Genomic DNA, 72,089 nt, shown 5'->3' with positions numbered 1-72,089 from the left:
ACCGCTATTATATATATAGGATGAAATATAGCACATAATAACTTTTCTACTCGGCAGCTATAAAGGCAATTCTAGTTAATACGCAAGTTGTTCAGCAAAAGAAATAAAGACACGTAATTCAAAAGTCCAGAAACAAGTCATGCATTCTGGTTTTACTAAGACGACTTCCCATCCTTGGTCTTGTGGAAATTAACCGTTATGACATTTGGCTAGGAAACATGTTGTAATGTCGTCAAAAGGACGAGGGTTTCGTAATGTCCAACAGCCCCGTAATAATCTAAAAACATTGTTTCTCACCCCAACTACTGAATCTGTCACTTGTGGGAAGGTTTTATTTAAAAGTTGTAACCCGATGTTCTTTTTTTCACTTTGGTAAGAAGCGAACATCACTAACCCATAAGTATAACATGCTTCTTTATGTTGCATGTTAGAAGCTCTTTCTAACTCATGAAACCCTTTGTTGGGATATGTTAAGTCAAAATAGGTTCTTAACCCATAGCGTAAAATTGCATTTGGGTTCCCCGCATTTAACGCTTTAAAGAAAACACGGCGTAACTTACGGTCTCCCCAATGTGATATACCCCACCTATCAAAGGAAAGCCTTTTATAAACTAAGGCATTTCTGGAAAGTCTTTCAAATGTTTGACAAGTTAATTTCACCATAACTAAATGTGATGATGAATTCTGACCGACTCTAGACAAGATTTCCTCAATCATATCCTCTGGTAGGTCTTCTAAAATATTCGGTTGTCTACCCTTAACGTCCATTTTGTTTTTATACTGTAAAATAGACAAGGATTAGATTCGTAAAATATAATTAACAAATAATACAAACTATTTTTACATAGAACATAAAAGTACAAGCACACTACAATACATATAATACACAACATAATTACAACCCTCTAATCTGAATCACTGGTTTCTTCTTCGAACTTGGTTCGTTTTCCTAATTTTCTAGGGATATATGATGTTCCTCGAATACGAGCCGTTGTTTTCCACAATGGTTTAGAGAAACCTGGTGGTTTAGAGGTTCCCGGGTTATTGTTACATTTTAGTAAATACGGATGTTGCCGATACATATAAAGTTCATCGGGGTTGGAATCAGGTTTCTCTACTTTTATACCTTTTCCCCTATTATTTTCTTTTGCTTTAATAATTTGGGTCGAGGTAATTTCTATAACATCATCGGAATCCTCATCGGGATCCGATTCATCAGAAAATTGGTAATCTTTCCAATATTTTGCTTCCTTGGCGGAAATACCATTGACCATTTTTAACTTTGGTCCGTTGGTTGAGGATTTTCTTTTATTTAATCTATTTACTGTAGGTATCAATATTTCTTCCTCCGGAACCTCTTCTTCTTCCGGTTCCTCCTCTTCCGGTTCCTCTTCTTCCGGTTCCTCCTCTTCCGGTTCCTCTTCGGGAATTTGTGAATCTTCCCAATATATATTCGACTCTTCATTGTTATTAGGTGAGTCGATGGGAATTATACTAGAGGTAGACATCTATCACACAATATCAAACATGTTAAGAGATTAATTTATCACATAATATTTACATGTTACAATTTGTAGTTTCCAACAAAAAAAAATATTAAGCAATCATTTTTAAAGAAAACACGGTCGAAGTCCAGACTCACTAATGCATCCTAACAAACTCGATAAGACACACTAATGCAAATTTTCTGGTTCTCTAAGACCAACGCTCGGATACCAACTGAAATGTCCCGTTCATATTGATTATAAACGTTCTATATTAATTGATTTCGTTGCGAGGTTTTGACTTCTATATGAGATGTTTTTAAAAGACTGCATTCGTTTTTAAAACAAACCATAACCTTTATTTTATCGACAAGGTTAAAAGGACACCACCTAGATTATCAGAAATGATAATCTAAAAATATCACTCTTACACACTACCAATACATATTGGTTTACAATATTAATATGTTACAACAAAGTAAATCTCGAATGCAGTTTTAAACAATATTATACAAGCATGCTAACACCAAGTCTTGTCCATATATTAGCATGCAACAGCGGAAGCTCTAAATAATCATCTGAGAATAAACATGCTTTAAACGTCAACAAAAATGTTGGTGAGTTATAGGTTTAACCTATATATTATCAAATTAATATAATAGACCACAAGATTTCATTTATTCAATAATCCTACACTCGCAAGTGTATAAAAATCATTCTATGATGAACATCTGGTAACCGACATTAACATAATGCATATAGAATATTCCCCGCATACTCGCAAGTATGTCATAAATTGGCAATCGCAATCACCATATAAATCGAAGTATTAAAGCATTCCAAATTCCAGAATAGGGTTTGTTAGACCCATAGATCTATCTTTAGGATTCGCGTCAATTAGGGATCATTTCCCTAATTCTTAGGCTACCAGACTTGAAGGGGCAATATTCGGTTTAATAATCCAACCATAGAATGTAGTTTCGCGTACTTGTGTCTATTTTGTAAAACACTTAGAAAGCTGCATGTATTCTCATCCCAAAAATATTAGATTTTAAAAGTGGGACTATAACTCACTTTCACAGATTTTTACTTCGTCGGGAAGTAAGACTTGGCCACTGGTCGATTCATGAACCTATAACAAATATGTACATATATATCTAAGTATGTTCAAAATATATTTACAACATTTTTAATACGTTTTACTGTTTTAAGTTTATTAAGTCAGCTGTCCTCGTTAGTAACCTACAACTAGTTGTCTACAGTTAGATGTACAGAAATAAATCGATATATATTATCTTGAATCAATCCACGACCCAGTGTATACACGTCTCAGGCTTGATCACAACTCAAAGTATATATATTTTTGGAATCAACCTCAACCCTGTATAGCTAACTCCAACATTACTGCATATAGAGTGTCTATGGTTGTTCCAAATAATATATATACATGGGTCGATATGATATGTCAAAACATTTGCATACGTGTCTATGGTATCCCAAGATTACATAATATATTAGAATACATGTATAATACAATATGAGTTAGCTAGGATATGATTAATATAGATTTGTTACCAATTTTCACGTAGTTACAACAAGAAAAAAATATCCAATCTTGTTTTACCCATAACTTCTTCGTTTTAAATACGTTTTAAGTGATTCAAGTTGCTATGGTTTCATATTGAACTTAAGTTTATGAATCTAAATATAAAAGGTATAAGTTTATAGTCAGAAATACATGTTACAAGTCGTTTTTGTAAAGGTAGTCATTTCAGTCGAAAGAACGACGTCTAGATGACCATTTTGGAAAACATACTTCTACTTTGAGTTTAACCATGATTTTTGGATATAGTTTCATGTTCATAATAACAATCATTTTTCCAGAAGAACAACTTTTAAATTAAAGTTTATCATAGTTTTTAATTAACTAGCCCAAAACAGCCCGCGGTGTTACTACGACGGCGTATATCCAGTTTTATGGTGTTTTTCGTGTTTTTAGGTTTTAAATAATTAAGTTAGAATATCATATAGATATAGAACATGTGTTTAGTTGATTTTAAAAGTCAAGTTAGAAGGATTAACTTTTGTTTGCGAACAAGTTTAGAATTAACTAAACTATGTTCTAGTGATTACATGTTCAAATCTTCGAATAATATAGTTATACATATATGAATTGAATGATGTTATGAACATCATTACTACCTCAAGTTTAGTAGGTAAACCTACTGTAAATGATGAAAAAATAACTTGAGCTTCAAAGGATCTTTGATGGCTTGGAAGTTCTTGAAATAGAATCATGACACAAAAACAAGTTCAAGTAAGATTATTGCTCGAATTAAGATAGTTATAGTTATAGAAATTGAATCAAAGCTTGAATATGAATAATACCTTGATTTAGAAAGATAACCTACTGTAAATAACAAAGGTTTCTTGATCTTATATGATTGCTTGGAATGGATTAGGAAACTTGGAAGTAAACTTGTAAACTTGGAAGTGTTCTTGATGTGTTCTTGAATAATTGTTTTTATGATGATTATAGGTAATAACCAAAGCTTGTATTTGATGATTTTTGTTTGAAAAATAGTAACTTAGACGTTCATGGAAGAGTGTGTGTGTTTTGAGAGAGAATTGGGAAGAAAATTGGAAGTGAAATGGAGTAGGTGGTGAGTGGTGAAGGTGAGTGGGGTTAAAAGGAGTTCTTGTTTTTGTTTCCTTGCTCATAAGTCATGCTAGATGTTAAATGATGGTTCCCACATGGTTAGATGACTCACATGAGCTGCTAAGAGCTGATCATTGGAGTGTATATACCAATAGTAAATACATTTAGAAGCTGTGTATTGTACAAGTACAAATACGAGTGCATACGAGTAGAATTGTTGATGAAAATGAATGAGGATGTAATCGTAAGCATTTTTGTTAAGTAGAAGTACTTGGATAAGTGTCTTGAAGTCTTTCAAAATTGTATCAATACATATTAAAACACTACATGTATATACATTTTAACTGAGTCGTTAAGTCATCGTTAGTCGTTACATGTAAATGTTGTTTTGAAACCTTTAAGTTAACGATCTTGTTAAATGTTGTTAACACATTGTTTATTTTATCTAATGAGATGTTAAATTATTACATTATCATGATATAATGATGTATTAATATATCTTAATATGATATATATACAGTTAAATGTCGTTACAACGATAATCGTTACATATATGTCTCGTTTCGAAATCCTTAAGTTAGTAGTCTTGTTTTTACATATGTAGTTCATTGTTATTATACTTAATGATATGTTTACTTATCATTTAACATGTTTATATATAGTGTATCAATATCTTAAAATGATTCATATGTAATTAGTAAGACGTTGTTATAACGATAATCGTTATATATACCGTTTTCAAGTTTCTTAATTCAATAGTCTCATTTTTATGTATATAACTCATTGTTAAAATACTTAATGAGGTACATACTTATCATAATATCATGATAACTATATATATATATATATATATATATATATATATATATATATATATATATATATATATATATATATATATATATATATATATATATATATCCATATGTATGTCATCATATAGTTTTTACAAGTTTTAACGTTCGTGAATCGCCGGTCAACTTGGGTGGTCAATTGTCTATATAAAACCTATTTCAATTAATCAAATCTTAACAAGTTTGATTGCTTAATATTTTGGAAACACTTAATCATGTAAATATCAATTTCATTTAATATATATAAACATAGAAAAGTTCGGGTCACTACAACCGACACAGAATCCATAATTTTATCACCAAGCTCGGGCAGATATTTAACAAGCTGAGCAAATTGATCTTCAGCAAATTCTGCTCTATTTTTTTAGAGTGGAAACTTCATCCTGAGATTGCTTAAGAGCATCTTCAGTCTTTTTAAGTTTTTGCTCCAGCTCTTGAATTTTCTTGCGCCGAGATAGGGCAATTGCGCACTTTTTATCGTAGTGTTCCGCCATGATGTTGAACCGTTCAGAGTTGTCCACGGTTAATCAAATTGCATTATAACAATTCTTTATCTGTTGTCTTTCGACTTCTGCAAACGTAAGTTCGCTATACTTTGCGTGCACACTGTTTGGCACAATTTTGCGAGTTTCTTGTACAATTTATTGGCATACTCTTCTTCTGCGGTATTCGTGGTGTTGTTATTACGATTTGATGTTTCAGCCTCTGAGGGAATGGTCAGCAAATCTAGGATATCCCCACCTATGGTAAACACCTCATCCGCCTCCTCGGATAAGCCTAGAATAACAACTAAAAGCGGATAAGTAAATCAAGTGAATAAGTGCATAAATGCAGTCATAATATCAAAATGATGTGCGAAACTATACGGCATAAACCTAACTTACTTGTTTTGCCCTCCACTATGGGTGTCGTAATAGTGCGTTGGCGTCTTTTGCGGGGCATAATAATCTCATCGGCTGCAGCTTTGCATTTTCCCCGGTCTTCGCCACCAGAAATGATAAAAGTATTAAGAATTGGTTCATCAATAATGATGATTGCGCCATCGCCTTCTTTTCGGCAGCGCGCAGGCTTGATGGCTCGTACATCTGCATTTCTCATCACTTGGTCAAGACCAACTTTTGTAAAATTATATATGCATTAATTTTAATGAATATGAAACAGCACAAAGCTTTGTGCAAAAATAAATCAATTGTTGTATACCATTATTAGACGCGTCAATTAATAAGGCGTTGTGCTCCCTCCATAACCAATATATGGAGACCCTACCGATATACAGCAGAACGTTGCTATATGACCACATTATTAGACCAACACCCTTGATCAAGTAGAGGATTTCATTTTCAAGATCATCCGGTGTGATCTTCTCATTCGCATGTGCATCAAGCTCTGTGCACCAAGTTTTAACAATATTGCTAATACCATGAGTAGTTTTATTGATGAAGAACAACGAACTACGCCAATTCCCAATTGAGTCTTTGGGAGTGGTCATCACGCCATGACTACCGCGAAATGAAAACCACCCCGCATCATGTGGAGTGATGCTGTTAAATGAACGAAACACATTAAGCAGCGGTTGTTTGTTGAGTACGTTTCAGAACATTTCGAAAAGCACAATCTTGTTAACTGCGTTTGGATGCAATTGTGCAACCGCAACCTTATAATGTTCGTAAACGCTAAGAAAGAATGGCGTTAATGGAAATCGTAGATTTCCGTGAAAAATAGTGGCCTCATAAATCGTAATCATGTCATTGGGCAGAGCGTTCGCCCTATCATCCGCAGACGGTGCAGTTGGTGAAAATTGAGCTAATTAAGGATAGTGTTGCTTAAGGAGTTCAATTTTTTCTACCGTAATGTATGAAACAAATGAATCTGGTGTGTTTGTCGATGATGATGAAGGTGTAGACGGAGTTGCCATTTGATTTTATGGATAAAGAGTAAGTACGGTAATAAAATTGATTTAGGCGAAGTAAGAATAGCTAAATTGAAAATAGTGGATATTGATTCGATAAAGCTTGATTGCGAAGAAATCGATAATGAAAGGGTAAAATCTGTAATGCGAATCACTTTCCTATTTATAATAAAGATTGGGACGAAGAAGTCGTAAAGGTAACGATGAAATTTTAACGGTCAGAAATTACTGCGGAGTATCAACGGTAATTAAAGAGTCGTTATGAATTTGCTTGATTTGAGAGGTTTCAGAATATCAGCCGCTGTTATGCGTAATCATTGCGAATACTTTGACAATTGACTGTCAGAGGATATATTATTTAACTCAATCAAACGGTAATGAATTAAAGGTGTAAAAACCATTGCGACTTGCTGCAAAGACACTTTTTAACAGCGAACTTTATTTTTTAGAGTTTATCATGTTGCATTTTTTATAAAAAAAAATGTAACATAATAAACTAGGGAGGGGGGGGGGGGGGGGACTTGACCATATACATAGCATTGTATATGTATATTTTTAGTGCAAAAAACTGAAAACATCAATTGCGCAAAGTATATTTAAAGGATTAGGGAAATCCGCTGAAGGTAAAGTTTGCGGATCAGATTGCGCGTTAGTGAAACATTGCGGATTCATTCCGCTAAGAAAACGCGGATGATAGTTAATCCGCACACCGCGAATATTCCAGAAACTATAAATAGAGAGCTTGGCCTCTCATTTATAGGTTGTTGATTCTCCACCATTTGCTCTAGCCTTTGTAATTTTCACTTGTGACTTTGCCCAAGTAATCTTTACATTGTGTTAAGGTGAATTATGTTAATCAATAATCAAGACCGGGTCAGGGTGGTTGATCACTTAATTGTTAAAGTGAAAGACGATCATCAACATCTCATTTCACCCCTTTAATCTCATTGCACTCAATTCTTAATTAAAGTAATATTAATTTAGGATTGATCAATAATGTATAATATTATTAATATAATTATAACATATGTTAATTTTAATATAATATTATATGGTAATGAAATATAATATATTTTAGGTAATGAAATATTATATAAAATTAAATTGAGAAATCTAATAATTCAATTAATATATGGAAATAACTGATATACTGACACGTGATAGTCATAAAGGAGAAGTTGACACGTGACAGAAATTAATGAGGAGTTGACACGTAGGTATTCACAAAATTTATATAATGTTATATATATATATATATATATATATATATATATATATATATATATATATATATATATATATATATATATATATATAGTGGTAGGATCAAGAAGGAAGTAACCAATCGGGGGGAAGCGGGGGGAAGCAAATTTTTTTTTTTTCGTTTTTTAAAAAACTTTGTTCACGAACATTATAGATGAGATGAAAATATGAACATTTAGTAGAGACACGTTGTGATAAATGTTTTTATTTTGGCGGGAAAACGCTCGAAGAAGTAATATATAACAATTATCGTATTTTTCGAGCGTATGTTGAGGTTTTAGCTATTGGGGTTTAGATATTAGGGTTTAGTTATTAGGGTTTATAGGGTTTAGATATTAGGGTTTAGAAATTTAGGGTTTAGATTTAGGATTTAGATTGAGTTTTTAACACGAACGGTTTAGAGTTTAGGGTTTAGGGTTTAGGGTTTAGTGTTTTGGGTTTATGGAATAAACCCAAAACACCAAACCCTAAACCCTAAACTCTAAATCGGGCTAAATTTTACTTCACAAAACATGAAAAAAAAACGTTCATATTCTTCACAAACAATATTATCTTGAATGTTATTTTTGTCGATCGTTTTCCCGCGTAAATAATAACATTCATCACGAAGTGTCTCTTCTAAATGTTCATATTTTCGTGTGATTTTGGTGCCGGAAAAAAAATTCCAAAAAAACGAAAAAAAAAATTTGCTTCCCCCCGCTTTTCCCCGATTGGTTACTTCCCCATTGATCCTGCCCATATATATATATATATATATATATATATATATATATATATATATATATATATATATATATATATATATATATATATATATAAACGAATATATGCAACATATATAAACCCATAAGCTATGTTGGGAAAATTAAGTTTCATAATTTTCTCTATGATATAGAATTGATTAGAAATTAATATTTAGGATAAACTACTGATATTCAATATAAAGTTGAATATTAAGAGATTTAGTTTCCTAATAGGATTAGAATTCCTAATTATACATATCTACACGACTTTATAGATAAGGGGCTCTTGCAGTGATAGAATATGTGTTTTCCTACAGGAAATAACCATATCTCATTGAGGTGGTTTAAGTTGTACGTCTATTTGATCAATACATATGACAACTTAGAAATATTCTTTGTGTTCTTCGCTTCTACACTTATAATTGTTTAAATTTTTTGCTTGAATGACAAAACAGGGTCTGCTGATTAGTATCTGAGCAGGAACAACAAAGTTTTTTGATGATCCAGTTGTTTCCGAGAAAAAGATTTTTTTATTGAAGAAACAAAATAAAAATCATTTTCTGATTCGGCATGTTATGCGCAACAATTTTAAAATAATCGTATGTTTACAAAAGCTATATTCGGGTGTGATTATTAGCTGCTCACTTAAAAGGTTAGAGGATGGAAAGATACATTTGGTCTATGGATCATAGACATAGAACCATAGACTTAGATCAACTTCATGCTCTTGGGTTTGTTGAATGGAAGTAATGAAGTATATTGTCAGAAGTATTAAAGATGTCCAGGACTAGAGCATAAGATCAGAAGTCGATTACTAAGGACCAAGAAGCCACTTTTTCCGTTATACATATACCCAATTATAAGTTAAAATGGTTTTTAATTTTATAACGAAAATATATATATTTCTCATAGAAAAATTTAACTAGAAGCTAGAAATTACAAAATAAAACCATTTCCTAACAAGCATGTGAATGAAACTCGATACCTAAAGGGCTAAAAGAACTATATAAAAGGAGAAACGCTTTATGGAAATGGGTAAAAAAACTCGAGACCCGCATATTGATCGGTGTCGAAGGGCCGACAAAAATAGCCTAATTACTCTACGGGAAGTTATGGTTAACTAGCAAGCAATTTCAAGATTGGTTTGGTTGTTTAACTAAAAACTACTAAGATTTATCAACTAATATTAAAACTGAAAACTTAAACTAAAGTGCAATTGAGAGTATTGAGATGTAAACAATGAGAGTAAAGTCTTTATCCTTTCACAATCCCAATCTAACATGTATTCATTCAAACAAGTATTATGCTTATCAATTGTTAATCAAATCTCATAGACAAGATTTCTTGAGTTCATTACTTCTATTACTTTGGGATTAAACTATGCAATCTAGACAAGGTGTCTTTATCCCTAATTTAATTAACACTAAGTTGGATCACAATAATTTAACTTGCAATAACGAAACATAGAACTTGCATTAATCAACAATTGACTTGATTCACAATATCATAATCCAAAAGTATTAAAACATCACAAATCACATAATCTTGAATGAAATCATACATATTTTAATTGTTCATGGAAAGGATAAAGTTAAGAAAACTAGCCAAGCATGTTGGTGATGATGATCATGGAGATTCTTGAAGATTGCATGATGAACCGCACCTTAATCCTAGCTTGAATCCTTGAATAATGATGGTTGGAGAGTGTTTTTATGTGTTTGGGAGTGATCTCTGCTGCAAAAACTGATGGGAAAAGTGTAGGTTTCGTAACCCTAGTGCTCCCTTTATATAGGGGTTGGATAACTTGATCACAAAGCTAAAATTCGAATTTCCCGGCACCAGAAAAATTGTACTGGCGTATTTTACGCCAGCATTGGTGTATTTTACGCCAATGTAATTCTGCCTGGGCGTATTTTTACGCCAGAAATGGACTTTTGTTCTGCACGGACCTGAGATGTGGCGTATTTTACGCCCAAAATGGCGTATTTTACACCAATGTTGATTTCCTGGTCACTTTTCAATCTCTTAATTCTTGTCCATATTCCGCTTTTAACCGCTGTTTTGTACCACATTTCGCGCCAATATCTTTCTTGCCTGTAAAACATAAAACCATATCAAAGTATCTCCTTTTTCACTCACACATGGTTAATTTCGCGTATTTAAGCATAAATGCTCGTGTCAAATAACGACCGATCAAAACCCCCCACACTTGGCTTTTGCTTATCCTCAAGCAAATCTATTTTTAACTACAAGACAACAACACCTAGGTGGTATTAACTCAAATAATTTTTCGCAAACAAGATTAACTATTAATCGAGATGTAAGGACAATATGGGCCAATCACTCAAAACCTCGAACAATTTTTTAACCTCTAACACATTCAATCATGAACTTTCCTTCACCGGGTGTTCCTTAGTCGAACAATTCCAACACTAGTCATAACATCATAAACCTCAATCATTTCCCCGAATCATCAAATGGATCAACACTTAGACTAAGTTAAACAAATATTCTTCACAACTTTTATTGATCCGCACTTACTCTTTTAATCAACAATATAAATGCATCTAAGTAACATGTCAAAAGAAACAGAAAACAGGTTCAATTACATCCGGAGTGATTGTATAAGGGTAGTCATGACTCAAATAAAAATTGGTGTAAAAACGGTTACGAATGTCGAATCAATCAAACTTTATAAGGTTTAGAAATTTTAACGTGACACTCATTCGTATAAAGATAAATTAATTTAAATCGGAACGTCAACTAGAACTAGAATCATGCATATGTTTGTGTTTGTCCTCCTTAACTTTTCAACTGGCAAAACTCATGCCCTTGTCTACACTAGTACTAAGTGCATAGCTTTTAAGTCCCGACACCAATGAACCCCCTAAGTCTAATTGGAAATACCCCATACCATAAGCTTGATGAGATGGATTTTGGTTACATTGCCCATTTGTACTAGGCATCACATGGAAGGTGTAGGTACTTTTGTGAAGTTAGAAGGAGTCTTGCATTTTTGACTTGACATTTCAACGAGAACGAATTTTATGCCTCAGTGGTCCATGCTTTATAAGGCACTCGTTTCACAATTTTTGGCATACTCTTCTTCTACTCTCTTTTTTTATCATTTTTTTTCTATGCCTCAGTGGTCCATGCTTTTTAGGGCAATCGTTTCACAATTTTTGGCATATATATTTTTAAATTCGTCTCTTTCACTTTCACTTCCTCTTCTGTTTTCTTTTCTTTTCTCTTTTTTTTTTCTTTTCATGATAGTACACATCATATAACATTTTAAGAGCATTTGGGATGTAATGGTGAATATGTGGTGATGATGACAATGATATATAGATATATGTATGTAATGTAGATGATGGTTGTTGGGTATGGTGAATATCATTGTCATAGCTTGTGATATAAAGTACCCCCTTTCGACCTTTGCCTAGGGAAGAGTAAACTCTACAAGTGTTGCGTTGGTGACTATCATCATTATTATGCACTTTCATACTAGTGAGTAAATCGTGGAATCCATTGTGGAACCTAGGAAACCACTCTGAGTCAAACTAATTAAACAGTCACAAACACTATAGCATGATAGCTAGTTATAATTGCCATGCTAATTTAAACTAATTATGTCTTAGCAAAAATGAGTTGCGCTGCCACCTAATGTTATCAAATCTAAACAAGATAAAGTAAGATTAAATTCGACATCAATAACCAAAAATCAAGGGTAGGAATTGGAATTTGGTTTTCTTTGGTTGTCATTCTAAAGGCTCAGGCTGCTAATGGTAACTAATTGATTCTAGTACACAATTGTGTACTAACGACCTGGGTGGACTGGCTTTCAAAATTGTGTAAAATAAAAATGGTTAAAAATCCTAAGGTGTTTCTTTATCATTCATGTTACCTAGCATACAACAATGGAATCTCATTTTCAACCTTTATTTTCTCCATAAGAGTACATTTTCTTAAATTTAACTAGTCAAGGTCAACAATGTCAAATGCCTACACTATCATTCCTCACCGGCCAAGTCCAAACTTTCAAGTTAATTCTCAATCACTATGGGTACTCTCATGGGTCAGCATCTCAATTATAGCTTTAAAATCAAAAATTAAAATTTTTACCACCTAGGCAATTAAAATCATTTATTTCATAACTCCTTTGAACAACAGGCATTTTCAAGCTAAGCCAAATGTGCAAATTTCCTTCCTCCCCCCCACACTTAAGTCATGCTACGTCCTCTTAGACAAAAGTGAGGAAATTAAACAAAGAGAAAGAAGAAAAAGAACAATACCCGGGATCAAAAGCAACTTCCCAATACCATTGTGACAAGTTGTCATAACCCGTCCTTAACCGTAAGAACGCGTTAGATAACGTATGATTTCATTGCGAGGTATTGACCTCTATATGAGACATTTTTGAAAGAAAACTGCATATATTATACATTGCAAACCATAACCATTATTTTTGTTACAAGCTTAAGACAATAAAAAGAAGATTAACGTTTAGCGATAATCTTCGACTTACAAACTTTACAAATGATGACAACAACACGGTTTCTAGCATATTTTACAATACAACATCTCGGATATGCAGTTTTATTTTTGACACAAACATGCGTACGCAAGATCCTGGTTAGATCCAACATGATGCAGCGGAAGCTTTAGAAATCACCTGAGAATAGACATGTTTTAAAAGGTCAACATAAAGTTGGTGAGATATAGGTTTAATGCCGGCAGCAATATATATATAGACCACAAGATTTCGTATATAAACAGTTTAATAAAAGTATTCTAAGTGGTTGAGCACTTGGTAACCATACTTAACATTTTCACGTCGCATATTCCCTTTAATATGAAATCTTACTACACCGTACCAAGTGTAGTCACAAAACGAAGTACTGTGCAACCGTTGAATACTGGTCGTCCAGTCCGGTTGGGGTTGTCAGGCCCGATAGATCTATCAACAGGATTCGCGTTTACAATACCGCTGTAAATATTAGTTACCAAGCTACAGGGAAGTATGCCAGTGGTACAACTCAACGTAGAATATATTTTTCAGTTACTTGTGTCCATAATGTAAAACATAAAAATACATGTATTCTCATCCCGAAATATTTAGAGTTTAAAAGTGGGACTATATACTCACTCTTGTCTTGATGATATATATATTTTGACTCGGTCTTCCGGTTGATATCACGAACCTATCCATATATAATATATCAATATGTTTTCATTTTTAAACAAACGTTATAAATATATACTTGTTATACTTTTAATACTTTGAATAATTCCTTAGTCCGTAGTTAGCAGTCCGATGTTAGTAATTCAATTTTAATGGTTCATTTTTAGATGTTTAATATACCCGCAATGAAATAAATAAAACCCCCAACGAAATAAATAAAACCCCATCGTATATGTATTGGTCGAGATTAATCTTGACCCATGGTACCGGTGTTGTCAAATGACGTGTTGCGTACAATCATGGGATCTTATGATTAATCTTCTCGTATTGTTTACGGGTGATCCTGAACCATATAAAATTGAATTATAAGTACATATATATAAAATATCATGTTATCTTAGAAATATGTGATTTATATCATTTTTTTCCAATTGATCCCGTAGTTGAAATGATCTAGGATAACCAATTTTGTTTCGGTCATAGTTTCTTCGTTACAAGTCCGTTTTCGTTGATTCAAATTGCCATCTTCTTGGATCGAGTTCTTCTTTAAGACTATGAACTGTAAATACCTTGGTTTGTATTCAAAATCATACGGCATAAGTGAAAGTTTAGTGAAACATATGAAGTTAAACATTTTTGTTACAACAAAATCATTTAATGACCATTTTTCTAAAAATACTTATACTTTGAAAAAACCAAGTTTTACCTTGTTAAATTAGCATATACATAAGTTATATTACAGGTCTTGAAGTATTTTAAAAGTTAAGTTAGAAGGATCTATTTAGTTTGCAAACAAGTTTGAAAACATTCAAACTATGTTCTTGTTGTTAAACTTGTATACCACAAAATATGATAGCTATATATATATGAATCGAATAAGGTTATGAACATAGATTCTACCTCAAGTTCCTTGGATGAAGTTGCTGTAAAAGAGAAGTAAGAAGCTAGAATCAAAAGGGTGATAGAAGTGGATGAAAGATTGGAAGTAAGTTGGTGTTCTTGGAGGGTTTTCTTGAAATGTTTTTGTATGGTTTTCTTTATGGTGTTTAAGTAAGGTTTTTATGGCTAGATCTTCTTGGTAAGTTACTGAATTGTTATGGAGTTCAAAGGGTAAGAGAGAATGTGTGTTTAGCTTAAGAAATTTGAAGTTAAAATGAATGAAAATGATGATACATATAAGCTAAAAAAAACGTGGCCTTTAGTATACATGGACAAAATTTCAAGTGATAATTTTATGTATCTAGTCCTAATTGCTTCCAAGTTCAATTACCTAGCCCTCATGGCATGAATAATGGCTGGTTAGGTGGTGATTTTGATGTGTATTTACTATTAGTAAATACGTATAGGAGCTTGGTATGATACGAGTACAAATACTCTAGGTATACGTATAGAAATTTTGTGAAAAATGGAATGAGGATTCAAATATAGCTATCTTTTGTGAATACACTTATATGGTTTTATGTATTTAAGTCTTTAAAAGTGATTAAATACATTACTTATACAATATATGTATAAACATTATATGTCTTAAGTATTTATGTCAAATAACGTTACGTATAGTTATTGTTTTGAAAACTTAAGTTAGTAGTTTCAAAATACACATATAACTTGTTGTTATTAATACAAAATGAGATATTAAAACATTTATTAATCATGTTAAATATGTATATATACATTTATATACACAAACGTATAATTATCATATATTGTATAGTTCGTGATATCATCGGTCAAACTAGACGGTCAAACGTTGTGTAAAACTCTTTTCGGAAATATCAGTCTCGACAATTTGGATTGCTTATCATGTTGGCAAGGTTTAATTTATGTAAATATTAATCTTATAAGTATAGTATGATCGAAAAAGTGCGGGTCGTTACACAAGTACACCAACTCCCATTTCATCACACAACAAGTTCCTTCCATCCAATTTTATTCTTACAAAACAAAAACAAAAGAAAAGATAAAAACTAACTAGCCCACTTTCGGAGGGATCCCGCTTTAAACCACCCGATTCCCTCGGGTGGACGAGTTTTGTCTCGTGAGGGCTTGCAGTGAACATACCCACAAAGTTCGTTTAACTACTTAAAATAAAATAAAATAAAATAAGAAAAATAAAAGAAAAGAAAAGTGTACATGTTATTACAGACGGAGCACAGGACCTGATTAAAATCAGAGAGGCTCATCCCATTCGGGGATCAGGACCAAATATACTATCAAATAAGCTCCTCGATAACAGTACAATGTCGAACACCGACTTCCTGACCTCCTCTCTAGCTCTCTCCATATCCGGTGGTAGTGGCGTGGGTTGCTGATAAAACAATGGTGGTGCCACAGATGGTGCAGGTGGATTCACATATTCCACACCTGATTCAAACCCTGAAGTATAGGTCGTGTAATCAATTGGCTCATAATACTGTGTAATCGGCTGATGGTGTAACATATCCTCATATTGACGCCTTCGGTTATCCCTTTTAAAAACATCCTGTTGATATCGCTCAGTCAGGTAAATTTGAGCCCTAGCTGCATCAAGAAGGGTGTTTTGTCGCTCCTCCAACCTATTCCACCTCTGTTCATCTATTTGCACATATCTCCTACCCCTAATCGTTCCCTCACCTTGAAGGTTATAATCCGAATCAGCCCTATCATTTATATCCTCAACAGCTTGAGTAATCCGCTCAACTGAATCCGCTGAATCGTAGTCATCTTTTTCTTCAGAAAGCTCGTCATCCTCTACCCCAAAAGAATATCGCTCCACATAAGCTGGATTCTCTGTTACATAACCATCCCCTTGTCGCATAAACTCGAACCCTTGAACCTTTTCTTTTACTTTCTTAATTTCCTCCCTTTTTCCTTTGGGATTATTCGAAACCCCTCCATTCCTCCACAAAAAGAATGACAAAAACCGCATATAAGGGATCACCGCCCTTTGCTTCAGTTGCTCTCTACATTCCCAAATCCAGGTCATCATAACTAATCGTAATGATGGTACCATTGAGTTAGTTACCATAGCATACAACAAAGGTAACTCATGAATTCGAACCAACATAAGATCACTTTTTCTCTGAAGTATGTTGTATTGAATCACCGTGGACAACAACCTTGGAATAATTTTTAGCTTGTTTCTTGAAAGCTCAAAGTTCTCGACATCGTGTAAATCGACGTGAAATAGCGTTTTCACCACCATAACATACCTATCAGCCGATACTTCGAACAACTCTTTGGCAGTTGGATAATCGTACCCATTCTTCCCCTCAATTCTTATCCCTGCATCATACGGGAGGTCTGGATGTGCTAACTGATTGAAAGTCTCCATTCGCATTGGAATCACAGTGTTTCCCACCTTACCCTCCAATATCAATGTTTGTGGAAAATTATCCCCTGGAACCCATTTTAAAGTCGACAGCCAGTTAAACACCTGTGTGGGATAAGTCATCACCCAAGAGCAGTTCAACTGTGTACTCGGGAAACCCATTTGAACTGGTTGTAGTGCAGCTTCCCATCCCCAGTCTGAAAATATCTGAAAAGCCCCATATTTTCTCCACACACTTGCAGTTATGTATCTTTCACAGAAAGCGTTTCTCAAGAGCTGTTCCTTCTTTTCTGTATACAAATAAACCTACCACTCGTAAGGTAATTCACTTAGCCACTTCTTATCCATCCAATTCGGGATGGTTTCTTGTTGGTTACCACGGCTTCTCTTACCTGGTCCAAACATTTTTTGTAATTACACAATCTTAACAAATAACTTAGTACTTAAATAAAACACATTACATGTTATTGCTTAAAATATCACATTATGAACTTTTAGCAATACTTGCAAATCCTAACCTCATGCTCTAAATCAACATATAAATCTTTTATAACCCCTTATTTTCCTCATTTAATCACAAGACTCTTACTTCAAAATGTTATGCATTATCATCACTATTAATCAACCCCCTTTTTCAAGTAAACATCATATAACATTGCAATCACCATTCTAAAGAAAACTATAAACTTTATTACCTAACAACCTTGCATTAACATTTAACAATCACTAAATTAAACATTAAACATTGAAGACACACATTCTAATCACAAACATCACCAATTCTCAGTCAAAGTCAACCGTAGTCAACTACTTGGGAGCACTCAACAAGATTTAACATAAGCCTTCAAATTGATCATGCATACATATCCTATTAACATATTTAGGCACAAGTAACAATAGCTAGAACATAAACAATGCTTAAGCTTAATTAATTCGGATTACTTCTAGCACATAAACATGAAAGTAACAAAAACCCTAATTTGATAATCAAAAGCAATGAAAAAAACACAAGAATGATGATTACCTTGATGTGAAAACACTTAAATTGAATGAATACTTGAAGAATTAAACCCCAAAAATCGAAACCTCCAAACTTAAGTTTTGGTCAAGAACACGAATCAACACCTAATTTGAATGGTTTTGTAAAGATTTGGATGTTTTTGTGAAGTGTTATGACGAATTGATGATGTTTTAAGCTTCAATTTGTTGTTTAGATGATGAAAAATTAGGGTTTAGAGTGATAGTGGTCGTGGTTAATGGCTGCACATGAGTAATATATATATATATATATATATATATATATATATATATATATACTGCACATGAGTAATATATATATATATAGTATATATATATATATATATATATATATATATATATATATATATATATATATATTTAATTTTTCTCCATTCAAAACCTTTAAAACCAGCAGCAGCACTTTTGTACTGGCGTAAAATACGCCAAGTGTGGCGTAAAATACGCCTTCACAATTTCTGCCGTAAAAACTGGCGTATTTTTACGCCCAAGTTGGGATTTTGTGCTGAGCCACGAGTAACAATGGCGTAAAATACGCCAAAAATGGCGTAAAATACGCCAGTACTCAGGTATTGAAAAATTTTTAACTTTCCCATTTTTTACATTTTTTCGCACAACTCGTTTTTGGGACTAAAAACTCGACCCCCTCCTACACTTTGAGCATTGCATTGTCCTCAATGCACAAAGTTAGAGATAGTCATTAAACCGACCCATTTTGAAGCCTTAAAATTGGCCCGTTGCCCCGCCCGCATGTACAAAAACAAAATAAAACACCCAACAACTTACAAACTTTACAAAGGTGTGCGGATTTTTGATGGAGTCGAGCACTCGACTCCTCTTCCATGCTTTAGCAACCATCAGGATCCTCGACTCTGATGTTGCTAAAGTCGAATTCTCTTCCAAATCTATCATCGAGAATGATCATAATATCCTCAACTTTAATCACCAACGTTCCCGTGTCAAAGTCCAGCGACATCCTTGCTGTTGCTAAAAACCCACGTCCCAACACAATTGGAGTGTTTTTGTCCGGCTCACAATCCATAATGAAGAAATCTTCTTTATAACCAATATCGTGGATAATAAACGGAACATCTACCATAACCCCGATTGGGTTATCAACGGTTTGATTCCCAAACCGGATCCTCGTAGTAGTTCGAACTAACTCCCGAATGCCTATAGACTTTGCAATTACGGCTGACATCATATTAACGCTTGCACCCAAGTCTAACAATGCCGAGTAAATCTTTTCATTTTGAAACTGACATACAACCGAAAACTCCCCCGGATCTCTCTATCTTATACGAGGCTTGAATTCACATTGTGGTTTAGGTTTAGCATACTCAACTTCAATAGTCCAACCCTCATCATCAACAAAAGACATTTTGGTGTTGTTCATGAACTTGTCTGTGTTTTCTTTACCCCACATATTCTCAAGCGTCTCTCGGATCTCTTCTACATCTACATACGGTTCCTTTTCTAATTTAGGTGCTTCCTTAACCGTGTTAACACTAATGGTTTCAACTTTGCTTGAACTCGCATCACTCTTCCTTTTCAATTATTTTTCCAAGTAGAAGAGAAAAGACTTTTATTCTTTAATGATCTCTAAAAGTACATCACGTTCTTTCGGTCTTAATTCGAACAACATCTTCTCGGTTAGCTTGTGCTCACCCCTAGCTTTCTTGAATTCTTTATACTTTTGTTTCATTGAATCATATAGAATTTCAACTTTTTCATCTTCACTCAACTCAGAATCTAAGCGTTGATCATGGCGAATACCCCTACATTCAACACTTTGATAAATCTCCTCCATGTCTATCGTATCGCCAACCACTTCCACGCTAACTTCTCCATTCGGTTCAGTCTCTTGTACCCCAAGCATCATGCAATAATCCTCTTCAAACTCTCTCTCAACTATATAGGCCGAAGGAAACCGCATGTTTTCCGAATTTCAAAATCTAAAAGTTCCATTTCCTCCTTCAAAAGTGATAGCTCCCGCCCCCGGGTCTATTTTATAACCAGCAGTTGCAATGAATCCACGCCCTACTAATAATGGAACATCTTCATCCGTTGGCATATCAAAAATGGTGAATGGTACCTCAAGGAAAACACCTTTCACATTAACCATCACATTTCGAAGAATCCCACGTGCCCTACACTTGGTATTGTTGCCAAGTGTGATTACCGCATCCGATTTCCTCAACTCACATAAAGTACACTCATCATGAAATAATCGTTTGTATATTTCATATGACATGATATTGATGGATGATCCTGAATTGGCAATCACTTTAAATTCTCGGTGATTGCTAACAAGGTGAGGTAATATTCCAATGAAACTTAATTCGAACAATATTTCACCCGGATCTTCTTCTTGAAAAAAGAATCTCCGGCCTTCCCTTGGCATCTTCTTCCAATGACAACTTTTCATCGAACTCATCAAAACATTCATCTGAAATAACCTCGGATACCGCGTCCTCGGGTGCATCATCAAATCGCCCATCATCATCCCACACGTCACAATTGGGCATACGACTAATAGTAATATTTTGATCAAGCCACGCATCAATACTCTCTTTACTAATATGATTCCCCGATTCGTTCACCCGAATTGTTCTAAGTTGATGGACTTTCATGGGCTCAAAGTGAACAGTTTCAACTACTTTGGACTCTTCAATTGATGTATTTAAAGCGATTTTTAATCGTTGCCCATTAACTAAAAATGGTTCTCCGCCTTTTGGATCTTGTATCTCAATCACCCCATGCTGAGTAACCTTAGTGACAACATACGGCCCATTCCATTTACTTTTCAATTTCCCCGCAAATAACTTCAACCTTGAATTAAATAGCCACACATTTTGCCCTACCACAAAAGTTCGCCTTATAATTTGCTTATCATAAAATGCTTTCGTTTTCTCTTTGTAGATTTTCGAACTTTCATAAGCATCACGTCTCAATTCAACTAGTGCCGATAGGTCTAACTTTCTTGCTTTTCCTGCCTCATCCATGTTCATGTTCACCTATTTAATAGCCCACTTTGAACGATGCTCAATTTCAACAGGTAAGTGACATGCCTTCCCATAAACAACTCGATAAGGTGAAGTACCAATAGGGGTTTTATAAGCTGTCCGGTAAGCCCAAAGCGCATCGTCTAGTCTTAAAGACCAATCTTTGCGATTGGGATTTACGGTTTTTTCTAAAATCCTTTTTAATTCCCTATTAGATACTTCCACTTGCCCACTTATTTGGGGATGGTAAGGCGTAGCAATTCGGTGATTTACCCCATAATCCCTTAAGAGTTTAGCAAAATGTGAGTTCTTAAAGTGTGAACTTCCATCACTAATTATGGCCTTAGGTACACCGTGACGACAAAAAATATTTTTCTTAACAAACTTTAGGACAACTTTTGGTCATTAGTCCGAGTAGCCTCAGCCTCCACCTATTTGGAGACATAATCAATGGCTACTAATATGTACTCAAACCCGAAAGACGATGGAAAAGGTCCCATAAAATCTATGCCCCAAACATCAAAAATTTCACAAATCAAAATTGGGTTCATGGGCATTTCATTATGTTTATAGATCCCCCCATCCGTTGAGACCTAGCAAAATTTTTAACATACTCACATGCGTCTCTGAAAATAGTAGGCCAAAAGAAACCTGAGTCGAGTACTTTGTACCCGGTTTTCTTTACTCCGTAGTGTCCTCCACATGAGTATGACAATGAGCTAGAATGTCTTTATGCTCATCTTCCGCCACACATCTCCTTATGATTTGGTCGGGTCCAATTCGATAAAGAACCGGGTGCTCCCAAATGTAATGCTTAACCTGCGAGAAAAAATAATCCTTCTTGTGCTTGTTCCAATGCTCCGGTACTTTTTTAGTCACCAAATAGTTAACAATATGAGCAAACTAAGGTACCTGCACAACACTAAACAAACACTCGTCCGGGAAATTCTCCTCGATTGATTTAACAGGGTCAAATGGTGGCGGGGGTATTCTAGACAAATGGTCGGCTACCACATTCTCTATACCCTTCTTATCCCTTATTTCCAAATCAAACTCTTGTAGCAACAAGATCCACCTTATTAATCTAGGCTTAGACTCTTTTTTCTCTAGTAAGTGCCTTAGGGAACTATGGTCCGAGAAAACAACTACCTTAGACCCCTACAAATATGATCTAAATTTGTCTAAGGCAAACACTACCGCTAGTAACTCCTTCTCGGTTGTGGTATAGTTTATTTGGGCATCCGAAAAAGTCTTACTAGTATAGTATATAACTACCGGTTTCCTATTAACCTTTTGCCCTAAAACAGGCCCAGCTACGTAGGCGCTTGCATCACACATGATTTCAAACGGTTTAGTCCAATCGGGTGATTGAAAAATGGGTGCATCGGTTAACTTACGCTTAAGGGTGCTAAAGGCCTCCTTACATTGGTCATCAAAGTCAAACGGTGCATCTTTTAACAACAAGTTGCACAATGGTTTAGAAATCGCACTAAAATCTTTAATAAACCTACGATAGAACCCCGCATGTCCCAAAAATGACCTTACCCCTTTGACATTGGTCGGTGGTGGTAACGTTGAAATTAGTTGCACCTTGGCCCTATCTACTTCAAATCCCCGTTCAGACACAATGTGTTCCAAGACCACCCCTTCCCTCACCATAAAATGGCTCTTTTCCCAACTAAGGACAAGGTTGGTCTCGGTGCACCTCTTTAAAACTTTTTCCAACATATTTAAACATGTTTCAAAAGACTTACCAAATATTGAAAAATCATCCATGAAAATTTCAAAAGACTCGCATATTAACTCTGAGAAAATACTCATCATGCACCTTTGAAAGGTAGCCGGTGCATTACACAAACCAAAAGACATTCTTCTAAAAGCATAAGCTTCATAAGGACAAGTAAAAGTTGTTTTTTCTTGGTCATTAGGGTGAATAGGTATTTGATTATATCCCAAATACCCATCTAAGAAACAGTAAAATTTCTGACCTGACAACTTTTCGATGATTTGATCAATAAAAGGCAAGGGGAAATGATCCTTTGAAGTCGCAACATTTAACTTCCTGTAGTCAATACATACCCGCCAACCCGCCACAGGACGGGTTGTGATCTTTTCTCCTTCTTCAGTTTCCATGACTGTGATCCCAGCTTTCTTTGGCACCGTTTGCGTGGGGCTTACCCACTGACTATCTGAAATAGGAAAAATAATCCCCGCATCCAAACACTTAAGAACCTCCTTCTTTACAACTTCCTGCATGTTCGGATTTAACCTGCGTTGCGTGTCACGAGCGGGTTTAACCTCCGAATCTGTAACTATACGATGCATGCACACTGAGGGACTTATCCCTTTCAAATCAGCTATAGTCCAACCCACCGCAGCCTTGTACTTGTGAAGCACCTCCATTAAAGCTTTTTCCTGCACACCTGTCAGATCTGAAGCAATAATAACTGGCAAAGTGCCATTAGTACCTAAAAACGCATACTTTAGATGGGAAGGTAATGATTTTAGCTCGAGGGTCGGTGGTAACTCTAGCGAAGGTTTTGTGTTGGTGTCTATGGACTTAGGTAATGGCTCATATTTATGAGTCCAAGGTGGTAACCTAGAGTCCGTTGTACTTGCTATGGCCAATTCAATCGCCTTAACCTCTTCACATTCAACATCTTCTTCATCACCTAAAAAAAATACTTCCACAGGGTCATTTGTTATCAAATGAGAAGTATGCTTTTCAACTTTTTCATCAATCACATCTACCTGGTAGCATTCATGGACACTTGGGGCGTGAAGAGAATTAAAGATATTAATCCTCATCTTTCGATTTCCGAATGATATGTCCATGGCACCCGTTCGACAATTAATGTGGGCATTTATGGTGGCCAAAGACGGGCGCCCCAAGATTATAGTGGGTTGGACATCTCTATTCCTAGATTCAATATCCATTACAACAAAGTCAACAGGGTAATAGAAATCCTCCACTTTTACTATCACATCTTCTAATATTCCCCTAGGCGTTTTGATTGATTGGTCCGCTAGTTGAATAATTATGTCAGTTCTTTTCATTAACCACAATTCAAATCGGTCAACTAGACAAAAGGGTAAAATATTAATGCTAGCTCCTAGGTCCAATAACGCCTTTTTCACATTTACATTGCCTACATTCACAGCTATCAATGGGGTCCCCGGGTCCTTAAATTTAGGTGGGAGTGTACCCGAAATAACCGCACTTAGGTGTTCAGTTAGCTCCACCTTTTTGGGTAAGGTCGCCCGTTGCTTTCTCTTTTGAGTGCAAAGATCCTTTAAAAACTTAGCGTAGGACGGGACTTGCCTAATAGCATCGAGAAGGGGTAAATTTATCTTAACCTATTTAAAGGTTTCCCACATATCCTCTGGTTGTGGTCCCTTTTTCCCATAAGAGAATTGGTTCGGGGACTCTAAGGCCTTGGAAAATGGGATGGTTTTTGATTCCGTCTCCGGTTTCCCGGTCTCATTAACGATTGGTTCCTTATCTTTCTCCCCCTTCCCATGGTTATCATTTTCACTTACCTCATCTTCATCCAGAATAATCGGAGACTTACTTGACTCTTGGTGCACTACTTCTTTTTCAACAACTTTATTGTCATACTTCTTTCCACTTCGCAAGGTACCTATCATATTCACACTATGACCTTTTCCCTGATCCTTATGATTTGGATTTAGAACCGTGTAGCTTGGAATTGTACTTGGCTCCCGATTTCCCTTACTTTCCTCTACATTACCAATCTCCTTAGCCAATGCACCAATTGACTTGTTTTGCACTTCCACTATTTTACGCATTTCGGAGATGAACGCGTCCATCTTGGCGTCCGAGCTAGATGGTTGATTGGGTGGGACATTGTTTTGATTTTGGTTTTGGTTTTGGTCTTGATTTTGGTAATTGTTTTGGTTTGGGTTCCGGTTGTTGGGATAAGGGTTTTGATAGTTTCTTTGATAGTTGCCTTGATTCTGAAAGTTTTCTTGGTTTTGAAAGTTGTTCTGCGGTCTTTGTTGGGTCCCTGGAGTGGCATTTAAAACATTGTTATTGCTCCAACTAAATTTAGGATGATTTCTCCAACCCAGATTATACGTGTTGGAGTATGGATCAAATCTCCGTCCCTGCACTTCATTAACTTGTTCCTCCACTATTTGTTGATTCACCGGTGGAATCCCATTTCTACATCCATATGCAAAGTGAGAAGGATCTCCACAAATCTCACAAACTTCCTGAACATGCGAAACATTACAAGCAAGACCCTGGTTTGGGCTGTTAAATATAAGCATTTTCAAATCTTCTAATTCTTGCTCTAAGTTCCTAGATGCACCACCCGAGTCAGAAACATGATTTACTCGGGAGGTACTAGGTTGTTTCCTATTAACCGAAGCTTGGGTTTTCGAACCCTTGCTTAACTGCTCAAAGAAGGTCCATTCGTCCTCACTTGATCGGGTTAAAAACGCCCCACCACTAGCTGCCGACAGGAATTTCCTATTCTGGGAATCCAAACTATCATAGAAAACTTTAACCAATTCCCACTTTGGTATCTCATGGTGTGGGCATGCCCTAAGTAATTCCTTCAGACGTTCGTGCGCTTCATGAAAAAGTTTGCCAGGCAATTGCCTAAAAGATTTTATTTGCGTACGCATATCTAAAGTTTTACTTATAGGATAAAATTCCTCTAAAAACTATTTTTTCATCTCCGCCCAAGTATTAATACTCCGGGCGGGCAAAGAGAGAAACCATCGTTTTGCCTTATCTTTAAGTGAATAAGGAAATAATCGCAGACGTACCTCATCATCAGTGAAACCATTTACCTGATTAGTAGCACATATCTCATTAAATTCAGTGATGTGTTCATATGGTTCCTCATTAGCCATACCACGGTAGGTTGGCAAGATCGAAATGAGTTGAGTCGAACCTCAAATCGTCGTGTGTTTCCCCTTGCCAGTTCGGGAAAAATAATGGGTGAATGATCCTCATAATCACCCGGTTGGTAGTAGGTGTCTACCCTCTTTGTCGTTTAGCCATCTCGTTGCGTTGATTAAAAACTTCCTCTTCAGTATCAGAATCTGATTTAGGAGAGTTTGGTGGAACAATCAGATGTGACTCTAACTGTGGTTGAGTGGAAGTTGAAGCCACTGTCGAGCCCTTTAAGATTCTTGTAGCTTTTCGATTAGCTTTTGCAGATTTCTCGATTTCCGGATTTAAAGGCTCAAGATTTTGATCTCCTGAACTATGAGTTTGCATACACTAACCTGCACTTCAACAAAAACAAGAATACCGAGCGTAAAACTGATAAACAAAATAAAAGAAACAATATTTTTGGATTTTTTATGCTTTATAATTTTTATGGTTTTTCTAATTTAATAAGAAAGCAATTAAAATAAGAGCTTGCAATCAAGCGCACACTTCCCCGGCAGCGGCGCCAAAATTTGATCGGTGTCGAAGTGCCGGTCAAAAATAGCCTAATTACTCTACTTTAGATAGGGTAAGTAGGATTTGTTCCACGGGAAGTTATGGTTAACTAGCAAGCAATTTCAAGATTGGTTTGGTTATTCAACTAAAAACTACTAAGATTTATCAACTAATATTAAAACTGAAAACTTAAACTAAAGTGCAATTGAGAGTATTGAGATGTAAACAATGAGAGTAAAGCCTTTATCCTTTCACAATCCCAATCTAACATGTATTCATTCAAACAAGTATTATGCTTATCAATTGTTGATCAAATCTCATAGACAAGATTTCTTGAGTTCATTACTTCTATTACTTTGGGATTAAACTATGCAATCTAGACAAGGTGTCTTTATCCCTAATCTAATTAACACTAAGTTGGATCACAATAATTTAACTTGCAATAACGAAACATAGAACTTACATTAATCAACAATTGACTTGATTCACAATATCATAATCCAAAAGTATTAAAACATCACAAATCACATAATCTTGAATGAAATCATACATATTTTAATTGTTCATGGAAAGGATAAAGTTAAGAAAACTAGCCAAGCATGTTGGTGATGATGATCGTGTCAAATAAGGACCGATCACATATATCCATACATGTGATGGGAGAATAAAAAAAAAAAAAAACAAAAACAATTACTCGCGGGTACGAGACGGGTAAAGATTTGTACCTGTTTATGGGTCATTGATATATAATACTCGTGACGGTTAATATCCGACACGTGAATCCATAACACACGTTTAAGAAACTCACGGGTATACCCATTAACCTTTGGGATTTCTCAATGATAAAGACTATACATCCTTATGCACCATTTATGATGTAGAGAAGAGGACTAGAGTTGCGAGTGCAGGGCTAATATTTGATGATGAAGAGAATAAGAAGTTTCCAGTTATAGGGTATGTAAAGTTTGCAGAAAATACATATGTACATTAGCCTGGGACCACGTCGAGCTCGTGGAACCACGATCCGACACTGACAGGAACATTCGCCTAGCGAATAAATTTAAAAAGAATCAATCCATAATCGTGTCTAGCACTACGGGAACCGAGGTGCCCGAGTCACAAAATGTTTCAACTGGTCCGATTAATTCTCAACCTAATTCACTCCAATATCCCGAGTTAGATATGGGTGATAATAACAACAATCAATCTATGGAAGTTATGACGAAGGCCGCCCAAGCTGGTCAAGGTCATGCAATCGTGCATCCCGAAGTTCTCGAAGATTTCGAGATTAAGGCATAATTCATCCACATATTACGTGATCATTTGTTTCACGGACTACCAACGGAAGACCCCTAACGAGCATCTCCGTACTTTCTTCACCATATGCACACTCTTTAAAATTGGTTCAGTTCGAAAAGAAACTGTTTACCTCCAAATGTTTCCTTGGACTCTTTAAGGAGAAGCGAAAGAATGGTTATAATCTCTTCCTGAAGAAAGATCACATCTTAGGAAACTCTAGTTGACCGTATTCTGTGAAAATTCTTTACCACATCAAAATATGTTAAGCTCCAAGCTGAGATTAATCAATTCTAACAAAAGACCAATGAGACTCTATATGACGCATGGTCCCGTTTTTGGAAAATGTTAAGAGGATGTCCGTAACACGAACTCAATACATTCCATAAAGTCTCTTTTTTTCTTTAAAGATGTGAATATCTCGACTGGAAAGGAAATTGACACCGCAGCAGGTGGTGCCCTTATGAAGAAGATGCCTGATGAAGCGTACGAACTTCTTGCTAACCTGGCATCTCACTCCCATGAGTTGCATGATGGCATAGAAATCTCATAATCCATCAACATCATCGGAAACAAATTCGACACTAAAGATGAAATGGCTGAAATGAATGCTAATATTGCAAATATAGGGCGACAAATAGAGAATATCGTCAAAGAAATGCATGCCGTTAAAGTTGGATGTGATTATGGAGGATCCCACTTACACGAAAGATTGCCCTCGTCAAACGATGGAGCAAATCGAAGACGTCAATTACATCAGCAACCGTAACTTCCAAAATGCCCCTAAGTGTCAAACCTATCCAAATAACAATTACATCTATGATCCGAGGAATAATCCTCCCTTTTTTACAACATTTCTAACCGAGCACCATTCCATACAGCTTACATTTCTCAAGATAACAAGCTATTATCTCTCGAGGCTAGTTTGAGAAATTTCATCAAAATCTAAATCGAGTCAAATGAGTATCTAAATGCTCATCTTGCTCAAGCGCAATCAAACCATCAAACCTCGATCTAAAGCATTGAACGTAATGTCACGAAATTATTCTAGCGCGCAAAAACAAAAGAGCAGTACGAACCTCCCATTTAAAATGCACAAGCCAATGTTATGAGAATAAAAATTGTTACACTCGACGATCCCGACCGAGAAGAAATCTTAGTCACTTTTCCTTACCCCCAAGCATTCGAAGGAAAAACGTTCGAAATTCATGAAAATTTCCCTTATCGTAGATATAAGCCTTGCAACCTTACAAAAGCTAAAATTTTTGAACCTAACTCATATGTACCCTTGGGAAAAACTGCAGGTTACGCAATGGAAAAACTCAGTAAGGTAGAAAGGATAAAAGTCTGGAAAGAATCGGGTCATTGATTGATAAAAAGCAAGGAAGAAGAAACTCCTGCTACATAAGACGAGCTTGGATTGGATACTCTTTTTAAAGATGAAATTAAGAAGGAAACAGCTAGGGTAAACAACCTAACTACCACCAAGGATAAATGTGATGAACCTCATAAAGCTAGTGAAGCACTTAAGAATGTTATCTCTTCTTTCTCTAGGTTAGGGATAATCGTGAAAGATTTACTTAATTATGAGGAACGAGTAAAATCTCTCGAAAAACCCAACTATAAACCAATCTTCCTGACAAGAGACTTTCCAAAAATCAAACCCGATCCTAGGATGTTCCTCGTACCATGTGAATTTCAAGGACATTTATCCATGACACTGGCAGACACTGGTGAAAGTATCACATGTATACGGCTCTCTTTTCATCAGCAGTGTAATCTTGGTCCTTTAGAGCCGATAACCATGGATATTGGACTACTCGATGATTCCACCATTCAATCGCTAGGCATGGCTACAAAAGTGGAAACCTGAATTAGGAAATTGACATTCTTAACGGACTTCATGATCCTCGAATTTCCTAGCAACTCTGATTTCACTATTATTATGGGACGATCATTCTTGTCAACAGCCTGCAATGACACCTGCGCTATGACGCACTAACAATAAGGGTAGAGGTTAAAGTGAAATTATGACCGTCACCCTTTCCCGAAATCCTGAGGTTGAGAAAGTTAACGTCCTGTTCAATATCAACAGTGAGGAAGAACCTCCTTTCGAGTTCACATTTGAGCATTTAAAAACAATATAGAAAATTTACCACCCGAAGCATGTGAGATTGAATATCTTGGTGAAGAAGAAAGCCAATATGAAATAAGTAGTTTACCTGCAATTAAAACCGATCCCGGAACATTTCACATTCCTTGCAACATTTATGGTTCCACATTTATGGGATTGACGGACCTCGGAGCCAACATTAATATTATTCCATTCTCTATGTTCCATTATCTCCACCTAGGATTCCTTTATCATGCTAGAAGAGTTACTTTGTTAACAACTCCGCCCATCATGCTTTGGGAATTTCCTAAGAATTCGGGGTTAATTCCAAAGCACTCACCTTTTTAGTCAATTTTACAATTGTTGACATCCCGAAAAATCCTGATCATCTGATAACCTTGGACGTCCATTCTTAACTACCGCTAAGGCAACCATTCATATACAACAATTAACAATAACCTTACACGATAACAATGAGAGGGAAACAATTGATATAACACATGTCAAAGAAAATTATTAATATGAAATGATCAACCCCATTTTCACCACTAAAGCTAAAGCTAAGTGTGTGGGGGGGGGGGGGAAGCACCCACATAATGAGATTAAGAGTGCAAATGAAGAAGGGAATGACATCAAGGGTAGCTGAAGACCTTGAGGAACTGGCGTTTTAACCAGCCGACTCCTTAATCAGTATAGCATAATAAGTTTGAAATAAAAATAAACTATGTCTTTCATTGTTTTCCACGTACTTTTTATTGTTTGCTTTATATGATTGTTCACACTAAAGTGTCAGAGCACATTTTAGTGCGACACTTCATACCTTATTTCTTTATTTGAATAAAATAACTAGAGCTATCTACACACTATAACAAAAATGACCTTTCGGGACCCCCACAAGGGTCCTAATATGTGACATATTGGGACCCTATGTGACATATTAGGACCCTTTCGCTCATAGGACCGTTTGGCACTTGGTTACTAGATAAGCCGTACCAAAAGCTAAAAAGGGTCGCAAAAAAATGAACTATTAGGACCCCAAAAAAGGTTCAATAAGGTGACGATCTACATTAGTAAATAGGGTCCTAAAAACATTTTGGGACCCTTTATTGAAGGTCCTAAAAACTAATTAAGACCCTTTTTTACGATGGACAATGGTCCATATAAACATATTGGCACCCTTTATTACGAAGGAAAATGTTCCTAATAAACATTTTTGGGACACTTTATTTAGGCCGATATGGGTCCTAATATAGATATCATGTAATGGCCATGATATCGATAGGAAACCATGAACTAATGTGACTAATATAGTACCTCTAGAAAGGGTCCTAAAATATTTTTTATAATTATCATGTCATAACCATGATATTAAGAAGGAACGATTTACTAATTAGTACACCCAAAAAGGGCCCAATAAAATGTAATATGTAATGGCCGTGTAATGGCAATGATGTTGGTAGTTCACGAATAAATTTTTTTTAATAGATCCAAAAAGGGTCCTAAAATTATATTCTATCATTTGCTTATCATCACAATGATCCCAATGGGATATGTATGTATATTTATATTTATTATATTTATTATATTTGTATATATTTATATATATATTTATTATATTTATATTTATGCTTTCTTTAACCAACATGGACATGCAATTAATAATTTCCATTAATAAAATTCAAACCAGATAATATAATATTGTTGCAAACTTAAAAAAGGATAAATAAGTAACACACTAAAAAAAACATCAAACAGAAAAGTAAATGAACATTTAAAAAAAAGCAGCAACGTCATCAAGCATTAGTCCCCGCCAATCATGCGAGCTTAATCCAGTGGCACAACCTACAAACAAATAATTAATGTATAAGCATAAGCATTCAAAGTTATTAAACCAAATTACATCAACAATTTAACAATGGCATACCGAGAGTAAAGAAGTTGGCCACGCAATAGTCACACCGGTAGCCTCTATCATTGTAGTAACAAGTTCAAATGGTCTTAACACTGCTTCATCACTTTTTATTGCGACTTGAACATGTACTTCACCCCAGCCTATACCAATCTCTATTCCTCCAACCACTGTTAGTGGGTCTAAACTACGAAGCCTGCCTTTTGCGACAATCAGGGTTGGATTATTAATGCTCTTTAGGTGAACTTCTTTGCCAACCTATTTTTAATTTTCCAACTATTAATTATTCAAATATAAATATTTTAACGTGGAGAATAACAATAGTAACTAAATAGAAATATACCTGTAGTGGCTTATTGGTAATTATGCTATTATTTGTTGATGCATGAGGATTAACAATGGAATTATCTGTCATAACGTTTTTTTTGCTTTTCACGTTCTTTATACTCCTGGAGTTCTGCTTTCAACTTGACGTTCTCTTGGCATAAAGCGGCACGACTCCTGACTTCACCCCAAACATCTGATACACGAACACCGAGACCATACATTTCTGCTTGTCCATGTTTAGCTGTACCCCTAACTTGTGCATAGATATCATCTGGTCCAGGCTCATCGAGTGAACCTTCTGGTAATTCCTTGGAAAGTTCTTTCATTTGTTCCTGTAAATAGAAAAATAAACATTAAATCCCCACGGTAAACCACGCGTAGAGAGGCCATAAAATAATGATTACATTTAAGCAAACATAGTTATCATTCTGCCAGCACATTCAGTTTTGTAATTATGTAACTTACAAGTTGTTTTACAGCTTCAGAATTGTTTGTGATGTCAGCTTTCGAAAGCAAGTGAGATAATTCCTGGATTGCACCGAAACAATTACAAGCTGGAAGAAAGTATCAAAGAAAAAGATGCTGAATTGCTAATGTTGAAGAAGATTTTCGTTGTTAGTTGGATTGCTTTTATTTGTTATTTTTTGTTTCATTAGATGATCCTTTATTTATTCTGGTGTTTCTTGCAAGTTGTCTATGTTTTTGTTTGTTACTTTTGAAGTTGGATCGTTTTGAATTATAAGTTCATTCAACAATTGTGTTATTTAATCTGACTGTAATTGTTTGGCCGTTTGTGATGATGTATGAGTGTCACAATATCTCGTCTATACAAGTGACCAATAAAGTGACTAATGGTATATGCTTCTAAAAACAACTAACCAATTAAATGAATACACAAGTTTGACATTATGTTGAATCCTCTCATCAGTGTAACTACGATAAAGTAAATAAGCAGTTTAGCTGCACTGGTTATTTTAACAAAAGTTTGACACTTGTTTATGTAACAATACACCAATATCGTATGTATGCAACACTGTAACATTGTATTTTTACACTAGTTGTAATCAAGCAACACAGGCTTGAATCAACTAACTTATAACCTGATGAATTGGTTAAAAGGACCCTCTATTAAACAGTCCTATTTTCTGTACACTTGACTAAAAATGAAAACTATAATTTTTACGACTAAAATAAAGGGTCCTAATAATCAAATATATTAATGGCCATGATAACCTAATTAAATCATTAAAAGGATCCTTTATTAAACCATCATATTTTTTGTACACTTGGCTAAAATGAAAGCTATAAATTTTACGACTAAGGTAAAGGGTCATTAAGTACGGTCACTCATACGGTTGAGGGTCATTCAGTATGGAAATGTCATTAAGTATGGTCACTCGTACGGTTGAGGGTCATTAAATACGGTCACTAGTACGATTAAGTTGTCAAACGTATAGGAGCTGAAAAACAGCACTAGTTCGCCGATTTTGTGTTTTTTACACCCATAACTCGATTTCTATTTGTTTTGGTCGATCCAAATTCTCAATAATACCATATAACACATATGTAAGCTATTACAACCACTTATTCATCAAAACAAACACATCTAAGCTAGAATCAAGCCTTAGATCATCTTTTTCATAAAACTTAATAAAAACCCATTTTGATTCAACCAAAATTTAAGATGCTTACCTTGTTTTGATCCTTGAAACTAGTATAATCAGAAGCACAGAGTCTTAATCTTTAATTCACAATAGTTGATTTTAGGTTTAAGAGAAGCAGTTTATGTTTTAGGGTTCTTGATAAGCCAAAATGGATAAAAATGAACGTACATGAGTATATGTTTATTTAGGGGTTTCTTCACTATGAGGAAACCTCTTACGTCTAACACACGGGCATTTACCAGTCATCTGAACCCAATATCCCTCATAACTTATTCATTCTAAGTCCAGTTTACAAAAGGACGCATGTTCTGTGACCCTTGTCACAATATGTATCTAATCACATGCTCAAATACTTAAAAGCATAAAATCACAATCAAACATACATAAGGGTAAAATGGTCATTTTACCGAGGGTCAAATTCTGAGGTTGTTACAACTCTACCCCCCTTAAAGGAGATTATGTCGTCAAAATCTGGTCATGGTCAAACAAGTAAGGATAATGATCCCTTATCAGCTCTTCAGTTTCCCAAGTCAAATTAGACCCTAAGATGTGCTTCCATTCAATTAAAACCATCACTATCTGCTTGTGATGCAACTTGGTGATCTTCTTATCCACTATTCTGACAGGTTCTTCTACCAGTTTCTTGTTCATATCAACCCTCAAATCTTGTATCGGTAGGATCTGAGTTTGATCATCTACTTTGCACTTACGTAGATAACACATGTTGAAAGTGTTATGAATACCTGCTAATTTCGGAGGAAGATCTAACACCACGGTTTGATCATTCAATATTTTTTTGGATCTTGTAAGGCCCAATATACCTTGGATCTAATTTATTCTTCTTACCGAAGCGAATAACTCCCTTCCACGGTGATACCTTTTAGTAAACCGGTTCACCTATGAAGAATGTAACCAGCCGTCTATAAGGATCAGCATACATCTTTTGTCGGTCTCTTGCTGCTCTTAGTTTCTCTCGTGCTATCCGACTTTCTCTGCAGTTAGTTGCACTATTTCGGGACCTGTGAACTGCTTTTCCTCAGCTTTTAACCAACAAGTCGGAGTTCTACATTTTTGACCATATAGCATTTCATACAGTGGCATACCTATACTAGAGTGATACGAGTTGTTGCAGGCAAACTCAATCAACGGTAGGTGAGAATCCCATGATCCCCTATACTCTAATACGCAGGCACTTAACATATCCTCTAGAGTCTGAATTCTAAGTTCACTCTAACTATCTATCTGAGGATGGTAAGTTGTACTGAGATTAACACGTGTGCCCAATTGTTTTTGTAGACTCTACCAAATGTCAGATACAAACCTGGAATCTCTATCTGACATAATTGATAACGGTATACCATGTTTACTCACAATCTCATTAATGTACAACTGAGCTAATTTACTGAGAGATGTCGTCTCACTGGTAGCTAAGAAATGTGACTTTTAATTAGTCGGTCAACTATGACCCAGATCATGTCTTGTCCTTTCTGGGTTCACGGTAACTTTGTTACCAAATCCATCATTATATGCTCCCATTTCAATAGAGAAATCTTAAGTTGACGTAATGCTCCATAAGGCTTCTGATGTTCTGCTTTAACTTGAGCACATATATGACATTTTTCCACAAAATGCGCGACATGTCTCTTCATCGTTGGCCACCAATACAATGGTTTTAAATCATGGTACATCTTTTTACTTCTAAGATGGTTGGATAATCTTGATTTATGCGCCTCATTCATAATTAGTTCCCTTAATCCTCCGAGTAAAGGAACCCATATTCGATAGTTGAAGGTTTTTCATCCACGAGAATCATCAATTAAATTCTCTTTTCTCTTAAATAAAAGCTTGGATTTCAAATGTTCATCCCTCAAGGCTCCGGCTTCTAACTGCATCATCTTTAATCGATCAACCAAATCTGCTATAATTTCAATTCACATGAATCTCATATTGTCAGAGGATTTCTTTCTACTTAGCACATCAGCGACCACATTGGCTTTGCCTGGATGATATCTAATTTCACAATCATAGTCTTTAATTAGTTCTTACCACCATGTCTGGCGCATATTCAACTCTTTTTGAGAGAAATATGTTGCAAACTCTTATGGTCTATGCAAATCACGTAATGAGTCTGTATAAATAATGTCTCCAAAGTTTTAACACGAACACTAATGCTGCCAGCTCTAAATCATGTGTTGGATAATTTTCACATGATTTTTCAATGTCCGAGAAGCATACGCAATAACCTTATCCCACAACCCAAACCCACATATGATGCGTCACAATATACCATGAAATCATCAGTACCCTCGGGTAATGCTAATATTGGAGCTTGAGATAATAGTGGTTTCAATGTCTGAAATGCTTTTTCTTGTTCATCCTTCCATCAAAAAGGTACATCTTTTCTGGTCAACTTAGTCAATAGGCCTGCAATCTAAAAAAAATGAACCTACGGTAATACCCTACCAAACCCAGAAAACTCTTAATTTCAGTTGGAGTCTTCAGTGCATTCACATTCATAACTGCTTTTATATTAGATGGGTCTACTTTAATACTCTCTTGACAGATCACGTGACCCAAAAATTGGACTTCCCTTAACCAAAATTCGCATTTGGAGAACTTGGTGTACAACTGTTCTTGTTTCAATTGTTCTAGTAATTGACGCAAATGTGAGGCATGCTCTGATTCTGCCGTGAGTAGACCAAAATGTCATCAATAAATACAATTACAAACTTATCCAAGAAAGGTTTACACACCCTATTCATTAAATCCATAAAGATTATTGGTGCATTTGTTAACCCAAATGGCATAACCAAAAATTCATAATGATTGTATCTTGTTCTAAGTGTTGTTTTCGGAATGTCATCTTCTGCAACACACACTTGATGATAACCAAAATGCAGATCTATTTTCGAAAAGAACGAAACTCCTTGAAGTGGATCGAATAAATCATCTATTCTAGGAAGTGGATATTTATTCTTCGCTATTCTTTTATTCAATTCACGGTAGTCGATACACATTCGTAGCGTACCATCTTTATTTTTCACAAATAACACTGGAGCACCCTAAGATGAAGATCTTGGTTGAATAAACCACGATCTAGTAACTCTTGGATTTGCGTCATCATGTCGCGGATCTCGGACGGAGCTAACCTGTAAGGAGCTTTAGCCGCTGGTGTGGATCCCGGTAATAATTCAATCATGTACTCCACTTCTGTAACTGGTGGCAAACCCGGTAATTCATCTGGAAATACCTCTCGGAAATCACACACCACTGGAATATCGCCTACCTTCTTTTTCTCTTTCTTGTCGTCGATTACATACGCAAGAAATGAATCACAACCTTTTGCTATCGATTTCGTAGGGTTCATCATCGAAATCAAAGGACAACCAAACTCGCCCCGTTCACCCCAGGCTATTACATGTGTCCAATCGAACAAAGGGAAAGAAATCAATTTCTTATACATTTAATGCTTATCTTATGGCAACTCAACCAAATCATACCTAGTACTACATCAAAGCTAGGTATCGACATAACTAAGCAAGTCATTGGGAATATACTTCCACCTATTTCTATACTTACTCTAGACATAGATGTATTGACTGGAATAGTTTTACCATCAGCTACTTCCACCTCTAAAGGTTGAGGTAACTTACAAATAGGAAAGCTCAACTTATTACAAAATCTAGTAGCTATAAAGGAACTATTGGCTCCGCAGTCAAACAATACACGTGCAAGTACAGAGTTAACCAAAAACATGCCGGTGATTGCATCGTCGGTAGTAGTAATTATGTCTAACGACATTTAGAAGGCTCTTGCTTCAGGTATTGGAGGAGCCTTACGATTCTGTCCAGTTGAAGAAGCTAAAGATCCCCTAATTGACGTTGTCCTTGCTCATGCCCCTACCCCTAAATTTGTCTTCCTTGCAGATGGACAATCAACTGATCTGTGCCCTGGTTTCTGGTAATTTCAGCAAACATTTTCTTTGAACGTACAAACTTAGAGATCATGACCCAATACACCACACCTCATGCAACTTTTTGTTATATTGGTAGAAGGACCCGCATGCGTCGATTTACATCCATTGCACCACACCCTCTGGTTCGACCTACTACCAATATGAGAAAATCTTCCCTTCTGTTGACCACCATGAGACTTCTTTGATTTAAAACTACCTTGGCTGGACTTCTGTTTTGATTGCACCACCGGTTCATTTTGACTTTCTCTGGCCGCCTAAATATCTCATTCCACCATTTTGACTATGGAAAATGCTTGAGGTAAGGAAGGTGCCATCCTTACCAATGACCTATATTCTGGCAAGATCATTTCCATAAACTGATCAATCTTAGACTGCTCATCAGGAAGCCAATGTTGTATAAAACGAAGCTTCTTTTTGAACTGCTCAATCACCTAGTCAATAGTCATCTATTTGGTCATCTTTAAATTCATAAATTCATGTTTCATCCTTGATATCTCATAAAGGGTGCAATAGTGTTCGCACTCCTTAGTTGCAAATGGTTCCCAAGTCACCTGGTTCAACATTTCTCTCGACATCTGAGAAGTTATTGAATCTCACCAACCCATTGCTTTCTTCTTCAACAACGTACTAGCATAAGTTAAACGTAATTCTGGCTTACATTGGCAGGCTTCCAATGCTCGGTCTACCTCACGTAACCAATCAAAGGTTTTAGTCGGATTAGAACTATTGACATACTCTGGAGGCTTACAATTAAGAAATTTCTTGAAAGTACACTTTTTCTTGGTTTCAGTTGCTGGTGGCTGCCACATTTAGTTCACGCAAGGATACATAACTTGACTCGGATTTTTGATATCCCTTTTGAGGTTGTGACTGGTGCTATGTTGGCATCTGAAACTGTGGGAACAAAAATGTAACTTGTAACTGTTGTGGTTGCAATGAAGTTCCTACTGCTATAGACCCAAAATAGGGTACAGAAAACCCTGGAGGTACAGAATCATCATTACCCGTCGATGTACCCGTAGGGATAATAATTTCTAACTCATCTACCCAATATCGGGCTTCTTTTAACTAACTCTCAATCTGCTGTATGTATTCCTGTTAATCATTATCGAAATCTTCTCCTTCTGTTAGAGCTCTGAAGATTCCGGGGGGAGGTGGAGTATGAACGTTCTGTCGCTCTTCAGTCATCTTTTACCTGTACTACACATCATATCATCAAAGCTTAGTAGATAATCTGTTAGTACCTACAGACTATCATGCAATCTCTATATTCACTTAGCTTGTCCCCCAAGGATATGTTTGACACCCCGCCGAAGGTTTGAGAACATGACATCCATGTGTACACGTTGCCAAACCTACGATGTTGGGGGAGAATGTGGGTTAACATGGAATTATAATTAATGACTATACTAATCTTAATCCATAACAATAAGTGTTTTGATGATGACATATGCACATTGATAAGGGTGATGGTAGACATCTTGACATAAATCATCAAGTTCACTAATTCACACTTGATCTAGCAAAAGATCAGAAACCAAAGAAAGCCTAAAATGAAAAACAACACGGCTGAACCATGGTCGACCGCAGGTCAGACCGTGGAGACCTGCACCCAGATTTGTGAAATCAGGGGATGCACGGTTGACTCCACAGCAACCGTGGGTCGACCGCAGAAACCCACTGTTCGGTTTTTGGTCAAAAAATGTTTGACCACTTTCGGACATCTACAATTCATAAAACCTGTTCAAACATGCTTAGGATAATTGCCTCCTTCATTCCCAAAGTATTTTTGGTCACTAGAACACTAATCTTGGTTAATCACGCCTAATGACACCTTAATAACGATTAAGCCTAGATTAAGGATAACACATAAGTGTTATAAGAAAACATGTACATCTAAAATGTATCTAGACATTCTTAGGATGGTCACTAAGTCCCAACCAAGAATTCCGCTTTCCTTGTACATGTGTTGGATATTAATGTATGCTTATACATTAATCTTGCAAATGCCACTTTGCAAGTAAAACTTACTTGTCTTAAGTTTAATGCTATGATATGCTTAATTCTAAGATTATTTTACTAGTTATTACATGAATATTACTTGACTACTTGTTATTAGTACATGTGTATTACTTGACTATTTGACTAAGTGCTAAATGATAAGTATTAAGCTAATATGTATATGTATCAAACTTGTCTTGCTATTTGGAACAAGTTAGAACTAATGTTTGGACTTCTTCAATATATGCATGTGTTACTTGGATAAATTGTAAAATGTCATAATCTAGTAAACTTAAAAAGACAATATTAACATACATAGGTTTGCTTAAGTCTAAAATTAAGTTTGTGAGTAATTCTAAACTTGATTAACTTTTTTTTTTTTTTTTTTGAAAGGCTAAACTTGATTAACTAGATGTCTTGCAACATGCTTAATTGTTATTACATGTTTAATTTGTCAAGACATCATTAACACACTTAATTAATTACAAACAAGTTCATATTTGAATACTAGCATGCTTTGTGATTAAAGTGGGTTTGTGTCATCAATGACATGTTGACTAACCAATAGTGATTTAGCAAATGTGTTAATTGAAAATAAAGGATTATGACAAAATTGAGATTGCCTCAAATGATTATCATGTCTTGTATCCAAGAATGTTAGACTTTCCACATTGGACATGATAAGTCACTATCAAAGCAATCCATCCAAGGAAAATGGACATTTAATGCATATAGTACTTATATATAATATTGGTTATCTTTTGTAGGTGTTAAATGAACTAAAGTATCCAAAGAGTGATGTCCAAAACTGATTCAAACGGCTATACAATGAATATATATTTTGGACCGAAGCACGTGCGATCGACCTGCGGTTGATCGTGAACTGAGCCGCAGACAGAGCATTTTTATCTCTCCATATAAATAGCAAGACTTGGAGAACTTTGAAGACTTAGACCTCTTGCATGCTACAACTCAAATTCATCAGAGAATCATAAGAACATAATACTTCTACATATGTTTGTGATTAATGCACGAGAAGTTTTATAATCTCATAGATTATAAAAGGAGTTATTGTAAACTTACTTTCAATTTCTAATCTTTGTAAGTTTGCATAGTGATGTAATAATTTTTAGAATTGTCTTAGGATTATCATCACTAGAAAAAGGAACGTCTTTATACTTTGTAATTAGGGGCATATGCTAGCTTAACTATCATCTTCCTTAAAGGGAACTAGGGAGTTTATTAATCTCATGGGAGATTAATACTTGTCCAAGTTGAAGAAAAGTTAATCTAAGTTAGAGGTAATCCTTCAAAGGGATAGAGAGATTAGGTTTATGGTCTAAGGAGAAGTACAAGGCTTGTAAATCGGATCTCCATCGGATTTGGAGAAAAGTGCTTAGTGAAGCAACAAATCCCGATTAGTGGATCGGGGAGTGGATTAAGGTGGATTAGTTAACATCCACCCGAACCACTATAAATCCTTGTGTTTATGTTCTTTACTTTACTTTCCTCATCATTACAAACATAAACACACCACACGTGAGTTTGAGTTGACTAACATAATCAAGTATCGTTCATATCGTATTGATCATCTAAAAAGTTTTAAAAATTGTGTTAAGTAACTATCCACCCCCATCTAGTTACTTACATACGCTATGATACCAACGTGTAACACCACCCATTTTTTTAAACACAACAGAAACATTATTATACCTTAACACAAAGTTAATCACAATACAGTTATTACAAACAAACAGGTGTTATGTTATTATAGAACCATTCTTAACATATACATATTACATAATAAAAATCTAAGTAGATTGGTCAAACATATCCGGTAACAGCAAGCTCCTCCCAAAAATCCTAGCATACAAGTCTACCTGCAAGGGAGGAAGTGAGAGGTTAGCACATCCTAACAGGTACAAGTATATAGCATCAAGCTAGCAAAAACACACAACAGATTATGATAACAAGAGGATACGGCCTGGTCGGGCCCTTAACTCCAATCGATCAGGCTGGAGTATGTCGATAGTTCCAGTTTATAACACCCCGCCAAATTTCCATCTGACGGCATGTTAATCATAGGTCCCACAGTTAACAGTTACGCCCTCTATATGAGAAGTTTTAAAGCAACATCATTTAATTTTGTTAAAAAGTTGACTTTCAAAACACAAGTCAGTAAATCCAAAATAAGAATACCATTGCGATCGTAACCACAAGCTAAGAGTATTAAACATATGCAAAGTTTTAAATGCGAAAGGAGAAATTGTCTTTATTAAAACATGCTTACTCCTCTGCCAGACCATAACATCAAACACAGCGGAAGCATATACATCTTAATGTTGGTGAATCTACAGGTTTAATTACATAACATGGTCTGAAAATAGTTATCAGAAAATAGTTTAATTTCATTGACCACAAGATTTTAATACGCGTAACCCGAAGTTGCAAAATGTTACATAATCCATAAGCACCTGAATACTAACAATGACTAGAGTATAGAACCCACTACACTCCCTTTACCCTATAAAAATTTTATACACTTGTTCAAGTGTATTTAATGTTCAAAGTAAATATGCCATAGTTAATATTGTTTGGGCGAGGTTTGTCTAACCTAACGGATCCGTTCATCTAAATTGTGCTTACCCGAAGGTAATAAAATTATTCAAGCTAGGGGCTTTGTGAACAAAACTCAATATGTATAATAAGTACTCGTGTCAAACATAAAAGCATTTGTAAAATGTATAAGTAACAGTGTGTATTCTCATCCCAGAAAAGAGTAAGTAAACGTGAGACTGTAGACTCAACTTTGGATAGCTCTTGAACAAAGGTAAGCAAATAACTTGTATAATTTATATCCGAGTAAAGCAACCTAAGTATACGTATATAGGTTGATCATTATTTATATCTTATAATATAGTGGTTTCACAGAGTAAGTTGTCTTATTGCTCGACTCGACTCGTTTCAAAGTAAAAGTTAACTAATTCATGCAAGTCAAACAAAGTCAACCAAAGTCAAACCAAAAGTCAAACTTGGTCAAGGTGGTCAACTAAAGTCAACATCAGTAGGTTCATGTCAAATGTTAGTCAACATGTCAAACCTAAGTCAATTAACATGTTTCAGATCATAATTAGTCGAATACGCGTTCACAGATTATCGTTATGCATAACGTTCATGTACATGTTGCAAACAACGCATATTATCTCATAGCACATAATACATGGTGGTATGAAAAACTCCAGATCACAAGTAGACTCAAAATTGATTCCAAAAAGTCTGGCTAGGGTCTCATACGATGTCTACAAGTCAGGTTTCAGAAAAGGTACATTTATGGTTCATTAAATCAGTTTCTGACTGCGCATCAATCTTGTAATGGCTATAACCGGAGCTAGGGTCATGAAATCAATGCAAGGTTAGTGGCCATGATTTAAGGACAAGTCAAATTATCACATATCCGAAAATGAGCAACTTTGGTTTAGCCAATTGGAACAGTTAATTCAATCAAATTGGACATTCTGTTTCAGCTCAATTCAGAATTTACCAAAACTATGGCATTAGTGTGCACAATGTATCAAGTTTCAGAGGTTGAAATAAACTATACATTTATTAATAACATGTAAAGATTCATTATACAAAAGCCCAAGGTCTCAAATCATGCACAAGTCAACTTATAGAGCAAAAGATGCATACATTACAGATTTGGACATCATACAAGTTACTATGTTCGCACACACATTACCAAGCTTCATAAATCCAAATGATGCAAGGCATAGATGAAAAGTTATCTACAAAAAGTAAAATTTTCAGATATGCAAAGACCTAATACAAAATCACATTTCAAATAGCCTTAAACATTTATTTTAAATTACCGCGCAAATCAGTTTTTCATGTTCATTCAATTAAGCATAACGGAAGCTATACAAATCCAAATCGCATGAAATCCTAGTCTAACTTGAGTGTTTTTAAGTCATCTATACAATGGTTAACATGTTATAACACAATTCACAAAGCAAACAACTCAGAAAATTCGGCTTCATGGCAAGATCACAACAAAACTTTGATTTAACATATCTAGAGCATACGATAATGAAATCAATTGATTCTTGAGCCTAACGTTATTAATTTTTCGACCTATTTCCATCTAGATAATAATCATTCATAGAAAACAAGTCCATCATATCAGTATCATCAATAAGCAATTCGGTTTTCATACAAAACAATCAATACGAACAAATTAACGACTAACAATACATACAAACGCGATGAATCGAGTAATTGACCAACATAAACTATAAAACTTTATCAAATCAGAATTTTTAGAGCTAGGGTTTGTAAAATTATACCTTTGATCGCCAAATAAATTACACCTATGCGTAGAGAACGAAGGGAATTGCAATCTTTGTGTTTAAGGTTTAATCAAAAAGTCAAAAATTGAAGGTATGGTGATGATGGTGATGTCGACGGTTGAGAGGGAGAGGGGAGGGATCGACTGCAGCTTTTTTTGTGAGGGTTTGATTAGATTAGGTTAAACAAGTCTTAAATACTAGGGTTTAATTATCACTATTTACAAACAAGTCCCCCAATTAAGCTCAAAATTAAAATATAAGGGGGGGGGGGGAGTGGGGTAGGCCGAATGGCCCATGGGATGAGTTCCCGGGCTCGTGTTTTGCAAAAACGTGTGTTCGTGGCTTGTTTTAAGTGTCGTTTAAACGTACCGGAAGCCCGGAATGCTAAACCAATCGTTAAAACGCAACCAAACGTTTAATTTATTAAAAGCCAATAAATTAAATATTTTTGAAAAGTTAATAATTATTAAAATAATTATTACAATAAACCCGAGCGTTTCGTTGCTCGAAAAGCAGTTTTTCAAACCGTAACGTTTTTATCGTATTTCTTTATCCAAAATATATTTATCGATTAATATTAACCCATAATAATTTAAATAGCCCTCCAAGGATCACGTATGCATTTAATACACTTAAACACACAAAAAGTTAAATAATCACCGGTAAATCAACTAATGGACAGTTAACAGAAGTGACGGAAAAAGCAGGGTTGTTACATTACCCACCTGTTATTGGAAATTTTATCCTGAAATTTTAGTGAACGTCCGCTGAAGTAGTTCCTTCTGGAAAAAGTTGCGGGTATTTCAACCTCGTCTGATCTTCTCCCACGTGAACTCTGGTCCTCTTCTCACGTTCCACCGAACTTTAACGATAGAAATTCTGCTTTGTTTTAGCTGATTGACCTCGCGGCCTATGATCTCAATAGGTTCGTCAATGAAATGAAGTTTGTCATCGATACGCAGTTCCTTTAAAGGAATCACCAAGTTCTTGAAGGCTAGGCACTTCTTCAGATTGGACACATGGAAAGTATCGTGTATTCCACTGAGCGCTTGTGGCAGTTTCAATTTGTAAGCTACCGGTCCAATTCTTTCAGTTATCTCGAACGGTCCAACATATCTCAGACTCAATCTACCGCATTTTCTGAATCGTACCACCCCCTTCCAGGGTGATACCTTAAGCATGACTTTGTCGCCGATCTGAAATTCTAAATCTTTTCGTCTAACATCGGCATAACTCGTTTGACGACTCCGAGCCGTTTTCAATCGCTCTTGAATCTGTATGACTTTCTCCGTTGTCTCCTGAATAATCTCAGGACCCGTCAACTGACTATCTCCCAATTCGCTTCAACACACGGGAGATCTACACTTTCTTCCATACAACGCTTCAAAAGGTGCAGTGATGCGTTGAAACAGTACCTTTATTTATGAACGGATTTGAGTTATTTTGTTACACGAATTGATTTATTGTATATGTGGTATTTTAATGATTTTAGGTTGATTTCACACATATAGGCAACTAGTCCTATCCGCGTAGTTTAGTTTGTCGGTAAATCCGGTTCGTTCCACAGGGAGACAGTGTTCAATGGTTTTTAATAGTCTTTGAAGTTAAACTTATTTTAAGGGAGTTTTGGATTAGGAATTGATAATACTACATAATAATAATAAAATATAACTTAATCCTAATTTAATTGAACTACTTATTAATTTATACGAATACATTAATTATAATTATTAATTTAGAAGTGAATTAATTGAAATCATAATAATAAATTTATTACTAAATGCTAATTAATAAAATGATAACTTTTTAATAAAACTAATTGTTTAGAATTTTGTTTTGAGCAATTATAATATAATTTTATTTAAATTAACTAAATAACATATTTTAACTAAATTAATATAAATTAATAGGAATTATAATATTTAACTAGTTATAAACTAATTACCAAATATAAATTAATACTAATTATAAACTAATAATTTAAATATAATAATAAAATAATTAAACCCTAAATTTTAACCTAATTCGTACAGTACCCGTATTATACTTACGCGTTTCGCGTAGTATAATACGCGTTTCGCGTATGGTTTGAAATGTACGCGTATCGTGTAGTTTTATACGCGATTCGCGTATGATATGGTTGATGTGACAAAACAGTGACGAACAAACTGAGTTATAAAGTTGTGTAATTATTTTCTTTTTAGTTTTACTGAATAAATATACGTGAATAAATGAACGTAAATAATAATAATAATGATTTATAAAATAAAAGGGAGTGTTTACTTAAATGTGTCACCTCTAGGTCCATGGATTGTTTTAAGTTTAAGCTCGTATTAAAATGTTTAGTATAAAACTTATATTTTCCTTTCGAAAAAATAATAAGTTTTGACTAACTAAATTAAATCTAATTTTCATTGGATTATATTTAGATAGTTACTAGTCCTTAAGTATTTAAATTGAGACCCAACCCAGTTTTGACCTTCGCCAAAACCCAAATCATAACGGTTTCTCTTTTTACAATTTCACTATTATATGACTAGTGATATTACCCAAACCACCGAACCTTACTTTTTAATTTAGTGTTAGTAAATTAGTTATAAGTTCGTCTAGATCACTTTTAATGTTGAAGCTTAATTTATATAAATAAAAATAACTTTCGTTATTTTAATCTAACAAATTAAGTGACAAGGGTTAAATATCCAAATATATAATAATGGTTCTTTTAATTAGGCTCAATATTAAAAATACTAAAGTTACATTTTAATTTTTACAAATGATAACAATCCATTTCACTAGGGGCTCTACATCTAAGCAAACACTAGGGAAATTAGCTACTCATTATACTAAGGGAAACATAAAAATATAAATATACAAACATAATAATAATGATAAAAACTGATAACGAAAATTTTAACAGAATATACTTACTAAAAATTCTTCACTTTCATTAACTTCAATGGTAGAAAATTACAATAATAACACCCCTTTAGCGCGTACAATAATACCCTTAATCACGAACAATACACCCTTAATATTTGAAACTATCCTAAATATTGAACCTTGAAACTGAAAATAAAACAGATTACTTGAAAATACAAAGACAGTAATAATTTTTTAAATCTCTCTTGCTCTCTGCTCTCTCAAAAATATGTGTCATTCCCACTGTATATGTGTACTCCGTATTATAAGTTGATGATGTTGTGTAGTAGGTGAAATGAGTGCATTCCTCTTTTTTGCTGTACCACTTATAAAGAAATCATATAAAATACAAAAGCAGCCGTCCCATTTGCACTTGAATCTGGATCTGGACTGGATACTACGCGTTTCGCGTAGGAGTCCACACGATCCACGTAAGAGTTAAATACTACGCGTTTCACGTAGGTCTTCACACGATTCGCGTATCGAGATAACATTACCCGAATACAAGTTCAAGATAAGCAAAGAATAGTCGTCAGTTTTCTTGTTTTTATTTTATGTTTTGTTCTCTTTTGATCCCGCGTTGACGTTTATCGATTTGGACCTTTTCATTTGAACTCTTTTTCTTTGCTTATCTTGAACTTGTATTCGGGTAATGTTATCTCGATATGAAATTTGTTCAAATCCATCGTTTATTGTTGTTTTATCGTCGTTTCTTCAAACTTCGAGCTCGTATTATCTTTTGTCGTTTTTCTCGTGATTTATACATTTGAATGTCTTAGTAAACGGTAAAAACCTATGAAATATAAATGATATTGCGTCGAATAATATGTATGTTTAAAGCAATATCATGCAGCTTTAATGCTCCTATGGTAGCTGTTGTTGTATGAGAATTCAGCTAGCAGTAAATACTTATCCCAGTCGTTTTCGAAATCAATGACACATGCTCGCAACATGTCCTCAAGAGTTTGAATAGTCTGTTTGTAGTGACCCGAACTTTTCCATGTTTATATATATTAATTGAGATTGATATTTACATGATTAAATGTTTCCAACATGTTAAGCAATCAAACTTGTTAAGACTTGATTAATTGAAATATGTTTCATATAGACAATTGACCACCCAAGTTGACCGGTGATTCACGAACGTTAAAACTTGTAAAAACTATACGATGACATATATATGGTTATATATATAGTTAACATGTTTTTATTATAAGTATGTATCTCATTAGGTATTTTAACAATGAGTTATATACATAAAAATGAGACTATTAATTTAAGAAACTCGAAAACGATATATATAACGATTATCGTTATAACAACGTCTTACTAGGTACATATGAATCATATTAACATATTGATACACTTGGTTAATTATGTTAAATGATAAGTAAATATATTATTAAGTGTATTAACAATGAAATACATATGTAAAAATAAGACTACTAACTTAATGATTTCGAAACGAGACATATATGTAACGATTATCGTTGTAACGACATTTAACTGTATATACATCATACTAAGATATATTATATATCATAATATTATGATAATATAATAATTTAACATCTCATTTGTTATAATAAACAATGGGTTAACAACATTCAACAAGATCGTTAACCTAAAGGTTTCAAAACAACATTTACATGTAACGACTAACGATGACTTAACGACTCAGTTAAAATGTATATACATGTAGTGTTTTAATATGTATTCATACACTTTTGAAAGACTTCAAGACACTTATCAAAATACTTCTACTTAACAAAAATGCTTACAATTACATCCTCGTTCAGTTTCATCAACAATTCTACTCGTATGCACCCGTATTCGTACTCGTACAATACACAGCTTTTAGATGTATGTACTATTGGTATATACACTCCAATGATCAGCTCTTAGCAGTCCATGTGAGTCACCTAACACATGTGGGAACCATCATTTGGCAACTAGCATGAAATATCTCATAAAATTACAAAAATATGAGTAATCATTCATGACTTATTTACATGAAAACAAAATTACATATCCTTTATATCTAATCCATACACCAACGACCAAAAACACCTAAAAACACTTTCATTCTTCAATTTTATTCATCTAATTGATCTCTCTCAAGTTCTATCTTCAAGTTCTAAGTGTTCTTCATATATTTTACAAATTCTAGTTACATAAAATCAAGAATACTTTCAAGTTTGCTAGCTCACTTCCAATCTTGTAAGGTGATCATCCAACCTCAAGAAATCTTTGTTTCTTACAGTAGGTTATCATTCTAATACAAGGTAATAATCATATTCAAACTTTGGTTCAATTTCTATAACTATAATAATCTTATTTCAAGTGATGATCTTACTTGAACTTGTTTTCGTGTCATGATTCTGCTTCAAGAACTTCGAGCCATCCAAGGATCCGTTGAAGCTAGGTCCATTTTTCTCTTTTCCAGTAGGTTTATCCAAGGAACTTAAGGTAGTAATGATGTTCATAACATCATTCGATTCATACATATAAAGCTATCTTATTCGAAGGTTTAAACTTGTAATCACTAGAACATAGTTTAGTTAATTCTAAACTTGTTCGCAAACAAAAGTTAATCCTTCTAACTTGACTTTTAAAATCAACTAAACACATGTTCTATATCTATATGATATGCTAACTTAATGATTTAAAACCTGGAAACACGAAAAACACCGTAAAACCGGATTTACGCTGTCGTAGTAACACCGCGGGCTGTTTTGGGTTAGTTAATTAAAAACTATGATAAACTTTGATTTAAAAGTTGTTATTCTGAGAAAATGATTTTTATTATGAACATGAAACTATATCCAAAAATTATGGTTAAACTCAAAGTGGAAGTATGTTTTCTAAAATGGTCATCTAGACGTCGTTCTTTCGACTGAAATGACTACCTTTACAAAAATGACTTGTAACTTATTTTTCTGACTATAAACCTATACTTTTTCTGTTTAGATTCATAAAATAGAGTTCAATATGAAACCATAGCAATTTGATTCATTCAAAACGGATGTAAAATGAAGAAGTTATGGGTAAAACAAGATTGGATAATTTTTCTCATTTTAGCTACGTGAAAATTGGTAACAAATCTATTCCAACCATAACTTAATCAACTTGTATTGTATATTATGTAATCTTGAGATACCATAGACACGTATACAATGTTTCGACCTATCATGTCGACACATCTATATATATTTCGGAACAACCATAGACACTCTATATGTGAATGTTGGAGTTAGCTATACAGGGTTGAGGTTGATTCCAAAATATATATAGTTTGAGTTGTGATCAATACTGAGATACGTATACACTGGGTCGTGGATTGATTCAAGATAATATTTATCGATTTATTTCTGTACATCTAATTGTGGACAACTAGTTGTAGGTTACTAACGAGGACAGCTGACTTAATAAACTTAAAACATCAAAATATATTAAAAGTGTTGTAAATATATTTTGAACATACTTTGATATATATGTATATATTGTTATAGGTTCGTGAATCAACCAGTGGCCAAGTCTTACTTCCCGACGAAGTAAAAATCTGTGAAAGTGAGTTATAGTCCCACTTTTAAAATCTAATATTTTTGGGATGAGAATACATGCAGGTTTTATAAATGATTTACAAAATAGACACAAGTACTTGAAACTACATTCTATGGTTGAATTATCGAAATCGAATATGCCCCTTTTTATTAAGTCTGGTAATCTAAGAATTAGGGAACAGACACCCTAATTGACGCGAATCCTAAAGATAGATCTATCGGGCCCAACAAGCCCCATCCAAAGTACCGAATGCTTTAGTACTTCGAAATTTATATCATATCCGAAGGGTGTCCCGGAATGATGGGGATATTCTTATATATGCATCTTGTTAATGTCGGTTACCAGGTGTTCACCATATGAATGACTTTTATCTCTATGTATGGGATGTGTATTGAAATATGAAATCTTGTGGTCTATTATTATGATTTGATATATATAGGTTAAACCTATAACTCACCAACATTTTTGTTGACGTTTTAAGCATGTTTATTCTCAGGTGATTATTAAGAGCTTCCGTTGTCGCATACTTAAATAAGGACGAGATTTGGAGTCCATGTTTGTATGATATTGTGTAAAAACTGCATTCAAGAAACTTATTTTGTTGTAACATATTTGTATTGTAAACCATTATGTAATGGTCGTGTGTAAACAAGATATTTTAGATTATCATTATTTGATAATCTACGTAAAGCTTTTTAAACCTTTATTGATGAAATAAAGGTTATGGTTTGTTTTAAAATGAATGCAGTCTTTGAAAAACGTCTCATATAGAGGTCAAAACCTCGCAACGAAATCAATTAATATGGAACGTTTTTAATCAATAAGAACGGGACATTTCAGTTGGTATCAGAGCGTTGGTCTTAGAGAACCAGAATTTTGCATTAGTGTGTCTTATCGAGTTTGTTAGGATGCATTAGTGAGTCTGGACTTCGACCGTGTTTACTTGAAAAATGATTGCTTAACAAATTTTGTTGGAAACTATATATTTTTAACATGTGAATATTATGTGATATATTAATCTCTTAACTCGTTTGATATTATGTGATAGATGTCTACCTCTAGAACAAGTCCCATTGACTCACCTAATAATAATGAAGAGTCAAATGTAAATTGGAATGATTCGTGGACTGATTCACAAGTTCCCGAAGAGGAACCGGAAGAAGAGTCGGAACCGGAAGAAGAATCGGAACAGGAAGAAGAATCGGAACCGGATGAAGAAATAGAACCGGTGGGGGAAATAATAAAACGGTTAAGTAAAAGAAAATCCTCAACCAACCGACCAAGGTTAATTATGGTCAATGGTGTTTCCGCCAAGGAAGCAAAATATTGGGAGGATTACAAATTCTCCGATGAATCGGATTCCGACGAGAGTTCCGATGATGTTATAGAAATTACCCCAACTGAATTTAAAAAGGCAAAAGAAAATAATAAGGGAAAGGGCATAAAAATAGAGAAATCTAATTTCAATCCCGATGAACTTTATATGTATCGTCAACCCCCGAAGTCCTTAAGTTGTAACAATGACCCGGGAACCTCTAAACCACCAGGTTTTTCTAAACCAATGTGGATAACGATGGCTCGTATTAGGGGAACATCATATATCCCTAGAAACTTGGAAAAACGAACCAAAACCGAAGAAGAAGAAACGAGCGAGTCGGAATAAGATAGTTGTATTCGTGTGGTGTAATATATGTAATATAGTGTGCTTATGCTTTATGATATATGTTAAAATTGCTTGTATTAATAAGTATTTTTTTTTATGAATCTAACTCTTGTCTATTTTACAGTTTAAAAACACAAAATGGATAGACAACTCAATATTTTAAGAGACCTACCCGGAGACATGATTGATGAAATCTTGTCTAGAGTCGGTCAGAATTCCTCGGCACAACTATTTAAGGCGAGATCAGTTTGTAAGACATTCGAAGAACGTTCCAAGAATGTCTTGGTTTATAAGAGACTTTCGTTTGAAAGATGGGGGATATCACATTGGGAAACCCATAAGTTATGATGTGTTTACTTTGACACATATATTGCGGGGAACCCAAATGCTATTTTACGCAACGGGTTAAGAAATTATTTTGACTCAATATATCCGAATATTGGACTTCGTGATTTAGAAAAAGCGGCTAACATGCAACATAAAGAAGCATGTTATGCTTACGGATTAGTAATGTTCGCTTCTCACCAAAGTGAGAACAAGAACATCGGGCTACAACTATTAAACAAAACGTTTCCACAAGTGACGGAGTCTGTAATTGGGGTAAGAAATGAGGTTTTTAGATTGTTACGGGACTGTTGGACATTACGTAACCCTCGTCCCTTTGACGACGTTACAACACGCTGTCTTATCAACGGCCATAACGGTTATGTTCCACAAGACCAAGGATGGGAAATAATCCTAGTAAAACCAGAATGCATGACTTGTTTCTGGACATATGAATTACGTGTCTTTATTGCCTTTGCTGAACGACTTGTGTACTAGCTAGAATTATCTTCACAACTATCTTGTATCAAAGTTATTGTGTGCTATATTTCATGCTTTATGTAAAATAAGCGGTATTGTAAGTTTGTAAAATATTGTATAAAAGTTTGAACGCGAAATATTATTATAATCAGTTTTTCATATAGAATTGTAGTAGTTGAATTGTATATTAGCTACTAAGTATGAACTTAACGGGTAGGTACTACCCGAATTTAAACTTATAAAACGCTAATATGAAGAAAAAGCTTTTATAAATGAGTTCATATTATGCTACGAAATACTATTAACTACTCTTAATATTCTGTATGATTAACTTGTTCCATTTGACTATTTTGAAGGAAATGGCACCGACTACTCGACACACCGTGAATATGAATGAAGAGGAATTCCGTACTTTTCTAGCTTCAAACATAGCCGCAGTACAGGCTGCGCTACATACCAACAATAACCTTGGATCTAGCAGTACAGGAAATCGTGTAGGATGCACCTACAAAGAATTCACTGCCTGCAAACCTTTGGAATTTGATGGAACCGAAGGACCGATCGGATTAAAACGGTGGACCGAGAAGGTCGAATCGGTGTTTGCCATAAGTAAGTGTACTGAAGAGGACAAAGTGAAGTACGCTACGCATACCTTCACAGGTTCTGCGTTAACATGGTGGAATACCTATCTAGAGCAAGTGTGACAAGACGATGCGTACGCACTACCGTGGTCAGCATTCAAGCACTTGATAAACGAGAAGTACCGTCCCAGAACCGAGGTCAATAAGCTCAAGACAGAACTTAGAGGGTTACGAACCCAAGGATTTGATATTACCACGTACGAAAGACGATTCACGGAATTGTGCCTATTGTGTCCGGGAGCATTCGAAGATGAGGAAGAGAATATCGACGCGTTTGTGAAAGGATTACCGGAAAGAATCCAAGAAGATATAAGTTCACACGAGCCCGCCTCTATACAACAGGCATGTAGAATGGCTCATAAACTAGTGAACCAGATTGAAGAAAGAATTAAAGAACAGACTGCTGAAGAGGCCAATGTGAAACAAGTCAAAAGAAAGTGGGAGGAAAACGGTGATAAGAATCACCAATACAACAACAACAGCAATTACAACAATAATCGCAACAATTATCCCAACAATCGCAACATCAATCGCAACTACAACAAACGGCCTAACAACAACAACAACAACAACAACAACAACAACAACAACAACAACAACAACAACAACAACAACAACAGCAACTACAACAATCATCCCAATAACAATAATAACCGCAACAACAACAACAATCAGAAGCAGCTATGCCAAAGGTGTGAAAAGTATCACTCGGGGTTCTGCACCAAATTTTGCAACAAGTGTAAAAGAAATGGTCATAGCGCGGCGAAGTGTGAGGTCTACGGACCAGGGGTTAATAGAACGAAAGGAACAAATGGTGTCGGAACGAGTAATGGCGGAGCAAGTAGTGTCGGAGCAAGTTATACCAATGTAGTTTGTTATAAATGTGGAAAACCGGGCCACATTATAAGAAATTGCCCGAACCAGGAGAACACGAATGGACAAGGCCGCAGAAGAGTTTTCAATATTAATGCGGCAGAGGCACAGGAAGACCCGGAGCTTGTTACGGGTACGTTTCTTATTGACAATAAATCTGCTTACGTTTTATTTGATTCGGGTGCGGATAGAAGCTATATGAGTAGAGATTTTTGTGCTAAATTAAGTTGTCCATTGACGCCTTTGGATAGTAAATTTTTACTCGAATTAGCAAATGGTAAATTAATTTCAGCAGATAATATATGTCGAAATCGAGAAATTAAACTGGTTAGCGAAACATTTAAGATTGATTTGATACCAGTAGAGTTAGGGAGTTTTGATGTGATAATCGGTATGGACTGGTTGAAAGAAGTGAAAGCAGAGATCGTCTGTTACAAAAATGCAATTCGCATTATACGAGAAAAAGGAAAACCCTTAATGGTGTACGGAAAAAAGGGCAACACGAAGCTACATCTTATTAGTAATTTAAAGGCACAAAAACTAATAAGAAAAGGTTGCTATGCTGTTCTAGCACACGTCGAGAAAGTACAAACTGAAGAAAAGAGCATCAATGATGTTCCCATTGCAAAAAAATTTCCCGATGTATTTCCGAAAGAATTACCGGGATTACCCCCACATCGATCCGTTGAATTTCAAATAGATCTTGTACCAGGAGCTGCACCAATAGCTCGTGCTCCTTACAGACTCGCACCCAGCGAGATGAAAGAACTGCAAAGCCAATTACAAGAACTTTTAGAGCGTGGTTTCATTCGACCAAGCACATCACCGTGGGGAGCTCCTGTTTTGTTTGTCAAGAAGAAAGATGGTACATTCAGGTTGTGTATCGACTACCGAGAGTTGAACAAACTTACCATCAAGAACCGCTACCCACTACCGAGAATCGACGACTTATTTGATCAACTACAAGGCTCGTCTATTTATTCAAAGATTGACTTACGTTCCGGGTATCATCAAATGCGGGTGAAAGAAGATGATATTCCAAAGACTGCTTTCAGAACACGTTACGGTCATTACGAGTTTATGGTCATGCCGTTTGGTTTAACTAATGCACCAGCTGTGTTCATGGACCTTATGAACCGAGTGTGTGGACCATACCTTGACAAGTTTGTCATTGTTTTCATTGACGACATACTTATTTACTCAAAGAATGACCAAGAACACGGTGAACATTTGAGAAAGGTGTTAGAAGTATTGAGGAAGGAAGAATTGTACGCTAAGTTTTCAAAGTGTGCATTTTGGTTGAAAGAAGTTCAATTCCTCGGTCACATAGTGAACAAAGAAGGTATTAAGGTGGATCCGGCAAAGATAGAAACTGTTGAAAAGTGGGAAACCCCGAAAACTCCGAAACACATACGCCAGTTTTTAGGACTAGCTGGTTACTACAGAAGGTTCATCCAAGATTTTTCCAGAATAGCAAAACCCTTGACTGCATTAACGCATAAAGGGAAGAAATTTGAATTGAATGATGAACAAGAGAAAGCATTTCAGTTATTGAAGAAAAAGCTAACTACGGCACCTATATTGTCATTGCCTGAAGGGAATGATGATTTTGTGATTTATTGTGACGCATCAAAGCAAGGTCTCGGTTGTGTATTAATGCAACGAACGAAGGTGATTGCTTATGCGTCTAGACAATTGAAGATTCACGAATAAAATTATACGACGCATGATTTGGAATTAGGAGCGGTTGTTTTTGCATTAAAGACTTGGAGGCACTACTTATATGGGGTCAAAAGTATTATATATATCGACCACAAAAGTCTTCAACACATATTTAATCAGAAACAACTGAATATGAGGCAGCGTAGGTGGATTGAATTGTTGAATGATTACGACTTTGAGATTCGTTACCACCCGGGGAAGGCAAATGTGGTAGCCGATGCCTTGAGCAGGAAGGACAGAGAACCCATTCGAGTAAAATCTATGAATATAATGATTCATAATAACCTTACTACTCAAATAAAGGAGGCGCAACAAGGAGTTTTAAAAGAGGGAAATTTAAAGGATGAAATACCCAAAGGATCGGAGAAGCATCTTAATATTCAGGAAGACGGAACCCGGTATAGGGCTGAAAGGATTTGGGTACCAAAATTTGGAGATATGAGAGAAATGGTACTTAGAGAAGCTCATAAAACCAGATACTCAATACATCCTGGAACGGGGAAGATGTACAAGGATCTCAAGAAACATTTTTGGTGGCCGGGTATGAAAGCCGATGTTGCTAAATACGTAGGAGAATGTTTGACGTGTTCTAAGGTCAAAGCTGAGCATCAGAAACCATCAGGTCTACTTCAACAACCCAAAATCCCGGAATGGAAATGGGAAAACATTACCAAGGATTTCATCACTAAATTTCCAAGGACTGCAAGTGGTTTTGATACTATTTGGGTAATAGTTGATCGTCTCACCAAATCAGCACACTTCCTGCCAATAAGAGAAGATGACAAGATGGAGAAGTTAGCACGACTGTATTTGAAGGAAGTCGTCTCCAGACATGGAATACCAATCTCTATTATCTCTGATAGGGATGGCAGATTTATTTCAAGATTCTGGCAGACATTACAGCAAGCATTAGGAACTCGTCTAGACATGAGTACTGCCTATCATCCACAAACTGATGGGCAGAGCGAAAGGACGATACAAACGCTTGAAGACATGCTACGAGCATGTGTTATTGATTTCGGAAACAGTTGGGATCGACATCTACCGTTAGCAGAATTTTCCTACAACAACAGCTACCATTCAAGAATTGAGATGGCGCCGTTTGAAGCACTCTATGGTAGAAAGTGCAGGTCTCCGATTTGTTGGAGTGAAGTGGGGGATAGACAGATTACGGGTCCGGAGATTATACAAGAAACTACCGAGAAGATCATCCAAATTCAAAAACGGTTGAAAACCGCCCAAAGTCGACAAAAGAGCTATGCTGACATTAAAAGAAAAGATATAGAATTTGAAATTGGAGAGATGGTCATGCTTAAAGTTGCACCTTGGAAAGGCGTTGTTCGATTTGGTAAACGAGGGAAATTAAATCCAAGGTATATTGGTCCATTCAAGATTATTGATCGTGTCGGACCAGTAGCTTATCGACTTGATTTACCTCAACAACTCGCGGCTGTACATAACACTTTCCACGTCTCGAATTTGAAGAGATGTTTTGCTAAAGAAGATCTCACTATTCCGTTAGATGAAATCCAAATCAACGAAAAACTTCAATTCATCGAAGAACCCGTCGAAATAATGGATCGTGAGGTTAAAAGACTTAAGCAAAACAAGATACCAATTGTTAAGGTTCGATGGAATGCTCGTAGAGGACCCGAGTTCACCTGGGAGCATGAAGATCAGATGAAGAAGAAATACCCGCATCTATTTCCAGAAGATTCGTCAACACCTTCAACAGCTTAAAATTTCGGGACGAAATTTATTTAACGGGTAGGTACTGTAGTGACCCGAACTTTTCCATGTTTATATATATTAATTGAGATTGATATTTACATGATTAAATGTTTCCAACATGTTAAGCAATCAAACTTGTTAAGACTTGATTAATTGAAATATGTTTCATATAGACAATTGACCACCCAAGTTGACCGGTGATTCACGAACGTTAAAACTTGTAAAAACTATACGATGACATATATATGGTTATATATATAGTTAACATGTTTTTATTATAAGTATGTATCTCATTAGGTATTTTAACAATGAGTTATATACATAAAAATGAGACTATTAATTTAAGAAACTCGAAAACGATATATATAACGATTATCGTTATAACAACGTCTTACTAGGTACATATGAATCATATTAACATATTGATACACTTGGTTAATTATGTTAAATGATAAGTAAATATATTATTAAGTGTATTAACAATGAAATACATATGTAAAAATAAGACTACTAACTTAATGATTTCGAAACGAGACATATATGTAACGATTATCGTTGTAACGACATTTAACTGTATATACATCATACTAAGATATATTATATATCATAATATCATGATAATATAATAATTTAACATCTCATTTGTTATAATAAACAATGGGTTAACAACATTCAACAAGATCGTTAACCTAAAGGTTTCAAAACAACATTTACATGTAACGACTAACGATGACTTAGCGACTCAGTTAAAATGTATATACATGTAGTGTTTTAATATGTATTCATACACTTTTGAAAGACTTCAAGACACTTATCAAAATACTTCTACTTAACAAAAATGCTTACAATTACATCCTCGTTCAGTTTCATCAACAATTCTACTCGTATGCACCCGTATTCGTACTCGTACAATACACAGCTTTTAGATGTATGTACTATTGGTATATACACTCCAATGATCAGCTCTTAGCAGCCCATGTGAGTCACCTAACACATGTGGGAACCATCATTTGGCAACTAGCATGAAATATCTCATAAAATTACAAAAATATGAGTAATCATTCATGACTTATTTACATGAAAACAAAATTACATATCCTTTATATCTAATCCATACACCAACGACCAAAAACACCTACAAACACTTTCATTCTTCAATTTTATTCATCTAATTGATCTCTCTCAAGTTCTATCTTCAAGTTCTAAGTGTTCTTCATATATTTTACAAATTCTAGTTACATAAAATCAAGAATACTTTCAAGTTTGCTAGCTCACTTCCAATCTTGTAAGGTGATCATCCAACCTCAAGAAATCTTTGTTTCTTACAGTAGGTTATCATTCTAATACAAGGTAATAATCATATTCAAACTTTGGTTCAATTTCTATAACTATAATAATCTTATTTCAAGTGATGATCTTACTTGAACTTGTTTTCGTGTCATGATTCTGCTTCAAGAACTTCGAGCCATCCAATGATCCGTTGAAGCTAGGTCCATTTTTCTCTTTTCCAGTAGGTTTATCCAAGGAACTTAAGGTAGTAATGATGTTCATAACATCATTCGATTCATACATATAAAGCTATCTTATTCGAAGGTTTAAACTTGTAATCACTAGAACATAGTTTAGTTAATTCTAAACTTGTTCGCAAACAAAAGTTAATCCTTCTAACTTGACTTTTAAAATCAACTAAACACATGTTTTATATCTATATGATATGCTAACTTAATGATTTAAAACCTGGAAACACGAAAAACACCGTAAAACCGGATTTACGCCGTCGTAGTAACACCGCGGGCTGTTTTGGGTTAGTTAATTAAAAACTATGATAAACTTTGATTTAAAAGTTGTTATTCTGAGAAAATGATTTTTATTATGAACATGAAACTATATCCAAAAATTATGGTTAAACTCAAAGTGGAAGTATGTTTTCTAAAATGGTCATCTAGACGTCGTTCTTTCGACTGAAATGACTACCTTTACAAAAACGACTTGTAACTTATTTTTCCGACTATAAACCTATACTTTTTCTGTTTAGATTCATAAAATAGAGTTCAATATGAAACCATAGCAATTTGATTCACTCAAAACGGATGTAAAATGAAGAAGTTATGGGTAAAACAAGATTGGATAATTTTTCTCATTTTAGCTACGTGAAAATTGGTAACAAATCTATTCCAACCATAACTTAATCAACTTGTATTGTATATTATGTAATCTTGAGATACCATAGACACGTATACAATGTTTTGACCTATCATGTCGACACATCTATATATATTTCGGAACAACCATAGACACTCTGTATGTGAATGTTGGAGTTAGCTATACAGGGTTGAGGTTGATTCCAAAATATATATAGTTTGAGTTGTGATCAATACTGAGATACGTATACACTGGGTCGTGGATTGATTCAAGATAATATTTATCGATTTATTTCTGTACATCTAATTGTGGACAACTAGTTGTAGGTTACTAACGAGGACAGCTGACTTAATAAACTTAAAACATCAAAATATATTAAAAGTGTTGTAAATATATTTTGAACATACTTTGATATATATGTATATATTGTTATAGGTTCGTGAATCAACCAGTGGCCAAGTCTTACTTCCCAACGAAGTAAAAATCTGTGAAAGTGAGTTATAGTCCCACTTTTAAAATCTAATATTTTTGGGATGAGAATACATGCAGGTTTTATAAATGATTTACAAAATAGACACAAGTACTTGAAACTACATTCTATGGTTGAATTATCGAAATCGAATATGCCCCTTTTTATTAAGTCTGGTAATCTAAGAATTAGGGAATAGATACCCTAATTGACGCGAATCCTAAAGATAGATCTATCGGGCCCAACAAGCCCCATCCAAAGTACCGGATGCTTTAGTACTTCGAAATTTATATCATATCCGAAGGGTGTCCCGGAATGATGGGGATATTCTTATATATGCATCTTGTTAATGTCGGTTACCAGGTGTTCACCATATGAATGACTTTTATCTCTATGTATGGGATGTGTATTGAAATATGAAATCTTGTGGTCTATTATTATGATTTGATATATATAGGTTAAACCTATAACTCACCAACATTTTTGTTGACGTTTTAAGCATGTTTATTCTCAGGTGATTATTAAGAGCTTCCGTTGTCGCATACTTAAATAAGGACGAGATTTGGAGTCCATGTTTGTATGATATTGTGTAAAAACTGCATTCAAGAAACTTATTTTGTTGTAACATATTTGTATTGTAAACCATTATGTAATGGTCGTGTGTAAACAGGATATTTTAGATTATCATTATTTGATAATCTACGTAAAGCTTTTTAAACCTTTATTGATGAAATAAAGGTTATGGATTGTTTTAAAATGAATGCAGTCTTTGAAAAACGTCTCATATAGAGGTCAAAACCTCGCAACGAAATCAATTAATATGGAACGTTTTTAATCAATAAGAACGGGACATTTCAGTTGGTATCAGAGCGTTGGTCTTAGAGAACCAGAATTTTGCATTAGTGTGTCTTATCGAGTTTGTTAGGATGCATTAGTGAGTCTGGACTTCGACCGTGTTTACTTGAAAAATGATTGCTTAACAAATTTTGTTGGAAACTATATATTTTTAACATGTGAATATTATGTGATATATTAATCTCTTAACTCGTTTGATATTATGTGATAGATGTCTACCTCTAGAACAAGTCCCATTGACTCACCTAATAATAATGAAGAGTCAAATGTAAATTGAAATGATTCGTGGACTGATTCACAAGTTCCCGAAGAGGAACCGGAAGAAGAGTCGGAACCGGAAGAAGAATCGGAACCGGAAGAAGAATCGGAACAGGATGAAGAAATAGAACCGGTGGGGGAAATAATAAAACGGTTAAGTAAAAGAAAATCCTCAACCAACCGACCAAGGTTAATTATGGTCAATCGTGTTTCCGCCAAGGAAGCAAAATATTGGGAGGATTACAAATTCTCCGATGAATCGGATTCCGACGAGAATTCCGATGATGTTATAGAAATTACCCCAACTGAATTTAAAAAGGTAAAAGAAAATAATAAGGGAAAGGGCATAAAAATAGAGAAATCTAATTTCAATCCCGATGAACTTTATATGTATCGTCAACTCCCGAAGTCCTTAAGTTGTAACAATGACCCGGGAACCTCTAAACCACCAGGTTTTTCTAAACCAATGTGGATAACGACGGCTCGTATTAGGGGAACATCATATATCCCTAGAAACTTGGCAAAACGAACCAAAACCGAAGAAGAAGAAACGAGCGAGTCGGAATAAGATAGTTGTATTCGTGTGGTGTAATATATGTAATATAGTGTGCTTATGCTTTATGATATATGTAAAAATTGCTTGTATTAATAAGTATTTTTTTTTATGAATCTAACTCTTGTCTATTTTACAGTTTAAAAACACAAAATGGATAGACAACCCAATATTTTAAGAGACCTACCCGGAGACATGATTGATGAAATCTTGTCTAGAGTCGGTCAGAATTCCTCGGCACAACTATTTAAGGCGAGATTAGTTTGTAAGACATTCGAAGAACGTTCCAAGAATGTCTTGGTTTATAAGAGACTTTCGTTTGAAAGATGGGGGATATCACATTGGGAAACCCATAAGTTACGATGTGTTTACTTTGACACATATATTGCGGGGAACCCAAATGCTATTTTACGCAACGGGTTAAGAAATTATTTTGACTCAATATATCCGAATATTGGACTTCGTGATTTAGAAAAAGCGGCTAACATGCAACATAAAGAAGCATGTTATGCTTACGGATTAGTAATGTTGCTTCTCACCAAAGTGAGAACAAGAACATCGGGCTACAACTATTAAACAAAACGTTTCCACAAGTGACGGAGTCGGTAATTGGGGTAAGAAGTATTTTGATAAGTGTCTTGAAGTTTCTCTCATCGGTTTCTCTCATCGGTAAGAAGTGTGCTGACTTAGTGAGACGATCTACGACAACCCAAATGGTGTCATAAACTCCCACAATTCTTGGCAATTTCATGATGAAGTCCATTGTAATACCTTCCCATTTCCACTGGGAATCTCTGGTTGAGTCAGTAGCCCTGATGGTTTCTGGTATTTAGCTTTAACTTTAGCACAAGTCAAACACTTTCCAACATAAGTAGCAATGTCAGCTTTCAAATTTGGCCACCAATAATACGTCTTCAAATCCTGGTACATCTTATCTGATCCAGGATGAATTGAATATCTTGACTTATGTGCTTCTTCCAATACTAGTTCTCTTAATCCACCGAACTTTGGTACCAAGATTCGGTTGGCAAAATATCGTGTTCCGTCCTCCTTGATGTCAAATTTCTTATCCATCCCTTTGATAAATTCAACATCGACGTTCTCTAGTTTCACGGCCACCTGTTGTGCTTCATGGATCTGTGATGTGAGATTCGTACGAACGGCTATGTTAAGAGCTTTAACCCTGAGAGGTTTCTCTCTCTCTCTCTCTCTCTCTCTCTCTCTCTCTCTCTCTCTCTCTCTATTCTGCTCAAAGCATCTGCCACAACATTCGATTTGCCAGGTTGGTATTGAAGTTCACAATTATAATCATTAAGCAATCCCATCCAACGTCGTTGTCTCATGTTGATTCTGATCAAATATGTGCTGTAAACTCTTATGGTCGGTGAAGATAGTAAACTTGGTTCCATACACGTAGTGTCTCTACATTTTTAGTGCAAAGATAACAGCTCCTAATTCAAGGTCATGCGTAGTGTAGTTCTGCTCGTGAATCTTTAACTGACGCGATCCATAAGTAATAACCTTATTTCGTTGCATAAGCATGCAACCCATTCCTTGACACGAAGCATCACAATAAACAACAAAATCTTTACTTTCCTCGGGTAGAGACAATATCGGTGCAGTTGTCAACTTTTACTTCAACAACTGAAATGCAGCTTCCTGTGGTTCTGACCACTCATATTTCTTGCATTTATGAGTCAACGCAGTTAATGGTCAGGCAATCTTGGAGAATCCTTCATTGAATCTTCTGTAGTAACCAGCTAAACCCAGAAATTGTCGGATCTGAGTTGGTGTCTGTGGAGTTTCCCAATTTTAACCGACTCAATCTTTACTGGATCGACCTATATTCCTTTGGCCAGTACAACATGACCTAGAAACTGTACCTCTAGTAACCAAAAGTCATACTTAGAGAACTATGCATACAATTGCTCCTTTCTAAGCGTAGTCAGCATCGAACATAAGTGCTGCTCGTGCTCCTCCTTGCTCTTAGAGTACACCAATATGTCATCAATAAATATAATGACGAATTTATCTAGGTATGGCTTACACACAGGGTTCATGAGATCCATGAACACTGCTGGTGCATTCGTTAAACCAAACGACATCACTGTAAACTCATAATGTCCATAGCGTGTTCTAAACGCCGTCTTCGGAACATCAGCTTCTTTGACTCTCAATTGGTGATATCCGGATCTCAAATCAATCTTCGAGTAACAACTAGATCCCTGTAGTTGATCGAATAAGTCATCAATCCTTGGTAGTGGATACCGATTCTTGATTGTCAACTTGTTCAATTCTCTATAGTCGATGCATAATCTCATCGACCCATCCTTCTTTTTAACAAACAAGACCGAAGCTCCCCAAGGTGAAGAACTCGGTAGTATAAATCCCTTGTCTAACAATTCTTGCAATTGGCTAGACAACTCTTGTAGTTCTGGTGGTGCAAGTCTATATGGTGCTCGTGCCACAGGTGCCGCCCCTGGTACTAAATCAATTTGAAATTCAACTTCCCGATGCGGTGGGAGACCAGGTAGTTTCTCAGGAAATACTTCGAGAAAATCCTTAACTATAGGAACATCTTTGGGTCTCTTCTCTTCAGATACAACTTGGCTTACATAAGCCATAAACGCGATACATCCCTTTCTCACATACTTTTGAACTTTCAAGCAGTTAACGAGATGTAGCTGTGAGTTGCTTCTCTCTCCATATATCATCATAGGTTCATCATTGGCAATAGGAATACGAATAGCCTTTAGGTCACAGACCACCTCGGCTTTGTTATCAGCTAACCAGTCCATTCCAACCACAAGGTCAAAACTTCCTAGTTTAATAGCTATCAGCTCAATGTCTAAAGGTTTACCCTCTAATTTCAAAGTACAACCACGGTAAATCTTATCGGCTCTCATCAAGTTACCATTTCCTACTTCTACGGAATACTCATTATCTAAGGGAGAAACAGGGTTCTTAATGTTGTGACAAATATCCTTAGATATAAAACTTCTATTAGCACAAGTGTCAAACAAAATATAAACATGTTGATCATTGAGTAAGAACATACCCGTGACCAGCTTCGGATCATCACGAGCTTCTGCAGAGTTGATGTTGAATGCCCGACCTCGAGCAGTTCCATTATTGTTCTTGGGACAATCCTTCTTGAAATGACCCGGTTGCCAGTAACCAAAACAATTTATAGCATTACCAGCGTTATTTGCATTCTCGCAACGCTGTTGTTGGTGTTCTTGTTGAGGTTCACCTTACAGTCCTTAGACAAATGACCAAACTTCTTACATCAGTCACAGATTACAGCAGTACAGGTGCCAGAGTGATGTCTGCCACACTTTTGACACTGTGGCTTTTTACCCTTATACCCAGAGTTAGCTCCTGTGACCCTGGTGTCGTTAATGTAAGAATCTTGTTTCTTGAACGGTTGCTGATTATTACTCTTATCTTGTCCACCGTTCCATTTCCTCTTACCATCATTAGACTTAACCTCATTGACAGTAGTATCCTTTCCTCGCTGGGTAATCTGATCTAGTAACTGGCTCACCATATCAATAGTTTCTTGCACAGTAGCGGGTTTGGATGTAATGACCCCACCTTGAATATTCTCACTTAGACCATCAATATACTGCTCGATCTTACGAGCCTCAGGAGTGACCATTTTAGGACACATCAAAGCCAACTCAAAAAATCACATGTTATAACCAGTGAGATCAGTACCAACCAACTTCAGCCCACGGAACTCACGTTCCATCTACTTAATCTCATTACATGAACATTACTCTTCTATCATCCGTTGTTTCAAAGTTCCCCAGGGTAAGGCATAAGCTTGATCATGACCCAAGGATTGTGCATAGTTATTCCACCAAGTAAGCGCACTGTCAGATAGTGTGCCCGTAGCAAAACCCACTCGATCAGCATCATTACACCCACTGAAGCGGAAAATGGACTCTAACTTCTCAAACCAACAGTTGAGACCAACCGGTCCCTCGGTTCCATTAAAAGAGTGCGAGTTACAGCTTGTGAATGTCTTGTAAGAACATCCACCATGACCCTGATCGTTGTTGCTGCTCGGTCCGCCCTGGTCACGGTTGTTGTTCCGACCTCCATTATTGTTGCGCATTTTGTTGAACTCTCGGAGTAGTTCAGCTCTCTCGGTCGTAATACCTTCAGCGACCATTCTCCTGATCTGAGCAGCCGTTGATTCCTTCGGAGGCATCTTTAACACAGAAAAATACACCAAGTCAGTGCCAAAACAACGCTATATAATAATATACTAGCAACGAATGTTGAAGACTAGTACTTAATAATAATAGTACAAAGAGGTTTGTTAGTAGTGAGAAGTAGTGTTAAGTAGCACTAGTAGTAATAAGTAGTGACAGTAGCGATAGTAGTGACAGTAGTGTCACTAGTGATAGTAGTGATAGTAGTGGTACATAAACACATAATGTAGAATATTATAATCATCTTGCATTGTAGTTAAATAGGTACAATAAGTCATAACATGCAATATAGAGATAAATAATTATTCAAAATAAATAAATAAATAATCCACCATTATTATTATATAAAAAAAATCTCAAACTAAAAACCATCATGAAACAACCCAACCCGTATTAAAACCGGCCCGTAAATTATTTTTTTTTCCTTTTAATACACGTTAAATAATACTTTAGGTCCCATTACACAGTTTCCAAAACATATTTTGATCAAAGTAAGTTCAACGAACTTAAAGATGTACGACAATAATTTAAACTTCTTAATACAATAATACGTTAGCTAAATCATAAACCGGTTATAATCATTATGACCCGACTAGTTACATTTACACAAAACCGAGCATGGTGATTTGGGACTACGCTACCCAAATCCTAATCGAGTACAAAAGCAAGATCTTCTAAAGCAACCTAGCCAAGATCTCTAATCCCCATGCTTACCCGAGCCGCCATCACGCGAACCTATAAAAATATCAACAACGAGAGGGTAAGCTAATGCTTAGTGAATGTAAAGATACTATATACATACATATGCATAAAATGGCTACGCATCACCAAGCATCAAAATAACACATACCGTATCCGCATGGTAAACAAACTACAAAAGAGTACAATACACAAAGTAGCTACACGCTACGTAATCACCAAGCTAATGCCACAAGATTAGCTATAACACAATAATAAGTATATACGCGTATACAATAAATATAATCATCAATATCGATAAGGTTAACCCCTTAACCCAAACCACATGAAGGTTGGCCGAACTACCCGGACCTTAGTGAATTCGCACTACCCGAGATTCACTTCCTTCACCACTTCTACAACCGAGGTTGGCCGAACTACCTGAGCCTTAGTGAATTCGCACAACCCGAAATTCACCACCTCATCACCAAGATGACCGAAACAACTGAGTCATCATGACTCTGCACTAACCGAGATTCATTTCCTCAACAACAAATGCTAGCAACCCATCGCCAAAAGGGTTATTCAAAACGCTAGCCAATTCACAACAACAAGGGTAAAAACCCACAACGCATAAGCGTATCACATGGACCCGAAGCACAAGGCCCATTCTCCCACACGAACATAGAGTAAACCCGAACAAGGGTCACCCTACACACACGCACCCATTTTACACATACACATGTGCATAGTAAATTTACACTCACCTTGTCGCCTTGATGAATGCAACCGAACAATCCGCAACTCGCCAATGGAATGTACCTATTCCATTATCACATAACAAACAACACAATTAGGGTGGATTTACAAACAACCCAAAATCGACAACTAGTGCAATTTCAACCCAATTGCACTTTCAAGCACATACCGCGCCCAAACTAACCCATAATCACTAATACTTGCGACAATGGTCCTAATAAGCCAATTAAACCCGAACACAAGTGTTAAACACTTGTCTTGCCCAAATTGACACCAAAACCCTAATTTTGACCCATTTCAAAATTAGTCAACCGAATGAACCCTAAAGGCTTCCAACACCTCAATAATCACTAAATACTAGTGATTACACCCATTTGCAAGTCTTACAAACTTACATTTGTTCACCAAACCCAAAACCCGCCAATAACAACAATAAACCCGAATCTTGGTGTTAATCTTCAATTAACAACTAAATGGGTTCTATCTATGAACATACAAGCCAAAAGCCCCAAATTTGAATGATGAACACGAAAATAAAATTCGGAGTTAGAGCTTACCGCTAGTATCACCTTGTAGTTAAGAACGAGGAGAAGAAACTTGTCTCTTACGCTTTCGATCAAAACCCGCTTCTTCCTTTCCAAAAATCCCTCTGAATCAATTGGGGTGTTTGAGTTTTTAAGAGTAAATGAAGAAGAAAAGGAAAAAGATAAAAAGGAAATGAAATGGATGGATGAGATTAAGATCTCAAATCTGGCTCAAACGCAAAATGACCAAAATGCCCTTGAACATCTTTTAAAATCATAAAACTGGTACCAGTCCGCCCAGATTGCCGCTCCGCGGCCTCAATCGTCGCGCCGCGACCTATAACGCATTCTGGTGGTTTCCTTAACATGCTTCCTGGAATTGAAATCAGCTGAATGCCGCGCCGCGACACCCTTCTCCGCGCCGCGAGATAAACCGTGGTCTGGTGCCCTTGTTTACATCCCTCCTGATCCTGATTCCAGTTAATTGCCGCACCGCGGCCTCCTATGTCGCGCCGCGACATACAACATGACCTGACTCATTTTCTCATATGCAAGACTTTAACCCTCGAACATGTCCCGAAGCCTTCATACACCTATCGTACATACACGATACACCTATAAATCATATATGGGGAAAACGGTGTGTTACAACTCTCCCCCACTTAGATTCGATCACGTCCTCGTGATTCTAATCACCTAACCAATCCGAACCTACATGCTATGGTTCTCAAACTAACATTTCTGTCCGACTTCCAACACATCACTAATTAACCGAAAGTTTATCCATTAACTAAAATACACACTTGCACGCATTCCAAGATGTACAATACACACAAATCATTCGAAGTCTTATAACGATCACTTAGAATACGCGAAATCGCCACGTATCCTTCCAACTTCTCTAAGCAATTCTTCTCATAGAGTCACCCATAACAACTAAATCGTCATTCGCGATTTATCAAGTCCATAAATCCGAGCACTAAAACTTGCTCAATCCCTCATATCGGGAAAAACTCCACCAATCTCGTACCGAGACATCAACCCTTTAGCGTACCATACCAAGTACAATGCTAAAAGTAAACACGTCCCAACTAAAGTCAACCATCTAGCCGATGAAGACCAAATAAAAGTGAAATCTAACGGATAACACTTACCACTTAACATCCCTTGTAGTGCGCAAACACGTCTAATACGCAACTACTGCAAATACGTGAGCAAAATACGACTATTGCATCACTATTCACACTAAAATGGTCCTTACGACCCCACCATTGGCGTATAAAACAACCAATAGATCACACAACAATATGGTCCTTACGACCCAACCATTGGCGTATAAAACAACCAATAGTTCACACATCCAACATGGCCGAAACAACCCGAGCCTAAACACATATGGAGGATGGTCGAAACAACCCGAACCTTAGTGAATTCGCAACAACCCGAAATTCACCAACCCAATCCATATTCCCACAACAAAATGACTGCATAACCCGAGTCACCGTGAATACGCGCAAACCGATATTCACTACCTCTACCCCATAGTATAACCGAGGATGGCCGTACAACCCGAGCCTTAGTGAATCCGAACTACCCGACATTCACTACCTCAAACTATGAGTCCAAACAACAGGGAGAATCTTACAACCCGAAACATTGTGAATACGAACAACCCGATATTCACGTCCCAAACCACACACAAGGAATGGTACTCGCATTTCCCACCGGTACTCACATTTCCCGATAATGTTATACCATGCCGATATAACACTACTCCCATCACAAATATCCATTAGTATACTTAACACCGCATACACTAATTTTCCGAGTGGCATCTTAACACGTCGATGCTTCACCCATGATGAAGTCAATGGACCCCGAAGGTCATGCTTCACCAATATGACCCTACTCCCATTATGAAGTCAGCGGACCCCGAAGGTCATGCTTCACCAATCAACGCCCTTTTTGGCCTCGAACAACGAGTAGCGTAACACCGCGCTCTGCTACGCCATAGTGAATCCTAACGGATACCACTAACCATTCACACAATCGAGCAAGAACCACCTATATCAAACATAGGTACAAAACAATAATTCTCTAGAAGAGATTCCAACACACACATCCCTTAACCGAGGGATTTCACCTTGCTCGCCAAACACGTCCATTATCTCTCAACGAGATTTACCACATTACCACCTCGGTGATAATTCATATCCAAGATCATAAGTACAATTTAACTGAAATTGTACTCTACCACAAATCGACCAAAAAGTAGGTCCCAACACAAATTTCGGATCAACTAAAAGCATCATCCGAAATCTCACACCAAAACCTACTCGTGCGGGAGTGTAACTCCCACACTTGGAATTACGTTCCATAACCACAACTTGTACACCCGTACAATGCTACCAAAGGTAGACTTTACCAATAATTGGGTTCACACGACCCATCACCATATCTTGCTCCAACCTTGAGTATACTAAGGATCTTAACCTATCCTTAAACACTTCGAACGAAAAGTGTACAACAAATTACACAAACTATACTCTCGCAATCATCCAATTGCTTTAGTTTGTTAACTTTCACCCAGTCACTCATGTACCTAAGGGTTTCACTCGGTACCCTAAGTACAACGTAACCGCAACATAATCGGAGTCGAACACCACGCTAGTAGGTATAAAAGAGGCACCTAATGTCGCGTCACGTAGACTCCTTTACCAACATACATCGAGATCAAACGCTCGATCTCTTTCGGGTTCCAATCCACCCGACGAACCTCATGGTTCATCAACTTCAACACGAAAGCGAACACGCGCTTAACAATCGAACACCAAAACCCATTTCATTTCCCAAATACTAAGGAATGCTTGGTTACACCAAGTCTTATGCCCTTCGCCCGACAATCAAAACGTCACCATAGGGTACTTCCATTAGGAACGTCACCCATTACAACATCATGCGCAACACAATGCATTTAACAAACCCGACGCATAGGCACATAAATAAATATTCAGAGGACATATTTATTAAAACGAAACGTACCTGAACGTCTCCTTGCGGCATTCACCGCCGCCAACTCAGGACAATCCGGTTTGCGATGTCCCTCCTTATGGCAATAGTAGCACATCCCGTCATCACTCCTCGGCATTGTGCACTCCCATAACTTGTGGCCCCTAACACCACAATTGAAACATCTAGGTGCACGAGAAT

General features: G+C 35.8%; 1 protein-coding gene and 1 pseudogene across 1 annotated transcript; both read right to left on the bottom strand.

Annotated features, from left to right (window-relative positions):
• Positions 1 to 20,796: 20,796 nt before the first annotated feature.
• Positions 20,797 to 26,701, bottom strand: LOC139863451 (uncharacterized; annotated as a pseudogene).
• Positions 26,702 to 34,634: 7,933 nt separating this feature from the next.
• LOC139863450 (uncharacterized) lies at positions 34,635 to 35,827 on the bottom strand. Its single transcript, XM_071852086.1, has 3 exons — positions 35,690 to 35,827; positions 35,441 to 35,512; positions 34,635 to 34,883 (listed from the first exon to the last, which is right to left on the bottom strand). Exons 1-3 carry the CDS (start codon positions 35,825 to 35,827, stop codon positions 34,635 to 34,637), a joined length of 459 nt encoding a protein of 152 aa, XP_071708187.1.
• Positions 35,828 to 72,089: the final 36,262 nt, after the last annotated feature.

This window comes from Rutidosis leptorrhynchoides, chromosome 8 (assembly GCF_046630445.1).
Source record: "Rutidosis leptorrhynchoides isolate AG116_Rl617_1_P2 chromosome 8, CSIRO_AGI_Rlap_v1, whole genome shotgun sequence".
Classification (NCBI taxonomy): Eukaryota; Viridiplantae; Streptophyta; class Magnoliopsida; order Asterales; family Asteraceae; genus Rutidosis; species Rutidosis leptorrhynchoides.
Note: the sequence above shows the minus strand (reverse complement) of the source record. Positions and strands in the feature narration are given on the sequence as shown.

What these genes read in the sequence shown, in the direction of transcription:
- LOC139863450 (XM_071852086.1), bottom strand. Translation starts at nt 35,827, where the DNA reads ATGAAGAGACATGTCGCGCATTTTGTGGAAAAATGTCATATATGTGCT. An exon ending in AGCATATAATGATGGATTTG is followed by an intron (nt 35,513 to 35,689) that starts GTAACAAAGTTA and finishes CAATTATGTCAG; the next exon opens with ATAGAGATTCCAGGTTTGTA. An exon ending in GGGCACACGTGTTAATCTCA is followed by an intron (nt 34,884 to 35,440) that starts GTACAACTTACC and finishes TATCTACGTAAG; the next exon opens with TGCAAAGTAGATGATCAAAC.